The sequence below is a fragment of the Lepidochelys kempii genome, chromosome 8 (assembly GCF_965140265.1).
Source record: "Lepidochelys kempii isolate rLepKem1 chromosome 8, rLepKem1.hap2, whole genome shotgun sequence".
NCBI lineage: Eukaryota > Metazoa > Chordata > Testudines > Cheloniidae > Lepidochelys > Lepidochelys kempii.
This window is the reverse complement of record NC_133263.1, coordinates 25,669,272-25,740,057: the sequence shown is the minus strand read 5'-3', so window position 1 is coordinate 25,740,057 and position 70,786 is coordinate 25,669,272. Positions and strand designations below refer to the sequence as shown.

At 42.4% G+C, this 70,786-nt stretch overlaps 4 protein-coding genes across 6 annotated transcripts in view; 1 reads left to right on the top strand and 3 right to left on the bottom strand.

The window, feature by feature from the left end:
* MAT2B (methionine adenosyltransferase 2 non-catalytic beta subunit) overlaps positions 1–177 on the bottom strand; it is a 14,043-nt gene extending 13,866 nt beyond the window's left edge. Inside the window, exon 1 of the mRNA XM_073355921.1 lies at positions 12–177. Coding sequence (XP_073212022.1) covers positions 12–74 — 63 coding nt within the window. The 5' untranslated portion in view covers positions 75–177. The remainder of the gene's footprint in view (positions 1–11) is intronic.
* A 23,795-nt stretch (positions 178–23,972) lies between these two features.
* HMMR (hyaluronan mediated motility receptor) lies at positions 23,973–49,240 on the bottom strand. Of its 2 annotated transcripts, XM_073355915.1 has the most exons (19): positions 48,634–49,240; positions 45,167–45,289; positions 44,221–44,309; positions 43,243–43,293; positions 42,398–42,454; positions 42,129–42,317; positions 40,236–40,322; positions 38,095–38,195; positions 36,309–36,383; positions 34,846–35,024; positions 32,672–32,820; positions 32,193–32,407; positions 30,396–30,512; positions 28,433–28,591; positions 26,820–26,972; positions 26,580–26,679; positions 26,241–26,417; positions 25,514–25,676; positions 23,973–25,011 (listed from the first exon to the last, which is right to left on the bottom strand). In XM_073355915.1, the coding sequence occupies exons 1-19, from the start codon at positions 48,677–48,679 to the stop codon at positions 24,992–24,994; spliced, it is 2,250 nt and encodes a 749-aa protein (XP_073212016.1). In that variant the 5' UTR covers positions 48,680–49,240; the 3' UTR covers positions 23,973–24,991. The 2 variants fall into 2 exon arrangements, with proteins under 2 accessions (XP_073212016.1, XP_073212018.1); XM_073355917.1 differs by lacking the exon at positions 42,398–42,454.
* NUDCD2 (NudC domain containing 2) lies at positions 48,910–63,649 on the top strand. Its single transcript, XM_073355920.1, has 4 exons — positions 48,910–49,188; positions 51,246–51,294; positions 55,118–55,269; positions 56,385–63,649. Exons 1-4 carry the CDS (start codon positions 49,000–49,002, stop codon positions 56,466–56,468), a joined length of 474 nt encoding a protein of 157 aa, XP_073212021.1. The 5' UTR covers positions 48,910–48,999; the 3' UTR covers positions 56,469–63,649.
* Positions 61,004–69,313, bottom strand: CCNG1 (cyclin G1). 2 transcript variants are annotated; one of them, XM_073355918.1, is made up of 7 exons: positions 69,143–69,313; positions 68,014–68,277; positions 66,735–66,991; positions 65,614–65,692; positions 65,422–65,520; positions 64,349–64,543; positions 61,004–62,720 (listed from the first exon to the last, which is right to left on the bottom strand). In XM_073355918.1, exons 2-6 carry the CDS (start codon positions 68,275–68,277, stop codon positions 64,352–64,354), a joined length of 891 nt encoding a protein of 296 aa, XP_073212019.1. In that variant the 5' UTR covers positions 69,143–69,313; the 3' UTR covers positions 61,004–62,720; positions 64,349–64,351. The 2 variants fall into 2 exon arrangements, with proteins under 2 accessions (XP_073212019.1, XP_073212020.1); XM_073355919.1 differs by lacking the exon at positions 68,014–68,277.
* Between the last annotated feature and the right edge of the window lie 1,473 nt (positions 69,314–70,786).

Here is a 70,786-nt window from a genome sequence, read left to right as displayed (position 1 = left end):
GCCCCGCTCACCTCCACCAGCTCGCACTGCCCCGGCACGAAGCGGATCTTGAGCTCCTTCTCCCGGCCAACCATCCCCGCCGGCCTCGGCCTCCCGCTGCGCCACCGACCCCCTCGCGACCGACGACCGCTTCCGCGCTCACTGCGCAGCTCAGCAGCTGATTGGCTCCTCAGCCGGGAGAGACGGGGTGTACGTGAGGCACGCGAAGGCCCCTCCCGCCAGCTCATTGGCCCCGCTCTCAGCTAGCTCACGCGCAGGGCTCAGGAACACGCCCATTGGCCGGAGGGGTCCCTTACACGAGCTTCTTAAAGGCGCAGCAGCCCTGTTACGCTTTGTTTTGATTAACAGGAGGGCAGCAGTAAATCGGCGGCCCAGCCTAGCCCGGCTGAGGAGCCCATCAGCTGCTCCCCAGTGCGGGTGCAGCTGTTGCCGCCTAGGCCGGACTTAGCTAAGGCTGAGTTGGCTGGTGCGAGCTACACCCTGGTCTAGGCAAGGCCCAGCGGCAGGGAGAGTGCTGGTGGGGCCCGGGTCAAGCCCTCCCGCTGCGGGCATCGGGGCCAACAGGGCTGGTCCCTGGCAGGCCCAGCGCTGTGCCAGAGCTCAGCTCCCTCTGCGAACTGAGGGCCCCATCCTCACTCGTTTACAGTGGGCTGGGGTAGGGGAGGGGGAGGGGGAGGGGGCTCCCTCTGGGGTGGGGCTGGGGATGCGGGATTTGGAGTGCAGGAGGGGGCTCTGGCAGAAGGGTTCAGGATGTGGAAGGCGGCTCTGGGCAGGGGTGCCTGGGGGGAAGGGTCCATCTGGGGATGAAGGATTGGGGGTGCTGGAAGGGGCTCCAGGCTGAGGGGTGGGGCAGAGGGGTGCAGGATATGGGAGGGGGCTCTGGGCTGGGGCAGGTGGTTAGGGTGCAAGGGGGTGAGGGTTCTGTATGGGGGTGCAGGCTCTGGAGTGGGGATGAGGGATTTGGGGTGCAGGGGGCTTCAGATGGGGGTGGGACAGAGCGGTTCAGGGTGTGGCAGTGGGTTGGGGTGTAGGGGGAGGGCTTCATCTGGGGGTGCAAGCTCTGGGATGGAGCCAGGGATGAGGGGTTTGGGGTGCAGGAGGCAACTCTGGGTTTGGGGAGGAGGTGCAGGGTTACCTCCAGTGACTCCCAGTCAGTGGGGCAGCTAAGGCAGACTCCATGCTGTGCCCAGGAAGTAGCCAGCAGCAGTAATGCTCCTAGGCGGAGGTACAGCAAAAAGCTCTGCCTACTGCTCTTGCCTGCAGGCACCGCCCCCGCAGCTCCCATTGGCCGTGGTTTCAGGCCAATGGGAGTGCAGAGCTGGTGCTTAGGAGCCAGATCTGCTCGCTGCTTCCAGGGCGCAGTGCGGAGCCAGGACAGGTAGAGACGAACCTGCCTTAGCTCCACAGCACCACTGCTCTGACTTTTAATGGCCCGGTTGGCGGTACTGACCGGAGCTGCCAGGGTCCCTTTTCGACCTGGTGTTCCGGTCAAAAACCGGACACATGGTCACCCTACTCCCCCTCCCTAGCCCTGGGGGGAGAGAATGGAGCCAGTTTGAGGTGCACAGTGGCAGAGACCATCTGTCCCCCCACAGCCACAAGGGATTGTTTGGCTGCTGCAGCTCCATTAACCATCTACAGCAGCAGTTTCAAACTGGATCAGGACCCCAAAATAGGTCACCACCCCTTTTAATGGGGTTAACAGGACTGCTGTTAGACTTCCTGGAGCCCGGGGGCAAAGCCTGAGCCTCACCGCCCAAGCCCAAGCCTGAGCTGCACTGCCCAGGGCCCAAGGGCATCAGCCCTAGCTGGCAGGGCTCAGATTACTGGCGCTCCCCGCCTGGGGCTGAAGTCCTTCAGCTTTGGCTCCCCAACCAAGGCAGTGGAGCTCAGGCTTTGGCACCACAGTCCAGGGTGGTGGGGCTCGGACAGGCTAGTGCTTCAGTCCCCCCTCCTGGGGTCATGTAGTAATTTTTGTTGTCAGAAAGGGGTTGCAGTGCAATGAAGTTTGAGAACTGCTGCTCTACAGTACTTCAAGTGTCCTGTGGGTTTCTCACGCCCTGGTCCATCGCAGCTTGCACTGTGATAGTACATCTGCTGCTTTGCATGTGGAGTTGTTACCCTAATGCTACTTTCTCAAACCACTCTCAAGCTGCATACAGATTGGCGGTGCCACCCCGATACCTTTAATCCCAGGAACAAAATTCTCCTATCAAAATAGTGGCTGAACAATTAGAGTCTTTGGCACAGGTTTTCTAAAATCATAGTGCCCAATTATGAGGATTTCAGGGACGGCCAATGTGGCTGGGTGTCCTTACATTATAAATGTACACGTGCTTCAATGAAGAAGAATCTCTGAATGTAGCTAGAATCATTCAACTCACTTATGCACAGAACTTGGCCTTTTATATGAAATTCAATTAAAATATATTAAATATTTTAAAATATTAAGTATGTTAAGATTGGAAAGCGAGGCTATAAAGAATCAGGAAGTGTCAAAATTAAGGTTGCCTGTGTAACCTTCACTCTACCTCCTTATGTGAATAAATATATGACTTAAGCAATATAATATTCTTTTTCCCCCACAGGATCTTGAATCCGTGTGAGGCAAGGTTATTTAGTGTATTAGGCTGGCATGCCTCTTTTGCTATTTCTAGACTAGAAAAGTTACCCATTCTTGTCAGTAAAAAGCCGGTCCGGACACGGAAAGGATTGACAGAGTGATAGCTCTTTCTCGATTCTGTGGTTGGTGGTGCATGGCCGTTCTTAGTTGGTGGAGCTATTTGTCTGGTTAATTCCGATAACAAACAAGACTCTGGCATGCTAACTAGTTATGCGACCCCCGAGCATGCTCAAATAAATTTGTTAGTCTCTAAGGTGCCACAAGTACTCCTTTTCTTTTTTTAGTAAAAAGATATTGAATCAGTGTGGAACCTGGTTGTTCCTTGTCTACATTTTAGCTCAACTATGTGATGCTCACCTGCCAAAAAGGAAAAACAGTAACAATTTTTCTTTACAAAAAAGATAGTGATGACTCTCCAGCATATCACTATTGTTGCAGCCATGGTAGATCTGGTTAATGTTAATAGCAGTATTGCCAACTTCAAGCATTCAAAAATTATCAGGCCTCCAACAGTCATAAAACTGGCTTAAAAATCATGAGGGTGTTTTTTTTTTTCCATTATAGAACGGGGTGGTCAAATTTCTTGGCCCGAGGGCCACATCAGGTTTGAGAAACTGTATGGAGGCCCGCTAGGGAAGGCTGTGCCTCCCCAAACAGCCTGGCCCCCATCCCCTATCTGCCCCCTCCCACTTCCCATCCCTTGACTTCCCCCGTCAAAACCGCTGACACATCCAACCTGCCCTGCTCTTTGTCTTTTGACCACCCCCTCCCAGGACCCCCCCGCCCCTAACCGCCCCCCAGGAACCCACCCCCTATCCAACGCCCCTGATCCCTGTCCCCTGACTGCCCCACTCCCTATCCACAGCCCCACCCCCTGACAGGCCCCCCCGGGACTCCCACACCTATCCAATCCCCCCTGTATCCTGACTGCCCCCCTCAGAACCCCTGACCCATCCAACCCCCCCTCATCCCTGTCCCCTGACTGCCCCACTGCCTATCCACACCCTGACAGGCCCCCCGGGACTCCCACGCCTATCCAACCCCCCCGACCTCCCCCGTCAGAACTCCCAACCCATCCAATCCCCCCTGTTCCTTGTCCCCTGACTGCCCCCTCCCAGGACCGCCCGTCCCTAACTGCTCCCCCGGGACCCTACCCCCTATCCAACCCCCCCTGCTCCCTGTCCCCGACTGCCCTGACCTCTATCCAAACCCCAGACCCCTGACAGGCCCCCTAGGACCCCACACCTATCCAACCGCTCCCTGTCCCCTGACTGCCCCCCAGGACCTCCTGCCCCTTCTCCAACCCCCCACTCCCTTACCATGCCACTGAGAGCGGCAGGACTGCCAGCCGCACCGCCTGGCCGGAGCCAGGGGAGGCAGCAGGAGCGGGCCTGGGGGCTAGCTTCCCCAGCCGGGAGTTCAAATGTAAAAGATTCACAGAAAAAACTCCAGGAGCAGTGTTTTAAGAAAAGCACAAAGTATAATAAAAAAAGAACGAGGAGTACTTAGAGACTAACAAATTTATTTGGGCATAAGCTTTCATGGGCTAAAGTCCACTTCATCAGATACATGCAGTGGAAAATACAGTAGGAAGATAGATATATATACAGAGAACATGAAAAAATGGGCAAGTAATCCTCATTCTTTTTGCTGATACAGACTAACATGGCTACCACTCTGAAACAAAATATGATGAGACTCATATTAAAATTAAGAGAGTTGGCACCATTTTAGAGGCCCCATCTCTGTTGCTTTTACAAGTAATAAATAAAAGTGACATTCCTAGTGAGCGAGAGTGAGACGAAAATATCGGTTGAGGTTTAGCCACCAAAGGAATAGATGGGAAGTGTAATGTTTGGAGCTTGTTATCCTTGGATTACACTGAATAATCTTTCACTGCAAACTAGACTCGTAAGGTAGTTTTTCTAGCAAAGACAGAGCTTGAGTCTCTCCCCAGCCAATGAATTTCAGTGAATTTTAAATGCGTGTTCCTGTTTGTCTTCCCAAATGTACCTGTCCATAACTTTCTAATGCTGGTGAATATGAATTCTGTAGGCAGAATTCTTTCTAGAATTCACTGGAAGTAGAATTGTTGCCTTCCATTCACTTCTACTTGTTTATATCAGAAGCTGTTTGTATCCACAGTGGCTCCAACTGCAAAAATTAGTTCTCCACAGGAAACAGCTGGCCGTTCTCCTCTTAGTACAAATGGGGGAGGGACAAGGATTGGTGCCACTCTATCCAGATAGTACAAATTAATCAGCCTCCAGACTCCGAGCTAGATAAGGAACAGATTAGTTCTTTCCTGCTCATAAACAAAAGTAGATTTAATGGTAAGGCAGCAATGATCACTCTTCTCAAGCAAATACAGCCTTATCAAACAAGACTGCTGGTCTCTACTGAAACATAAGGACCAGGAGTACAAGGTCAGATTCTACAGATGCTGAGCTCCTTCAATTCTCAGTGTTTCCAGTGGGAGTTGAGGGTATCTGTGACCAACACCTTGAAAGATAGGCTCAACATAAAGTGTTTCACAAATCCAGTTAAATAAATGTGATCTGTGCACATATGCTACAATTCTGAAAATCATCATCAGGATTAGTGTAACATTCCTACCAAATGCTGGGTGGGGGTGGAGGTGAAATTACCCTTTAGGATTTATTTTACAACAAAACAAAACAAAAACCCCACAATTGGGTTCCTTTACCATTCACTCGAGCTGGATAGGAAACTCTTTTCCCATCCCATGAGAAATTTCAGTATTGAAATTTTACCCAATACAAATCAGGATGAAAATTTGCAATTTCAAATATCGGGGTAGCCGTGTTTTTTCAAAGATATTCACAAAGCCATTTTTTTTTTTTTTGCTTATTGATTATGTCAACAAACATTTTGTTTGGATTATTTTGAAAAGCTTCATTTTGATTTTGACCTTTAAAAATTAAATCTTTTTAGTGTAAAACATTTTCAAACAAAAAAAGTAGTTTTGAACCAGAAAATTAAACACTTCATTTTGAAAATGTCAAAATGGAACGTTTTGGCAATTTCTAAACTTTTTTTCCAAATATTTTTCTACTGGGGAGGTTGATTGAAGCAGATACTTTCCCACAAAAATTTCAGTTTTGATGAAGTGACATTTTCTGACAAAAAATGTTTTTTTAGAAAATTCTTGACCAATTCTACTATTTACAGGCATTTATTCAGTTTTATGAATTTCTAGGTTTGGTTGTATCATTTGCTTTTGCATAGTTAAGCAAACAAAACTGATATTCACAAGGCCTTATTATTTCTGAAAGCAAGAATTGAGTTGTATTGTTTTGACATTACCCAGCAAATCCCAGGAATAATTGTTAATTGTAATAAACAGACATTACAGATTTTTTTTGGCGTAGGGAAGTTTAAAACCTTATAGAATGGATGAAGGTCAGTTGCTCTCTACCCCAAAATTTACAAGTGAGAAAAACTCTTTTACTGAATTCCATGATAAATAGTAAATAATGTTCTGTCTTTTATGACTCTGAGGAAAAATTCTGTCCAGGTGTGTGAATAATTTGGTTCTGTGCTTTATAGAAGTTGTGAAACTTGGATCCTGGTAATTTGGAAAAAAATCTATTGGTTATTTTTAATATTTATTTTTCTCATGTTATAATTTACGTTAATGAGTAACTTTGATAATGTTTAACCCAGTTTAAATCATAATTATATTCTTTTGTAGAGTTCTAAATTTCAGTGAAGGCAATGAGACTACTTATTTGCATAAAATTAAACATGTATGTACATGTTTTTAGGATCAAGGCCTACAATTATATAATAAAAAGAGGTCTTGGAATTCAAGACCAACATACAACTATTAATAACTCATTTCACACCTAAGAAAAACCATACATGCAATTACTTTATATTTTTTTAAATAAAAAAAGTAATTTAATGGATGATTTACAACTTTTAAGCCCCTTTGTAAACTCCATCCTCCAAGCTCCATCCTGCAAGCATTTATACACATGCTTAGCTTTACTACCATGTGTATACTAAACTTAAGCACATGCATAAGAATGTGCAGGATCAGGGACTTAAGCTTTTGTGAGGGAGAAGGTGACTGTAGAAAATCTTGAGCTTGTTTTTGTACACACCTTTTTTTTTCATTTAAAATGTAAATGTCAAGTTGTCAATAGTTTGCAATAAACAAATATCCCTGGATCAATTCAGATGATAGAATAAACAACTTTCCCCCCAATTATTCTTACCTATATATTTCTATTTAATTTTATATAGCTTTTTTTCTTTTGTTTTTCAGCTTCTCTTTTGCTTTGCAGTTTTGTTTTAGTTCCTAAAACATCAGCTATTTTTCCTCCCTAGATTTGATCAGATAAGCAGATTTGTTATTTGTTGAAGTTCATAGTAGGTGAAGATATGATTTGTGTGAGTGTAGCCAAAAGATTGTCTTTGACCTTCATCCTGCAAGCATTTGTAAACTCTTCTGTATAACACAAGACAATAAATACCACAAAACAACAGGGGTTTAATACGTTTTTCATTAGAGGAAGCCTTTTGGGGATTTAAGTTTTCTAAACATTGAAAACTTAAAGAACAAAAGTTGAAATCACATTATTAATGATTAATCATTATTATTTTTACAAACTTAAAGTGATCCAGGAAGCAGTAACACTGAATAGGTGTTAAATTGAGTGTGAAGCTGATATATTAGTCTGATATTTTTATGTGCATTTTCATTACCAATATACTACAATGACATTACAATGTAACTAATTTTATCTGTAAGTAATAATTGATCTTTAAAAAGCATAGAAGGATAAAGAATCTTGAAATCATACTTATTTTGTAATGTGCACTTAATTTTAGTAGCTTTTATATAAATCTAACCTGTATTTCCTATGCATTTTACATCATTGTATGTGTGCTTCTATACTATGATCAGATGGAACATCAGAATCAGTGCAACTGACATTCAGTTACAATGTAATTTACAAAAATAGTCACCCAGATATACAGCAAACAAGATATATAGCTGGTCGACTTTCTCTTTCAATTTATCTTTGGATCACTTGATGATGACCTGTTCTGTTCATTCCCTCTGGGGCACCTGGCATTGGCCACTGTCAAAAGACAGGATACTGGGCTAGATGGACCTTTGGTCTGACACAGTATGGCCGTTCTTATGGTATTCTGACAGACAGGGCAGTTAAAAAAGTCTCTCTCTGCCTCTCATTGCTCATCCCCTACCTCCAGGTTTCAGCAATACATGAAAGTATTTTGCTCATCCTCTTAATAAATATATAGAGCCTTACCTGTTCCATTTCTACCAGTATTTCAGGCATTGTCCCAAATACAAAGAACAAATTATCAGGCTTGCAAACTGTCAGAGTACTGCCTCTCTCCTTTGTCTGCCTTTCCCTGCAGAGAGCACAGGGATTGGAATAAGTGATAGCCCATTTGACCTTTGAAATAAAAATGCTATTTCCAGCCCCAGATCAGTGTGATTCTCAACCCTCTACTAAAGGTATCCTTGAATCCCTGTGGCAAAAAATTCAGATGCACGGTGAAAACTTAAATTTTGATTTCACCAAAGCCGGTATGAGATAGCAGAACCATTTTATGTACACAAATTATTCCAGGAAATAGCTTGCTGTTGAGATCTTGTGCAATTTCCCTTTTGTAGGAAACAGTAGGTGGGCCTAACTAAGTTGGTTAGGTAGTTAATTCTTGTCGCTAATCTCTTACATGTAACCATAAATATCACATATACATCACTACAGTACAATTAAGTTGCTGCACTTGTCAAAAAATCTCGTTTGTTTTTAAGCAGTGTATTTATATCAATAAGTTGTGCAGATACTATACTATGGAAATAAGCAATTCCTATGCTAATAGCCAAAATATTTAAAATATAAATCAGATTTATACTATTGACATCTGGGTTTTTTCCTGCTAATTTATGATTTTAAAGATTTGTTGAATGAAGTTACCTTTAACTAAGACCCTCTCTCACATGCAACACTACACTAGCAGCAGGAATCCATAGATTGTACACTGTTCCAGCCCTGAGCCCACTCCTCTTCATTCCCACGCCACTTCAATACCTTATTTTAATGTTCAGTTCACTTTGGGCTATTTTTCCAAATGCTGCAGCATTATTTTTTTAAAAATAAAAATTGAAGCAGAAGCACCAGGTGGGGTCTGTGATGGAGTTCTAGGGTTTATATGAGGAAGTGGGTCGGGCACAGTGTTATTCAGCTGATTATGTGGCCATTTTGATGTGGTCAACCAGTCAGATCGCACACCAAAAGATTTTACAGGTGCAAGAAGGCACCTTTGCTCTTCCTCCGGCACCAGTCTCATATTGAGGGCAGCTTAGCTGGAGCAGAGGATTTGGCCTATTATTCATCTGAGCTTTCAGAAAGCTTTTGTCAAAGGGCCAGATTTTTAAAGGTATTTAAGCACCTAAAGATGCAGATTGGTTCCCAGTGGGATTTTCAAAAGTGCTTAAGTGCCTTTGAAATCAATGGTGCTTTTGAAACTCCCATTTGGTGTCTAGCTGCATTTCAGGTGCCTAAATACCTTTAAAAATGTGCCCCAAAGTCTTTCACAAGAGACTAGTAAGGGAAAAGTCTGAATAGAACTCGCTCATTCAGGTTTCATTTGCATGACTTCTCCATGGTCATAAACCTGTTAGTTCTCTGGCTACCCATAATAAACAGAAAAATAAAATTTAAACCCAGCTTTCTTCTTTGAGGAGCGTCGCTCCAATGTAGGTGTCGGTTCGTCCTTGTGCCACAGATCGGAGCTTCTCAGTAGCAGTGCTCAGTCGGGATGTACGTGCACAGTAGTCGTCTCGCAGTGCCGTTGGTGCCTCATGTAGCGCACACACAACCCAACCCTTCTGTTCCTTCTTAACTTTCTTTGCCTGCAGACAGAGCTCAGCGGCTACCTCTTTGTTTTTTCTCTCCATAGAAAGAGTCAGATTAGTTCCAATTTAGTAAATTTTGTTTAATTAGCGATACCACCTACCAGCAAACGAGCTGACAGAAAGTACTTTGTCCCAGCTAAGGGGATGGACTTTCTCTTCTCTCATCCACGACCCAAGTCCCTAGTTCTGGAAGCCGCCAATCACCGCCGCAAACAACCTTAATTCCAGTCCACTCCACAAGACAAAGAACACAAACGTTTCGACCTTCTCGGTAGAAAGGTATACTCGTTGGCTACACTCCAATTCAGGGTAGCCAATTACTCCGCTCTTGTCATAAATATAAAGGGAAGGGTAACAACCTTCCTATATACAGTACTATAAAATCCCTCCTGGCCAGAGGCACAAAATCCTTTTACCTGTAAAAGGTTAAGAAGCTCAGGTAACCTGGCTGGCACCTGACCAAAAGGACCAATAAGGGGACAAGATACTTTCAAATCTGGGGGGTGGGTGGGGGGGGGGCAAGGCTTTTTTTTTTTTTTCCTGTTCTGGGTCTGTCTGTTCTGTGTGCTTGCTGGAGACAGATCAAAAGAAGCAGGCAATCCAACTCCATTCGAATTAGCAAGTGCAAGCAAGGGAATGCGTTAGCTTATCTTTGTTTTGGCTTGTGTTTTTCTTTGTGCTGAGAGGGAAGGTGTATTCCTGGTTTGGTTTTTTTGTAACTTTAAAATTTTGCCCAGAGGGAAACCCTCTGTGTTCTTGAATCTGAGTACCCTGTAAAGTATTGTACATCCTGATTTTACAGAGATGATTTTACCTTTCTTTTTTTAATAAAATCCGTCTTTTAAAAACCTGACTGATTTTTCCATTGTTCCAAGACCCAGGGGTTTGGGTCTTTGATCATTTTGTAACCAATTGGTGAGGATATTATTCTCAAGCCTCCCCAGGAAAGGGGGTGGAAGGACTTGGGGGGATTTTGGGGGGAAGAGGAACTCCAAGTTGTCCTTTTTCCTGATTCTTTGTCTAAATCACTTGGTGGTGGCAGCATACTGTTCAAGGACAAGGTGGAATTTGTGCCTTGGGAAAGTTTTTAACCTAAGCTGGTAAAAATAAGCTTAGGGGGTCTTGCATGCAGGTCCTCACATCTGTACCCCAGACTTCAGAGTGGGGAGGGAACCCTGAAAGCCTTTCTAGCCAAGTACAATTTTGATAACTACAGTAAGCTGCAAGAATTCATTGAGGTCTTACTGGAGGAAAAACACCCTAAACTCAATGCTATCATGATGGAGGGGCAACTAATTGCCCATACATCCCTACAGGTTTCAGTGGACATACAGGACAGTGCTGTGAGAATGATGGCCACAGCTGTCATAATGCACAAGGCCTTGTGGTTGCAGTTGTCTGGGATCCCAAAAGAGCTCCAATTCAAGGTGGAGGATCTACCTTTCGATAGGGAGAAACCTTTCTCCACAAAAACTGGTGACGATCTTCACTCGGTGAAGGACTCTCGGGCCACTCAATGCACTTTAGGCAGATAGATGCCACTAAAACAAACAATGTTGGTATCAACCATACCAAAAGGGGTAGAGACACCTCTTTCCATCACCCACAACAATGGCACTTCTACCAGAACAGAAATAAGCAACACTCACAAAGACGTAGGGCTCTCCACTCAGTCCTTGTCTTCGCAACCATCTACCACTAAGCCACAGTTTTAATTCTTGGTCATGGCATGAATGACCTTCTCCACAATACAATGCTGTGAGATACTCCTACCAAACCTTATGGTCACTGCCTGCACCCATTCTATCATGCCTGGGCAGCAATAACGGACCAAAGGGTACTGGAGATTATAAGATTGGGTTATGCCATCCTTTTCCTCTCTCTTCCCTGTCCCCCATCAGAGACCCCTCTCATGAGCACCTTTTACAACCAGATGTAAACCAGTTCAATCCTTGAGGGGGCCATTTAGGGATTGGAGCAAAAATTTGGGGATTGGTTCTGCTTTGAGCAGGGGGTTGGACTAGATGACCTCCTGAGGTCCCTTCCAACCCTGATATTCTATGATTCTATATTCTATGATTCTACAGTTGGGTGCTGTGGAACAAGTTCCAACTCAATACAAAGGGAAGGGCTTTTACTCCCTTATTTTCTCACCACAAAGAAAAATGGTGGATGGAGACCCATCTTAGACCTTCAGAAGCTCAACAAATTTGTGAGGAATCACATATTCACAATGGTCACACTGACCACTATCATCCTAGTGCTTGACAAGGGGGACTGATTTTCAGTCCTCAACCTCCAAGATGCTTATTTTCATATTACCATACATCTGGCTCACACATGATGATTTCTAAGATTCATGGTGGGCCTCAATCGCTGTCAAGACAGACTACTATCTTTTGGCCATTCCACAAATGGGAAATACATGACAGTGTTCTCCAAGCAATATTCCAGGAATGGGACTTTCCATCGGTAGACCTGTGTATGTCAGCAACGAACCACAAATGCCCACTTTTCTGCTTCAGAGAGGGAATACCACCCCAGTCCCTAGGGAATGTCTTCCTCAACACGTGGGACACAGCACTCATGTATGCATTCCCACCAATGTCTCTAATCCCACGAGTCATTCACAAGTTACGGACCAACAGGACCCATATTATACTGATTGTTCCAACATGGCCCAGACAGACTTGGTTCCCTTACTTGATGCGCTTGGCAGTTTGTGCTTCACGAGTTCTCCCCTTGAGGGCAGACCTCCTCTCACAGAACAAAGGCCAGACTCTCCACCCAATTCCGGAGAAATGTCACCTCAAAGAATGTCTTGTATGGTTCCAATGTGACAAATTAGCCTGTTCAGAAAGAGTGAAACAGGTATTATTAAATAGCAGGAGATCCACCACTCACCATACCTACCTCCAAAAATGAAAGAGATTCTCACTATGGTGCCAACCAAAAAATTTAACTGCAGTCACGGCACCTCTACCGATCATACCGGATAAATATACTGGAACTCAAAGAAGCTGGCTTATTCATAAGATCAATCAAAGCACACCTAGCAGCTATTTCAGCCTTTCACCACAAGGTGGAGGGAATATCAGTCTTTGCTCACGCAACCACTAGACCAGAGGTTCTCAAACTGGGGGTCGGGACCCCTCAGGAGATCATGAGGTTATTACATGTGGGGTCGCTAGCTGTCAGTCTCCACCCCAAACCCCGCTTTACCTCCAGCATTTATATTGGTGTTAAATATATTTAAAAATGTTTATTTGATAATGGGGGGGGTCGCACTCAGAGGCTTGCTATGTGAAAGGGGTCACAAGTACAAAAGTTTGAGAACCACTGCACTAGACCAGGGGTGGGCAAACTTTTTGGCCTGAGGGCCATATCAGGGAATAGAAATTGTTTGGTGGGCTATGAATGCTCACAAAATTAGAGTGCGGGCTCTAGGGTGAGGAGTTTGGAGTGTAGGAGGGTGCTCTGGGCTGGGACCAAGGGGTTTGGAGGGTGGGAGGGGGATCAGGGCTGGGGCAGGGGTGCGGGAAGGGGTGCAGTTCCAGCTGGGGGTGCAGGCTCTGGGGTGGGGCTGGGGATGAGAGGTTTGGGGTGCAGGAGGGTGCTCCGGGCTGGAGCAGGTAGTTGGGGCATGGGGAGAGGCTCGGGATGAAGGTTCAGAGTGGTGCTTATCTCAAGTGGCTCCCAGAAGCAGTGGCATGTCCCTTCTCCGACTCCTACCCAGAGGTGCAACCAGGCAGCTCTGCACGCTGGCCCATCAGCAGGCACCACCCCTGCAGCTCCCATTGGAGCGCTTAGGAGCCAGAGCGGGGCCACACCATGGTTTCCGGGAGCTGTGTAGTGCGGCCCTGACCCTGCGCCCCAGCTAGAGTGCCGGAGCTGGGTCGAACCACGTGGTGCAGCCCCCGACCCAGTGCCCCAGCTGGAGCACAGGAGTGGGGCTGAGCTGCATGGTGCAGCCCGCAACCCAATATTCCAACTGGACCGCTGGAGCGGCCCCCAACCCAGCACCCCGACTGGAGCGGGGCTGAGCTGTGTGGTGCGGCCTGTGACCCAGAACCCCGTCTGGAGCACTGGAGGGGCCCTCGACCCAGCCAGAGTGGGACCGAGCCACGTGGTGCGGCCACTGACCCGTGAGCTACGCTCACGAAAGCTTATGCTCAAATAAATTGGTTAGTCTCTAAGGTGCCACATGTACTCCTTTTCTTTTTGCGAATACAGACTAACACGGCTGTTACCCTGAAACCTGTCGTTTACTTTTCTAACAGTTTTTGTGCAGCATTTCAAAGAAAATTAAAACTAATCCTTTTTCCACTTGCTCATAGTTTCACTTTCAGGCTCTGATGGAGGGAGGAGAGAGAGGAAAAAAGGTGCTTTTTATAAAAAGATTTTTAAAAGAGCATTACAGTTTTAAATGGATTCTGACTCTAGGAAACAAGATATACCTTTAAATTGTTCTAGGCCTCTAAGGCTGTTCTTGGATGCCAATATATTGCAGTGGGGTAGGATTTGGAAGATCATGTGGTTTATATAAATGCGTTACACACTTCTCCATGTTATGTGTGTCAGTATAACAAAACCCTTGATTATAAATTCCTCATGAAATAAGTTGTGCACAACTGCTTGGTAGTCTGTGGTAGTTTAATCTTTCAGGAGGTTTCTGTCTGTATTTGGAGGTAGTGTGGGGGAAAAAGAGAAAGTTACTCACCTTGAATGATGCTCATGGCTGGGTCTTTGCTGCTTGGCACCAAACAGGCAAAACTCCCCCCAGCTTAAGGTTTTGACCCATGAGTGGTCTAGGTCTTCTATTGCATAGTGCATACCACTCATGGTCCATATAGTATTTTCTCCCTCCTCATATTTCAATGATTATTCCTCTGAACAAATGGGGGGAACAAAACTCTAGGAAAAAGCCAGTTCTGGATGCTGCGCATTAGATAGACATGTGCTGCCTCTAAACTTCTAAGCCAAGCACAAGAGAAAAAGATACATCAAAATCTATTTGAGGGGTGGTAGGCTGGATAAAGAATTTCACAAGAGGATCTCTTCAGCTCAGCCGAAAAAGGCAAATGGTTGAGTAAGAGAGAGCCATTATCTAAAGATACTATTTGCATAGTTTCTTTCTCTCCAGAAGTCAGACTCCTAAATAGATTTCTCAAGATAACATTTGCTGCTCGTTGCAGTTTTTGTATAAGGTCACTGCCTAGAGTACTAATAAGAGGGTTTTTTTATATAGTCTGTTTATTCACCTCACATTAAGGGGCTGAGGGCAAGGGCAGTATTTATATGTGGTAGGAGGAGGCATGTGGTAGGCAGTATGAGCAGGCTCTCTACTCTGCCCAACTACTGTTGTCTTCCAGGGTAAAACACGCCCCTTTGGGAGTTCTGTGAATCTTGTGGAAAGGAGCAAAGAACCTGGTGTATGAATCCCTGGAGAGGGTAGTGTGATGCAGAGGTCTGTAGTCTAAGCTGTCCAAACTACCCAATGCCCAACTCAGCCTGTTACCTACAATTGTTGATAAAAGTCAGGAGCATTCAAAAAAACAAAAAGACTGTTACTGGATTGTCTAGGTTAAAAGAACTGGGATAAGGGTTCTTCCAGGCTCCTCCTAACAGAGTCACAGCTTAATATGATGAGCTGAAAGATCCTAAAAATGGGAGCAAAGGCTTAGTCTTGACATCACTGCAATGTGTGTTGATTAATTTTAACAGAATGAGGCAGCCCCTTCCTGGGCATGGTTTGTCTGAGCATCGCTCCATGGAAACAGGAGGATGGGTGGACCAGAAGGAGTGAGATTTAGCATCATGGCTGTCACTCCCCTGGTGTCCTGGAACCCCAGGATCCCCAGTGACACCACTGGGCCTTCGCTGGTCTGATCCTGAAAGGTGTCCTTATCCAACTAGGGCTGAAGGAACAGATGACATTGGCACTCCAGGTACTTCTGCTAAATCTTGAACAATACTTGGAATGTGAGGTTTGGGTTCCTTCTCTTACACAAAGGAGGGTTTCTCTTTTTCCTTTCCCCTATGTCCCAATTGCCTCTGTCTCAGAGCCTGGCTTAGCCAGCTGTGTCAACTGAGACTTTTGTAACAGAAAAGTGAGTCTGTAACCAGTGAGACAGCTAAAGGCAATGCCTCACCCAGCCCACCTCTGGTACAAGTTTGTCAGGTCTCAGAATGGCTAAAAAGTATTTTCCCCATTAAAAAAAAAAAAAAACTCCATATAGCTAAATGGAATAAGGACTATTGTTAAAATAAAAGCCTTACTTAATACTTGTTTGCAATGTTGTTGTAGCTGTGTTGGTCCAAGGATATGAGACATAGAATCATAGAATATCAGGGTTGGAAGGGACCCCAGAAGGTCATCTAGTCCAACCCCCTGCTCAAAGCAGGACCAATTCCCAGTTAAATCATCCCAGCCAGGGCTTTGTCAAGCCTGACCTTAAAAACCTCTAAGGAAGGAGATTCTACCACCTCCCTAGGTAACGCATTCCAGTGTTTCACCACCCTCTTAGTGAAAAAGTTTTTCCTAATATCCAATCTAAACCTTCCCCACTGCAACTTGAGACCATTACTCCTCGTTCTGTCATCTGCTACCATTGAGAACAGTCTAGAGCCATCCTCTTTGGAACCCCCTTTCAGGTAGTTGAAAGCAGCTATCAAATCCCCCCTCACTCTTCTCTTCTGCAGGCTAAACAATCCCAGCTCCCTCAGCCTCTCATCATAACTCATGTGTTCCAGTCCCCTAATCATTTTTGTTGCCCTTCGCTGGACTCTCTCCAATTTATCCACATCCTTCTTGAAGTGTGGGGCCCAAAACTGGACACAGTACTCCAGATGAGGCCTCACCAATGTCGAAGTATGAAGGTTGAGGTAATAGCTTTTATTTCACCAACAAAAACTGGTCAGAGACCAGCTTTTGAGCTCAATAAAGCTGTTCTTCAGGGCTGGAGATTAGTGGGGAAAGTAATCAGAACATCACAGCTAAATACAAGGTGGATCAGATTGTTAATCATAAAGGCATTAACTGCATGTCACAAGAAACCATTCAAAATGAAAAGGAGTACTTGTGGCACCTTAGAAACTAACAAATTTATTAGAACATAAGCTTTCGTGAGCTACAGCTCACGTCATCGGTATGCATCCAATGAAGTGAGCTGTAGCTCACGAAAGCTTGTCCTCTAATAAATTTGTTCGTCTCTAAGGTGCCACAAGTACTCCTTTTCTATTTATGGATAGAGACTAACAGGGCTGCTACTCTGAAACTATTCAAAATTAAGTGGGCAATTAACACCTTAGCAGTCAGGACAGTTAGTGGGTTGCAGATTTCTGTAATGAGATATAAAACTAGTATTTCTACTGAGTCCATGATTTTTGGTGTCTAGCAGAATTATAAATTTAAACTTTGAAGCCTATCCTTTGAAGGTGTCATGCAGGTTTCCTTGGGAAGCTTTCAGGATTCATGGTTCCTACACATGGCTGTGTTGTGAGGGTTATTGATCATTGGCCACAGATTTTTGCATCTTTGTTATGGCAAAGTCTGGTGCTGCTTAACATCTTCATATCCTGAGAGGACCTGTTCAGTACAGAAAATATCCACTGACCACATACCCAGAGATAGCACAGAATGCGGTATACCATACGGGTATAAAAATGCCCCAACAACTACTATGTGGGTGAAGCCATACAATCCCTATGGTTTTGAATGAACTCACATGCAAAAAATGATGAGAAAAAACAAACACCCTTTCACTTCTGCATGAACTCTTCACTTTGCAAAACAAACACTTCATAGCTGACCTCAGTCCTTGGATACAGTGCCACACTGGAACCCATACAGAGTATCAACAGTTACAACCCATGCTTGATGGGGATCCCATCTGGAAATAAATCTTTCCTGAATCCTGTCTTCTGGCCTTCAAACAATTTCCCAGACTCACTAAGTTCATCATCAGAAGCAAGCACCCCACAGATTGGGATACATTGACTCATAGTAGTACTACCAGAACAACAGATGCAAAACCTGCAGCATATTGTCTCTGCTACAGTGACCAACAGAAGTTGGTCCAATAAAATATATTACCTCACTGTCCTTGTCTTAATTAAATGTTATTGCATTCCAGGGTGCAATCAAACTAGTGAGGAGTTGTGTCACCATCTGCCCTGTAACCTTAGATACCTCACAATGCTTTGCTGCTCTAGCTCCCAACCTGGGCCACTCACAAAACAGTCACACACTGGCTTCCAGCAGCCTTGGTTATTACTTGCAGAGTAACCCCCAGCACAATCCCAGTCTAGAATTTCCCCCAAAATGTGTTCTGCACTGTCTAGCCCGCTCCTGGACAGTCGATATTAGAGGTCTGTTGCTCCTGTAAGGGGTCAGTGTACAACAGTTTGCTACTTTAACTGGAGTTAAACAAATCAGTTTAAACAGAATGCTGGATGAGTTTTGATTAAAGAATAAAACAAAAGTTATTTAAATAAGAGATTTTGAGTACAAGTATAAGCCATTGAAGTCAGAAATAGTTACTAGAAAACGTTTATCTTGTAACCAAGACATATACTAGACTTGGTTCAAGGTAAAAATCCTTACAACATGCTCCTAACAATATAGCTGGCCAAATGCTCAAATCAGCATCTGTCCCCAAAGGGCTGCTTCCTTTGCCTTCTTAGGTGAAAGTTTGAGAGCTAGAAGGGAGATACCAGAGCTGTTTTTGGCTCTCACTTTTTAGTCCAGTCCCCATTTAAAGTGGATTCCTCAGAGGATTACCCCTCAAGGCAAAGTTCATTCAAACAGTATTTATTCAATGTGGAGTCTGGGGATGAAAGTGGCCCCAGGCTCTCTTCTTCCCTGTGTCTGGTGAAATGCAGATTTGCCCTGTCTCCATTTTGCTGTCTCAAGGACCTCATTTACTACTTGTACGTAAACTGAGGTAAACACATTCCTTTGTTTAAGATAGACCTGCTTAACCACTCCTGCCTAATCAGGGCGACATGGGTTTGAACATGTGCTCCCAACATCATATAGGGTGAATTTGTAACTTTACATATAATGTTGACACAAACATTTCACCATGGTATCATAGGCTAGTGAGTTAGTTTTCAAGTGAGACCTTACAAGCATATTTTGTACAAAGATTATTACAGTGGCATGTTGGCTGTGAATACAGGGGTGCATTTGTCACAAATATTTTACATTTCAGCTGCTTTAGCTATTTTTCCTGTCTTTAAATAAATAAACTTTAATAAAAAGTTAACAAAATTATAATAGTGTTTGTTATAATGGGAGTTGACAGTCAAATTGACATGCAAAACTGAAATGTTAAGTGTGGTCTTGGGTTTTATTAGCCTCCTATTGGGTCCAAGACACCCCTTTTTGAAATACTGAGCCCTTCCCACATGGCATCCATGGGGAGGGCTCAGTATTTGCTCCCTAAGCCAAAAATTGTGGGCTTTACATCCACCCTTGTCAACCAAAAATTGTAGATCCAAAAATCTTTCTAGGTGTACACAGCATAATTCACATGCAGCATTAAAAGGATCAGCAGTATAAAAACTGGAAACCTTTATTGTAAACCTTTATCCACTTCACACAAAAGCTGGTTTTAAAATTCTTGAACACATTGAGCATGTTTGGACTAAGCATGCAAAACAAAAGGGTTTTTTTTTTTTTAAATCATGAAATAAGGGTTTATAATTTTACTCTTAGTAAATGTTTTGTATTTTTCTTTCATATATTTTCAGGTTTGTAAGTTTTCTGATTGCAACATTCATGTAAAGGATAGACTTTTCTTTCTGCCTCCCCCCCCCCCTTTTTTTAAAGCAGTAAAACCTACATTGCTAAAAAAACCACCCATACGAAATTAACACCAGAAGTAACTCCTGTTAACAGAATGCCATCTTGATTCAGATCTGCTGGTACCACAGAGATTCTGTTTGCAGTCAAGGCACCTGAACTAAAGGCTAGTGCAGCACCAAACTTTTTGTTGTGGTTGATTAAGCATTTATTTTATGCATGTAAGTCAGCCTAGTATTGCAGGTTAAGATTCCTTAGATGGGCTAAATTGCCATGATGTCCTCACACAGATGCTGGGGGTAAAAAGGTGAACATCCCACCATGAAATAAAAATGCCTGCCTATTTTTACTGCCCCTGGTTTTGCAAGTGGCTGATGAATACAAAAAATGGCTTCAAAGATCATGAATTTGTTGCTTCTTTTGAAACACTATACTTGGGTAAAAGAAAATGGAGAAATGTTTAGCGTTTAACAAAGTTTAACCATTTCTGCATAGAATTTTCAGTTTCTGTAAGTGTGCAGCTTTAACTGTACAAGCTTAAAAAAAGGGAAGGGGTGTTATTTCCCACTCTCTTCCCCCATCTCTACCCATTCTGGACACACAGACCAAAAAAAAAGTGACTAGCCCTGCCATGTTTTTAATGCATCTATGAACAGACTGCCACTACTAGGTTAGTGTTTGTGTTTACTGCAAATACAATACATTTTTAAGCTTTAATATTGAAAAGAGCTAACAAGTTTTATGACATCTAATCAAATAAGGTAAATTCCAATTTTGGGACACAATCTGCAGACCTTAAAATACAAAGTACTTTGTTGTTTTATGTTAAAAGGAAATATTTTATATTTGTAATTTATGAACCAACAGAGCTATTACACAAATTTAGTTCATAACTAGACGGAATGTCATGCAGGGGCCTCGCTTATGAACTGTCCAAATTAACCTTTTACCTAAAATTGTTTGTAAGAATCAAGAACAAGTAGACTGGTACATATCGGATTGCTTACGAGAACAGGGATAAGGGGTCTTCCAGGCTTGGTAGAGCCACTAGTTGATCTAGCAAGCTGAAATTCTAAAAGTGGGAGGAAACATTTTTAGTTGAGGGCACCAGTGCGTTGATTGGTTAGTGGGATGAGGCTGCTGCCCCTTCCTAGACACTTAGTGGGTGCAAGGTGATGGGTAATAGGAAAAGAGTGAGCTTTATCATGGCTGCCACACCCATTGGCTCCTGGGACCCTGCTATCCCCCAGGATACCTGCGGGGCATCATCCTGATCCTGAAAAGCATCCTAAAGCCCTCAGGCTAGAGCATGGACAACAGCAGCACTGGCACCACTTTCAGCTAAATCCTGAACCCCTACTGAGAATCTGAGACCCGGGTTCCTGCTCCCAACCCAAAAAAGCCATGCCCTGCACAGCCCAATACAGTAAGTCTTCACTTACCCTTGTTACATTGATCAATTAGAGAACATGCTCTTTTAAAGTTGCGCAGTGTTCCCTTATATTGTTTGGCAGCTGCTTGCTTTGTCCACCGCTTGCAGAAAGAGCAGCCCGCAGGAGCTTGCTGGTGGGAGCTTGAAACCAGGGTGGACCAGCAAACCCCCCCCCCCCCCATCAGCTCCCCTAAGTTCCCTGTGCAGCAGCTGCCCAGCAGGCTATCAATTGCTGGGTAGTCCAGCTGTCCCTCCCCTAGTGCCATGTGCTGCTCCTGCCCTCTGCTTTAGAGCTGCCCCCAGGAGGCTCCTGCTTGCTTTTGGGGGGGGGGGGACGGAAGGAGAGAAAGAGAGGTGCTAATGTCAGGATGTCTGTCCTCCGTCCCCTACTTTAAAAGGCAGTGTGCTTTGAGTGGGGTCAGTGTACTTAAAGGGGCAATGTGTCTGTCACACACATACAGTTTGTCTCTCTCACACAAAGTGTATATTTATCTCGCCTCCCTCCATTCCTGCTGCCTTGTAGAGTGAGGCTACATTAGCCATGTGTTAACCACTGAGGGCTCAGCTGAGTGCTACTTCATCATGTAGCTGTAAGGTATTGAGTGGGAAATAGTCCACCCTCTTCCTTCACCTCAACCAAGCTTCACAATCATTGTGTACAGTATTAAATTGTTTAAAACTTATACTGTGTAGACATATAGGTCTTGTCTGGTGAAAAAGGTTTCCCAGGCCTTGAAGTAGCAGAGAAGATACTGTACCTATTTCTCCAGCCTTGAGGATACTTGTGGGAGAAAGAAAAACAAACAAAAAAAGTCAGTACCAGACAAGCTGTATTTTCCATCTTTACTGTTCCTTTGCTCCCTTTAGAGTGTGAATATACACACCCCGTCTTCTCAGAAAGTAGAGTTAATGTCAAACAGCTCTTCTAAAAACCTCTAGTTACAGGGAATAAGGAATACTGTTAAATCATTCATAATTTGCAAACTAGACACCATTAACTTAGGCTTGAATAAAGACTAGGAGTGGATGTGTCACTACACAAAGTAAAACTATTTCCCCATGTTCATTTCCGTGCCCCCAACATGTTCTTGTCAACTGCTGGAAATGGCCCATCTTGATTATCACTACAAAAAGGTTCCCCCTGCTGGTAATTGATCAGGTAGGGTGAGTTCTCTCATTATAGTGAGAATGAGAGCACCCATTGTTTCATGTTCTGTGTATATAAAATCTTCCTACTGTATTTTCCACTGCATGCATCAAATGAAGTGAGCTGTAGCCCATGAAAGCTTATGCTCAAATAAATTGGTTAGTCTCTGAGGTGCCACAAGTACTCCTTTTCTTTTTGCAAATATAGACTAACACAGCTGTTACTCTGAAACCTGTCATCTTCTACATGAAGACTCTGGTAGGTCTGTTCAAAGTTTGTCAGATCTTTGTTCTGAAAGAGCTTAGGCTCTGAATCTGTATTAGTCAGCCTTTCTTCCTCAGGCCTCCTGAAAATAGTAAACAAATCACTGACCCCCTTTTTTGGGGGCGGGGGGGGAAGGAGAGGAAGGATAGCTACAAAGCTTCAGGGGGCTGAGTATCTACAGCAAGCCAGAAACACAAAAGATATATTCATCTCTTAATTCAAGGGTCTATGAATACTCCCACATATCCACAACATGACATGCTTCAAAAGATCTCACTTCTTCACAAGTCACCCTTTTCAACATATAATCTCATTGTGAAGGGAATTCCCACCCCTTCATCTACCATTAAGCTCAGAGTCAACATAAATGGGTACACAAAAAAAACAAATAAATCCTTGGTTTCATCTATTTGTGCAGTACATTCAGTTATTTGAAATCCTATCCGCTGTTATAACTGACAGGTTCTGTCTCGGGGTACGTAAGAGCCAAGTTTCAGTTTTACTTTCTCAACTGGGACAGCAAGTATTAGGTGTCTTTATGGTGCTACCTGGACAAATAGTATCGCTAGATAGAATGAACCATACACACATTTGATAACAAGGTAGGTGGTTTCAGACTTCCCCCTCCACCCCTCAAATCATGTACATGACTATCCATAAACTTCGTAGTAATAACCTCAAGGACAGTGTACATAGAAGATAATACATGTGATAACATGTCACGTGTTCTACAGCTCATGGGCACCTCTGTAATTTGCAGCCTGAAAGCTAAGATATCCTAGCCATTTCCAGCTGAAATTGTACCTGCTGATGTCTGAGACTGCAATGACTTGTAAGAAGGCAAGAGTTTGGTTCAGGAAGGGTGCATTTGCTCCCACACTACATTTGTGCATTTGGGGGGGAAGACTCTGCATTAGACCCCCCCGCCCCAAAAAAAACCAAACCCCAAACAGACATTCCTCACACCAAACAGTGCTTCTTTGCTTTAGGGTGGACTGTACAAAAAAAGTTATAATCTTTCCCTGAGCTTCTCCCAGATCATAGAATTTTGATATGAGATTGTGCTGTCAGGCAAGTTTTTGACGAGGTGAAATTTGTCTAGAAAAAGATAAGTTTACCCCTGCTGGCCCCCACAAGTCCCTTGTGGAACATTTCACCTCATATTGAATTGAGTATGTAACTTAGCATTATACTCTCTAATAACCCTTACAGTCATACAGGTACAGGCAGTAATAGAGGGCATAGCTAGCTTAAGAAGGGGTGGGGGGCGTCGGCAAAGGGAAGAGAGAGACTGCCCCACCCAGCCCAGAAGTCTTGTCAGAAAAACAAAAACAAACAACAAGTTAGATTTCTTTGTGTGACAAAATAAATGTTAATGGCACCAGTCTTAGAGAATAAGTGGACAACTTAACAAGACTAAGGGTATGTCTACACTACTGGCTGGAATGGTGGGCAGTGATTGATCCAACGGGGTCAACTTATCGCATCTAGTCTAGTCCCCCACCCCCGAGCACTCCCCCATCGACTCCTGTACTCCACTATTGCAAGAGGCACAGGCGGAGTTGACTGGGGAGTGGCAGCAGTCAACTCACCATAATAAAGACACTGTGGTGAGTAGGTCTAAGTACATCGACTTCAGCCATGTTATTCACATAGCTGAAGTTGCTTAACTTAGTTTGTTCCCCCACCCCGCAAGTGTTGACCAGGGCTAAGATTTAGGACTTCAGACCAATTCATTAAAACCATTTTTATTCAAACCAAAAAAACCTTATACATATTTACCAGTATAACATTTTAACAAAGCACGTGTATTGTCTTTCTATACTGCCAGTGTCTAAACCTTATATAATGAAACCCCTACTTATGCAGTGAACATCTTCCATCCAATGAAGACCAGCTGCCTTGTTTTCCCCATGTGTTGAGTTTGTGCAAACAGCTAGATAAAAGTGAAGTGTTAACTGCATAAGAGCCCAGTGAGTTTAGCATTCGTTAAAGGTCACTGACATACCTGGATATGGAAGCCCATCAGGATGTAGGGGCACAGGCAGGCAAACAAAATTCTCAGTCTGTCTGTGCCAATCTTGACCAGAGACTTCTACAGCAATATGTTTTGGTCACTAACCTCTAAGACTGTCAGTTAGAATGTCAACTGTGGTTTAAGGGGGCATGGACCCGGCTAGGAAATCAACTTTGCAACCTGAATTTCACATCTATTCTGTGGTGTAGGGAGTCACATGTGAAACCAGACAAATGACTGATCTCACAAAACATTCCTTCCATCAGTAAGCACACGTGAACAAACAGTGAAAAAGTTTAGCTTAATGTACAAGAATCATGTGCAGTTAACCTAAATAAAAAGCTTTATTTCTTGAATTAAAATTAAATACTTGTTACTTTGTTTAACTTGTTACCGGTTGTACTAAATGGCCATAGACATGGACAGATTTTTAAGTCTGCTTTTGGTATTTTGTTCTCTTCAGTTGAGACACAGTTTAAATATACTAGGAAGTGACATGCCAAATATTTCCCTGGGTCCCAGTGTGAAGCAGGCTTTGACCAGGGAACCTTTACAGTGCACAGTCATCCATTGCCTGCTGGGTAATAGGTTATAAACCTAGCATTGTTATTTAAAAATATGAAAGAAAGCCTTTCCCTTAAGGGCTCTTACTAGACCCATCATTGTGCAACCTTGATCCTTGATTTTATAATGTACATATGGTCCCTTGAATCTTCTAAGCAGCACTTCGCTTTTCCCAGCAAGTTAACAGGCTCCTCTTGAAACCAAGAGCAGGTCAGCACTTGTCCCTGTTGCCTGCAATAGAAAAGCTGCTGTAAACTTCTTGTAAATGCTTCTACGACTGTAGATAAACAAAAAGTAACTCAAAAAGGTCACATTACCTAAGACATTATTAATTCCTGCAACTAAGTTCCGGTTCTGCATTTCCCCAATATGGAATGGGTAGTTTATATAATGTGAAGTCTTGTTTTGACTATATTGGAGGGATAATTGCAGGCAAGTGTGGACACTTACCCATGATCTGAACCATTGATACTCAGAGCTCAGTGATTCAGGAGCCAAATTAGCGATCAATGTTACCCAAAGAAGCCACAATAGTGTGAATTCATGGTTTCAGTTACTACTTTTTATATATACATTTTTCCCCTCACAGCAAAATGAGTGACTCGGTATTATTTTTTCCAACCACAATTGGTTAACAATTAAATCAGTGTTTTAATATGTGCTGGAAAGCCACAGGAGACCCATGCGAGCCTCAATTTGAGGATCACTGACCTGAACACACACCCCAACTTACCTTCTTTTAAAGGAGTCTTGGGAGCAACATTTTCCTTGCTATCATGTTGGAAAGCTTTAGAAGAATCAAAGCGCCTGATGCCCTGAATTTCATGCAGTTGCTCCTGAAGCTCTCTCTGTGCTTGTTTTTCCTTAGCTACCTGAGCACGGAGTTTTGAAACCTCCTGAAGTAGGAAACCATCACTTTAGTATAAGTCTGAGGTCACCACATTGTGAAGGAAGCAGGTATGAGACAGTTATGTTAAAATATGTTAAAGAACACTAGCCAAGAGAAGTCTGTAAAAACTGAAAGTTAAAGTTCCCAGACATCCAAAATCTATTACTTACATCTGACTCAAGAGCATGGCATTCTTGAAGCCCTCAAGTCTATTAGCGTCTCATAGCACCAATCAACCTCCCCTGCTTTCTTTGCAAGGCTCTAGCCAATGTGGCAATATGGATCTTGGGATCCATTTCTATTAGGTCTAGCAAGAGGAAAAGCTGAGAGATTTGTCCTCTCACAATTACCTGGTTTGTAAACATTAAACACTAGCCCAGATGTTGATGCCTAGAGCTGAAGCAGCTCAGTCCAACTCCAGGCTAGAGAGAAAGCTGTCCCAGATGATTTCAGTGTTAAACTCCAAATACATTTCAGATGTTTATTTAGCATATAGATAGTTTCTTAAACTAAGGTGATGTTGCTTACTGGTTGGACATAATACATGCATTAGACACGTCAGTTGACAAACCTGTTTGAGCTGGGCATTCTCATCTTTCAGCTTCATAACATGTTTGATTTTCTGCCTCTGATTCTGATGACCCAGTAGCTTAGCATATGCATCACTTAATTTGTTCAGCTCTTCTTGGGCTACACCATGTTCATTCATGAGAGCATTCTTCTCTGCCTCAAATGCATCCAGTTGTTGCTGAAAGAGAGTTTGAGTAGATCTTTCAGTGGCATTGTAATATCTTCCAAGTTAACGCCAACTCTTAATAATTGAGTGTTGACCCACAGTGATGAATCTTAAATTTCGAGGTGCTGCTTTAAAAAAAAAAAGAAAAAAGAAGTGTTTAGCACAGAGACTAACCTGAAAAGGCTTAGTTTTGTTGTGCAAGTCTTCATAGAGAGTGCGCCAGGTTTGTATCTCTTCTTTGAAGCCAGCAGCCACCTTTTCATCTACAGTTTTCCTGAACAGAAATACAAGCACAGTTTCTTAAAATATAAAGATTTTTAAACATCATGCGTTTGCAAAGGAAGCTTTTAAAAACCACTCAGTCTAGTCTTAGATGTATTCCCATTATTATGCTAGTCAGAGATCTGAAGTCACCTTGATCTTTCAACTTCAAGCTGTTTCTTGAAGTCTTCAGTTTGCTCTTCCAGTTTTGCCTGAAGTTTAGTTATCTGTGCTATGCAGGATTCCTTGGTTCTCCTTATTTCTGCTTCTTTTAGTGCTAGCTTTGTTTGGGCATCTAGAAGCATCCTAGGGAAGGGAAAAAAAAACAACAAAACAAAACAGATGTTATTTCTTCATGAAATATTTGGAGAATTTCAAATTTAATCAGTAGTAAGCAAAGCTTGCAGCATTCCAGCTACTATACTTACAGAAAGAATGGTTAGACTGAAACAGCAAGGTTTTCACTGGCAATGTTGCATAAGGCAGCCAACAGAGCGATTGTAAGGGGCTATCATCAGATTAAGCCTACAATATTTGTAATGTTTCAGTAGTTCAGACAGTATCCCTTTCTGTGCAAGGAAAGCTTCTGTAAAACCTATTGTTGATCTGTCCAATGGAGGACTGTTTTGGCACATTAAATTAACTCAAGGTATTTATGTCTTATTCCAGTAGTTGTCCGACACAAAAACAGTTGGACACAATTTTGGGTGTCTCTAGTAATGGATTACCCACTCAAGCTACGTCTCATACCAACAGATCTGCAAAGCTAAACTAAACAGGTGCGATTGAACAGTTAATATAAGCAGAAGCTTAGACTCCGAAGAAGAGCCCTTAAGTAAATCCAGCAGGAATTGTTCACTTTTGTCTCCTTCAGCATTTCAAGGTGGTGTGAACTTCAAAGTGTTTTAATGAAGCTATTTGTGAGATTCTAAACTGAACAGTTAGTGACTTCTGTAAGTCGCTATTTATCCAAGCTACAAACTTCACTGTACACAGAAGGAAAAAAAAAAAAAAAAAATCCGTTGGATGTCAAGAGGCCAACTGCTCTTTTATAATCTTACCAAAGACTTTTAAAATGCTACTTCATTCACTGGTAATCTTGTGGTTTACTAGACATATCTTGTTGTAGTCTTAAATACTGGAGATAAAAGGTTAAATAAAAGTGAACTTGTGACAGCTTTCAAGACAGTTAAATACCAGTGTAGTGTATCTTGACGTCCTAGATTAAAGAGCAAGAGAAAGTTGGGTAGCACAGATTAGTCACAAAATGTTTTACCTGGATGGACTTTAAGGCAGGCATCTTGAGGGACGAACCCCAGAATTGCAGAATTAGAGCTGTGAGATTTAGGTCGTAGAAGGCATTTGGAGAAGTAGTAAGTAGGGGTAGAAAGAGAGAAGTCTGGAAGTTCCCTTTTCAGTGTAGCCAACAGCAAGAAGATTTTGGGTGACAAGCATTTACATACAATGGAATAGATTGATAGTCCATTAACCAAGTTATGATGAGGGATTTTAAGTGTGTCACTGGGGGACCAGGGATTGTCCTTAGCTATCCAACTAAATTGAGTCACCTCCCACCCTGCAGTGCATATACTGGTGGATTTTGCACAGCAACCTCTCAATGCCCTGCAGCTGAAGGTCTATTCATCCAACAACGAGTAACAGTTCATAACACTAGTTGTACTGGAAAAATATTCCATATGGTCTGGCCATAGGCATGTCAGAGATGCCCCCCAACCACTTTAAGGAATAATCAGATGGTCCATTACCTTGCATATTCCTCTTTTGCCTTGTCTTTAGCATGTTCCAGCTCCTGGAGTTGCTGTTGTGTATCCTGACCTGCTTTTCTCAGCTCAACTAGTTTCTCCTGTAGAGAAGAATTGTCCAGTTGGAGACATGCCATTTCTTCAGTCATAGATCCCTTGTAACTAGAAGGAAAAAGGTTTAGAATCTGTTACTTAAATGATAATCTTCATTTTGCAGTGTTCAGTCCTTTTGAAGACAGTAACAATCCACCATAAGTTTGATGCAAGTTGTATTTGAGATCCCCATTACAGAAGCGTAGAAGTGTAGAGCCAGGTGCTTCAAGTGGTCATCTAATCAATTCTGCCTCAGCATGCAGATGAAGTATTTCAAGACCATCTGTGAAAAGGTGTGTCTAATCTGTTAGAGACCTCCAATGACAGGGACTTGACAACCTCCTGTTTCAGTGCTTAACTATCCTTATACAGTTAGAACTTTCCTATTATCTAACCTAAGTCTCCCTTCCTACAGATTAGGACAAGAAGCAATCGGCTTAATGTCAGTTGATTGGAGAACAAATCACTTACTTCTTTATGACAGCCCTTAACATATGAGATGATTTATCAGGTTCTCCCTCAACCTTCTCTTCTAGACTAAAGAGTATTTAAAGGAAAAAAAAAACACAAAAAAAAACCAAACACACAACACGCTATACCTTTCCTAATAGGTCAGGTGTTTTAAATTTTATCATTTGTCCACATATTTCCTAATGTGGGGTGCACAGAATTGGAAAGACTCCAGCTAAGGTCTCATCAGTTCCGAGTAGAGTGGAACAGTTCTCCCATGTCTTACATATAAGACTGTGAATACATCCCAGAAGGACATGACCCATTTTTGCAACAGCATCACATTGTTGACTCTTATTTCATTTGTGATCCATTATAGCCCCAAACCTTTTTCTACAGTATTACTGCCTAGCTAGTTCCACCCCCCCATCTCTTCGTTGTGCATTGATTTTTCCTTTCCAAGTGTAGTACTTTGCACCAATCTTTATTGAATTGCATCTTGTTGAATTCTGACCAATTCTCAATTTGTCAAGGTTGTTTTGAATTCTAATCCTGCCCTCCAAAGTGTTTGCAACCCTCCCAGTGTGGTGCAATCCGCAAGTTTTAGAACCATACTCCAAGTCATTAATGGCACATCAAATATAGGTTTACAGATACCTACTGGAGTGCCCAAATTATAAGCAGAGTCTGCAATCCTGTTGAGATTGTACCAAAACTTCAAGATTCAATTCAATTAGTACAGATGACCAAATACAAAAAACCCTCTCCATTTCTGTCAGAAGTCACCAATGGGTCAGACATAACTCTCTGAATGCCCTTTTGTATGGCAAACAGTTACTCATTGTTTTAAAAGTTAGGAAAGTACTGGCAGACAAGCAAAGTGTTTTTAAAACTGGTAGTGGATACAGAAATAGCAAAGAGTTTAAAAGTACAAGATTACCAGTTCAATTTTAAAATACTTTGCAACATCATGTGTAGTTTCCAGGGATTAAAACAACAGTATCCCTTATTGGAGAACAGCTTGTGATCAGAAATTTAGCTATCATAATATTCAGCTGGATCTTAACAGAAAGTTAAGCTGCACTTGTCAATCCAAATAGTCCTACTGTAGTTTTGGTTTCAGGAATGGGAATATCATTTGGAAAGTGTCCCACTAACATTAATAGTGTTGGGTTACAAGTGTATGGCACGTGTCATGTACACAAGAAGTTGAGTGAAAGATTTAAAGCCCACATAGGTGCTGACTCCATGGGTGCTCCAGGGCTAGAACATCCATGGGGGGGCAGATGCTCAGCACTCTCTGGTCACCTGTTTGGCACCAGGCAGAGCGGGTGGGGCACCTACCTGGAAAAAGTGAAAGTCTGAGCCTGTGAAAGCACACTTACCGATATCTCCCTCCAGCATCTAGAGTAAATTTGCATACCTTTCAAATTCAGCGACATTTTCTCCAAGTTTACGCAGCGTGTTGCTGTGCTCTTCTTGCATCTGAAGAATAGCTTTACTGTGTGTTTCATTGGTTCTCTCCAACTCAGCATTCTTCCTGAAAATAGATTTTAATATTCTATTCTTGAGTCCAAATCTTGGTATTGGTCTAGGACAAACAGCCGTGGTTGTGCTTCCTGTTACCTCTGATCCAAACCAGTATATTTCTTTCCTCAAGACCACTTTCAAGAGTTAAACATTACACTGCCTAGCGGGTTTGATTTTACAAAATTTCCTTTCCCCAGAGCTTTAATTTCAGTTGTCTCTGTAGGTTGGGATTTTTACCATGGAAGTAGAAGGAATTTGAGTTCAGGTGGGAGGAAGAAGAGCTGCATGTAAGGCGCTTAGACCAATTAATCTCAACTCTGAGATTAAAACAAACTGTTTCTTCCCTGGTCCTCCCAGCATGTCTTCTTGGGATAGTTTAATTTCTCCAGAACCCTAAAGTCAATGTTATCCAGTTGGGCTAGAGTATTCTAGATTTTAAATCTTCATATGGAACAGAAATAGCTCTTTAGAGCTAGCAGGTTTAATAAGAGCTTAAATAGAGTACATTTGTGCACAACACCTTGCTTTATGTACTTTTTCATGATTCTGAATCAGTAAACTGTCTAGCAGTTCATAAATTACATCTAATTCTGAGATTAGACACCCTAATGTTGGATAGAAAAATAAAAATAGTAATTGATTTAACACCTTTGCTACAGGGTTAGCTGCTGTTCAACCAGTGTTTTTAACCTAACACTTCAGTCCTTAAGTTGCTGAGCAACTTGGTGTCCTTATAACTTAGGCCCTATCAAATTCATGGCCATTTTGGTCAATTTCACAATCATAGGATTTTACAAATAGATTTAAATAGCTGAATCATGACATTTTACTGAAAATTTCAGTGTTGTAATTGTAGGGGTCCTGACCCAAAAAGGGAGTTATGGGGGAGGGGATGGGGGTCACAATGTTATTGCAGGTGGGATGCGATACTGCTATAGGCAGTTGTGCTGCCACCTTCAGAGATGGGCAAATGGAAAGTAGTGGCTGCTGGTTGGGAGCCCAGATCTCAAGGCTCAGTCGCTGCCAGCAGCACAACTGCCATGGGGAGGAGGGATAGTGCAGTGTTTTGAGCATTGGCCTGCTAAACCCAGGGTTGTGAGTTCAATCCTTGAGGGGGCCACTTAGGGATCTGGGGCAAAAATTGGGGATTGGTCCTGCTTTGAGCAGGGGGTTGGACTAGATGACCTCCTGAGGTCCCTTCCAACCCTGATTGTCTATGAACTGCCACTCTCTGGCTGTCCAGCTCTGAAGGCAGCACAGAAGTAAGGGTGGCAATACCACAATTCCCCCCTAAAATGACCTTGCGCCTGCCCTCCTGCAACTCCCTTTTTGGGACAGTACCCCCCCCCCCCATTTGAGAAACATTGGTATCCCCTGAATCTGTACAGTATAGGGTAAAAGCACACAAAAAAAGGACCAGATTTCACAGTCCCACATTTTTCATGGCTGTAGATTTGGTAGGGCCTTATAACAGATACAATTGAGTTGTTAAAATTTAAGAGCTGCTTTTTGAAAATACTGCATTAGATCCAATTGCTATAGAAAAATGAGCTGGTGGCCACTGGTCAATTTAGTCCTGTGTATTCTAGTGAGAATTTTTTTTTTTTTTTTTTTTAAACTAAACCTGGGTTTGGCATTTGTATTTCCAAATTCATTACAAGCAACAGTTAGAGTTACTCTTTTCACAAACCCTTTCAGCTTTGCTTCCATCTGTGCTAGCTCTTCAGCTCGGGACTTGTTCTCTTGTTCCAAGCGCTTTACCAGCTTATCAGCCTTTTCTTCCTTAATATGCAGTTTATCCAACTCATCCATAGCTTCTTCCAGTTCTTCCTCCAAAAGGAGCCTCTCATTTTTCATCTCTTCTTGAAACTCTAGCAGCTTTTGATACATGGAAGTGGAAAGTTCCTGCAGGCACAAACACATAGCTATTAGTACAAAGGAGTTTTGTTTAAGTTTACACAGTGATCTTAGTTTTCATGAACAAGATTAAGGGCTTGTGTACATGAGGTTGACTAGCTAACAGCTATTCTACTATAGCTACGCCAGTCCGTTTCCTCTGTGTAAACAAGCCCTTACTCATCAATACATTCACAATGGGTTTAATCTAAACCAGAGCAAGAATTCAATAGCATTTGCTATGGGAGTAGATCAAGTCTGTATTTCGTTTACCTTCTCTTGTTGCAGCTGAGAACAGATCTCCTCCTGTTTCTGCTGAAGTTTTTGGTGTTCTTGCTCCTCTAGGAGGAGTCTCTTTTTCAAGCTTTCTATTTCAGCATTCATACTTTGCTCTTTTTCTCTGTTCTCCATTAAGAGTTTCTCTATGGAAGAGAAAGTTGCCAATATAAAAAAAGCTTTGAGGACAGAATAATTAAGATCTGTGCCCTACAGTACATTATGGTGCTAATAAGCGATGGTCACGTAAACACCACCCTATACTGGAAACCTACTGACCGCTATTCCTACCTACATGCCTCCAGCTTTCACCCAGGCCACACCACACAATCCATTGTCTACAGCCAAGCTCTACGATACAACCGCATTTGCTCCAACTCCTCAGACAGAGACAAAACACATACAAGATCTCTATCAAGTGTTCTTACAACTACAATACCCACCTGCTGAAGTGAAGAAACAGATTGACAGAGCCAGAAGAGTACCCAGAAGTCACCTACTACAGGATAGGCCCAGCAAAGAAAATAACAGAACGCCAGTAGCCATCACCTTCAGCCCCCAACTAAAACCTCTCCAACGCATCATCAAGGATCTACAATCTATCCTGAAGGATGATCCATCACTCACAGATCTTGGGAGACAGGCCAGTCCTTGCTTACAGACGGCCCCCCAACCTGAAGCAAATACTCACCAGCAACCATACAACAGAACCACTAACCCAGAAACCTATCCTTGCAACAAAGCCTGTTGCCAACTGTGTCCACATATCTATTCAGGGGACACCATCATAGGGCCTAATCACATCAGCCACACTATCAGAGGCTCATTCACCTGCACATCTACAATGTGATATATGCCATCATGTGCCAGCAATGCCCCTCTGCCATGTACATTGGTCACACTGGACAGTCTCTACATAAAAAAATAAATGGACACAAATCAGAAGTCAAGAATTATAACATTCAAAAACCAGTCAGAGAACACTTCAGTCTCTTTGGTCACTTGATTACAGACCTAAAAGTTTCAATTCTTCAAACAAACAAAAAAAAAAAATTCAAAAACAGACTCCAACAAGAGACTGCTGAATTGGAATTAATTTGCAAACTGGATACAATTAACTTAGGCTTGAATAGAGACTAGGAGCGGATGGGTCATTACACAAAGTAAAACTATTTCCCCTTGTTTATTCCTCCCCACACTGTGCCTCAGACACTCTTGTCAACTGCTGGAAATGGCCCACCTTGATTATCACTACAAAGGTGTCCCCACCCCCCCCAGGCTCTCCTGCTAGTAATAGCTCATCTTAAGTGATCACTTTAGTTACAGTGTGTATGGTAACACCCATTGTTTCATGTCCTCTATGTATATAAATCTCCCCACTGTATTTTCCACTGAATGCATCCGATGAAGTGAGCTGTAGCTCATGAAAGCTTATGCTCAAATAAAATGGTTAGTTTAAGGTGCCACAAGTACTCCTTTTCTTTCTACAGTACACTGTGGTGCTCCATCTTCACTTTAAAAAAAAAAAAAAAAGAGACACACACACACCCCTTTCCCACAACTTGGTGAGCTGCTGAGTTTATCATATGAACATTCTTCCATCCTAGGTGACAAGAGCAAACATTAAGACTTTACCTCCCTTAGCATCAAAGGAAGTGGGGCAGGACGAAGCATAACCCTCTCCCAGAACAGCTACTGGGGATTAGAGAGGGGTGTGCAGAGATGAGAGTCACTTAGTGGAGTCAAGAGCCAGAAGATACCACGGTATGCAGCAGTGAATTGTGACAATGCAATGCTGCACTGCTGCCTGGAGAATGGCTTACACCCCATTAGCCACCATATTAGAATATGGAACTAGAACCAAAGTGATTTTTCAAGTGGAATCATACTTACCCTGGAATTTCCAGAGTGTAAACTAACTGGTTCAGACAACTCCCCATTCCCACCCCACCCCCATCTGCTGCTGGGTGAAGTTTTTAGTATTTGTTAGTAACAATACTTCTGACTAGAATCTGGGATAATAGGTAAAGAAGCAGATCAGTGTAACTACATACCAGTTTTGACTTGGGACACACTAGCTGACATTTCAACAGAATCATGTTACATAAGGTCTAAATGAAATCAGTTTGGACATGGGCCCAGAGACTCAGCCCATAGGCTATAACAATTACCTTTTTCTTGTTCAAGCAACTGACACCTTTCATTAAGCTCTTTGATTAGTTTAGATAGCTCTTCTTCTTTTGTTGTAAAACAATCTTTCAAGGCCACAATGTCCTGGTCCTTTTGTGCCAGTATCTGCTCCATATGGAGAAGATCTAGTTTGTACTTCTCTATCTGTTCTGCAACTCCACTAAGAAAAAAAATCCAGAATTACATTTTGCTTAATTTTATATTTGTTTTGTCACAATTTTCACCAACATAATCCCCATGTAACATTGAGGTCCCAAGTATCTAAACAGGACTTGGGAAAGATTCCTTTCTAGGTGGAAGAGCTCAGGACAGGATCTATATTAATGGGCAATGATGGAGATCAGATCTTTATAGTTCACCTTTCAAAGTGGAAGCTGCATTAGAGAGTTAACTTGTACTGAAGATTGGTTGTGTTAACTAAAAGACTCAGATCATTCCTCCTATGGAAAAATATTCATGAAGACTCCTATGAAATTCTCTGAGTGCCCCCCAACCCCAGCCACTTGGACTGGTTGGGGGTTTGCCCTTCTCCAGAGAGAAGTGGAAACCAGTCTCAGATTTATGCAGGAACTGCACAGATCCAAGCAAGTCACAATGTCCGACTTACTGCATGAAGATACAAGGCTCTGCTTAAGCACCCCCCCACCCCCACCGTGCATCTTTGTATCTCTCTGCACCCCTTTAAGGGGCAGGGTGGATTTCCAACAAAGAAAGTGCTACAGAAATTTACTGCAGCCCAATTCCACACTAATTGTACATATGCCTTCTCTATATTGCAATCTGCAATACACTTAGCTGTCCCATTGATCTTGGAAGACATATGTATTGAAGGTATGTCTACACAACTGATGTTAAAGAGCTGCTGTGGCTGTGTAGTGCTGAAACTTTCCCTCGCGGAAGTAGTTTTATTACAGCACTGACTACCAGGGCTGCAAAAAACCAAAACATACCTTCCACGAGAGGAATAGCTCCCACGCTGTAGCACTGTCTACACTGCCACTTTACAGCACTGACATTTGCATCGCTCCGGGGGTTGTTTTTTCACACCCCTGAGCGAAGAAAGTTTTGGCACTGTAAGTGGCAGTGTAGACCAGGCCTAAGATGGAAAATCCAGCATATTAAAAAAATGAAAAACAAAAACAAAAAAACCCACCACACTCTGCATAGACAGTGTTGACCAGACAGTTTGTACATAGTAGTGTAGAAAGCTACTTCCATAGAGAGGTGAAACCTTGCTCAAAACTTCCAAGAGTCAAGCTAATGTGAAGGTTTTAAATTTAAGAAATGGACTAGAGATTTCCCCCCACCTATAGAAAGGGAAGAGTCATAATACTGATGTTGGTACAATTCAAATTAGAAATACCACTAAAGGCTTGATCAAGCCCCTACAACTAAAAGACTAAGTGACACTTGATTTGTCAAATCTAAAATAGAGACTTGTTACCTGAGTTCTGTAATATATTCCAAGAGTTTCTCAGTGTCAGACTTTTCTTCAACCTTGTCTCTCTCAGTAGCAGTTCTAAAAATAAGACATTTAGATGCTGCACTTAACATGACAGTTCTAAAACCAGATACTCAAGAAGAGCAGCACAGAGCTAGAGGTTAATAAGTAGCTGCCTGCAGACAACTAACAGACATTCTGCATTCATCTGTGGATTGCTAGTATTAAGGCATCTAATCATGCACCAGAAGACACCTAGACGACAAGTAATTCAGTACTACACAATAGGAAATGAGAGTTGCATTTCAGTAGATTTTGCATTGTCAATTTCAAATACGAATGTTCAGCCATTCACATATATGTGGGAAGGAACAAACAAACTTTAAGGAGAGCTAATGCTAACTCACAGAATAAGTTAATTCAATCTCTTCCATACCCAGCCTAGGGGCTCTCTGTCCTACAGTCTGGGAAGGAGGTGGCAGGAGATGCCGAGGTCCTGCCTAGTCAGTGACTGCTGCTTCTGGTAGAAGTGAGAAAATGGTATTAGGGATCTGAAAAATCAAGAAGATTTTTCTGCCCATCTGTGATGTTCATGATTAGGGACACCAGTTGTACGACAACCAGGTAGCCTTCTTCAAAAGGCTGAAGCCTCTCTCATGTCCTGGCCACATTAACAAGTCAACATACTGAGGTCTCTCATGACTAGTTGCATTCCTCAGGAACTGTTAGCTCTAAGTTTACCAGTAGAATCATCACCACCAGTTTCATGAATTTTACTTTTATTATCAAACTCAAAGTGCAATGTTAGTAGTCAAATGACTGAGCTGAGACATTGAAAAGTGTACAAACCATATTTAGTATAATGCTTGAGCTCAGGGTGGTATGGGTCACACTTGAGATTCATTTTGAAGTGTGCACTGATATAGAGAAGCAGTAGCCTGCACAGTGAGGTGAAGAACACTGGTTGCTGACTGGCTTCAGGGTAGAATTTGAGGTGATGGCTGGGGCCTGCCTCTCTGCCCTTGTGATACACCACCTCAACTTGAGGCACTTGATTTGCAGTCTTTAGAAGCCAACTTTTTCTTACATAGAAAGGCATTCTCCACAATGGGTATTACAGCAAGTTGGAGGGGGAATAGCTGGACCTTCAGGTCAGAAATTCTCACAACACCCTCGTGAGGGAGAGAAGTGTTGTTCCCCATTTTGTAGTTGGAGAATGGAGGCATAAGTTTCACTGAAGAGTCTACAGCTGGGTCAGGAACTGAATCCAGATCGCTTGAGTCCTAGTCCAGTACCTTATCCTCTAAACTATCCTTCTTACCATATTATACATGCTAGTTCACCTGAGTGTTGGGCAACTGGTTACCTACAGTACACCAATAGCTCAAGCTGATACAAAAGAAATTAAAGTCTTGCAGGATGCAATCCCTTCTTTTTGCTATGGAATGGAAGTCACCCAAGGTTGACTGATTTTAATTGCAGTCACAACTGGAGTACTAGAGGAGCTATTTTGTCTGCTACAAATAGATGCTAAGGGGTAGTGTCATATACTAGGCACCTCTTACAACCCCTATACCGGATTTGCAGGGTGACTTTATTAGTTTCCTCCTACACCAGATTCCAATCCACTGGCAAGCTCCTGTCAACTCCCTGTTTTCAGTACTTCTCTTCTCCTTAGCATCTGAGGGCACTCATTTAAATTTGCCATATGTTACACACTTACAGTTAAGTATAAGCAACAATGAAAGAGTTGGTAATTTACACCAGAGGTAATTCCTCTGTTACTTACAGTTTTTCTTCCAGCTGTGCTACTTTTCCTTTGGAATGCACTAGATTCCTCTGGACTGCCTGCAGCTTCATTTCCATGTCTTCCTGTTTAGCAAGGACATTCTTTGAAGAGAAAAAACAAAGTCATTAGTTAATAGCTATAGCAGTTTCACAAGCATAAAAATACAGCCAGCAAGTTATATTCCTACAATGCATCGTGGCAGGCTTATTTATCCAGGGTAGTTTGCTACCATAAATCAGCATTTACTATTGGTACAGCCCAGTGCAGTTGGAGTCAGATTATGACTTTGGAATTCAAGATGAATATGAAGTGAAAACATATATCAGGAAGGTATATTAAAGGCAGCGATTTTTACAGAATTAAATGACACTATTTTGTTTTCTTTCTGGAGGCAGTGGAGTCTAAACACATAATTGGATTGTGATCCTGTATGATTGAAGATAACCATTTGTATTGCTGTTATACAGTTGCAACAAATCTTATACAAAGTGTATCATGTAAGCGGTCAATGGAAAAGTTACAATTTGTCAAGAACGATTATTCTGGTTAAATCCATGCATCACTGTATCTGAAGTTACAGATCTATATTTGTATCTCAAACATGTATTGTATGCCTTGGTGACACCTCCAAGCTAGATTTATATCAGGGCTAGCCAACTATGTGTTGGTGGCCCATTAAGGCCTGCCTCTTCAGTGGCTCACAATGGGCCATTGAATGGGCCTTTCCTGTGGTTGCAGGGGTGGGCAAACTTTGTGAATAGAAATTGTATGGGAGACCATGAATACTCACAAAATCGGGGTTTGGTCTGCAGGAGGGTGCTTTGCGACAGAGGGATTCAGAGGGTGGGAGGGGAATCAGGGCTGGGGCAGGGCCAGGAATGAGAGGTTTGGAGAGTGCTCTGGATGGAGTTTGAGGGGTTTGGAGGGGGTGGGGAAGATAGAAGATCAGGGCTGGGGTAGGGGATTGGGGCATGTGGGGAGGCTCAGGGGTGCAGGCTCCAGGCAGTGGTTACGTCCAGCGGCTCCCGGAAGCAGTGACATGTCCCTTCTCCGGCTACTATACAGATGCACGGCCAGGCAGCTCTGCACCCTGCCGCTTTTGCGGGCACCGCCCCTGCAGCTCCCATTGGCCGGGAACCATCCAAAGTGACAACTATCACCAGCAGGAGAGTGAATGTGTGTGTGGGGGGGTGGAGGGTGAGAAAACCTGGATTTGTGCTGGAAATGGCCCACCTGATGATCACTTTAGATAAGCTATTACCAGCAGGACAGTGGGGTGGGAGGAGGTATTGGTTCATATTCTCTCTGTATATATAAAGTCTGCTGCAGTTTCCACGATATGCATCTGATGAAGTGAGCTGTAGCTCACGAAAGCTTATGCTCTAATAAATTGGTTAGTCTCTAAGGTGCCACAAGTACTCCTTTTCTTTTAGCCATTCAATAACTTCTTTTTTTAATAAATTTTTTTATAGTTAGCCAATCCTTAGTAAGCTGACAGTGTGATAGCTGGGTAAGATCTGAGATACTTACATATTGACCAGGGGTGTCTGATCTTTCAGGATTAGTAGAACCTCACATATAATGAATTGGGTTTTTCCAGTAACCTCTCACTGTACTAGACTGGTTTGTCTGGATGGGAAACCAATGGCTGGAATAATTAAGAGGGACTGTGTTTGGCTTTTTGGTAGTCAGTGTGGTGCTACAGAAGCTCTTTTGATAGGGATTTGGTGAATCTAATTAAAAAGGATAAACCACTACACTTTTGGTTAATGTCTACCCTGTCTCTTGCAGTCTGCCCCAAGTGTGGCATTCTCAGTGTGGTCCATCCCAGGCACATTGATGTTGTGACATCAAAGGATTTCTAGGAGCTTCATTATCTGGTTTCTGCTCTTGTCTTTGCTGTAGATTTGCAGTGCAAACTTGAAGTCATTTGAGTCCTTTGGCTCACTCCACCATTCTGTTAAATGGGAAGAATAGCTACTTCTGACAGTGGAGTTGGAAAAACCCATTATTTGCAAGTTGATTTGTAATTAAAGGCATTTAAATTGCAAGCTACAATGTAGAAATGCTAGTACCCTGCTTCTAATTCTGGAAGAGATTCAAGTTCCTGTCTTATGAGCAATTTCATTATAGTAATTTACCTTATTCTTTGCCTCCATCTTGTTCCTGAGCTTCATTAACTCCATGCATAGACTGCTCATTTTTTTCTGTGTGCCATCTTCAGAAAACTTAAAGAACCAGAAAGTTTAACACAGAATTAGCCCTACACAGAAGAGCAATTCACATATTCATTTAATAAGGGCCTTCCCTGACACTTAATCTCCCCCCCACTTAATCCTGCCTCCAAAAGAAGATATCTGCATTTCTTACCAGACTTAAGGGAAGCACTTGTAAATTGACTTTGCTTAAATTGCAAAGTGCACAAGCCAAGGCAAATGTACATTGAAAAAGCATATTTGTGGCTTTAGACTCTTAAATTATAAAGTTTTACAGCAGGGGTTGGTAATCTTTGAGAAGTAGCATTCATTAATTTAAGTTTTTACAGGGGCCTCCTGACAGAACCCCAGACTGGCAGCGGGCTGAGTGGGGTCCCAGACTGGCAGCGTGGGTGCCAGACAGAACCCCAGACCGGCAGCAGGCTGAGCAGCTCAGACTGCTGCCAGTCTGGTGTTCCATCTGGCACCTGTGCTGTCGGTCTGGGGTCCTGGCTGCTGGCCCCGCTCAGCCTGCTGCAGGCCTGGATGGCCAGGACCCCAGATTAGCAATGCATTGAGCCGCTCAGCCCGCTGCCAGTCTGGGGTTCCATCTGCCAGCTGGGGTCTGGCCGCTGGCCCCACTCAGCCCGTTGCCGGCCCAGGGTTCCGTCCATCCAGGCCGGCAGCGGCCAGGACCCAGGCTGGCAGCAGAGTGCCACTAAAAATCAGCTTGCGTGCTGCCTTTGGCGCACATGCTGCAGGTTGCTGACTCTGTTCTACAGTATCCACTACTGAAGTGTTGCAATGTAGCATAAGAGAAGTGTTGTAAAAGTTTCACTCTATTTAACTGAATCAGAGTTATGAATTTAACACAGTATAATAGGTCCCATTGCTGGTGAGGGCAGGAACCTGAAGGGTTGAAGTTAGAGCCCTAGAAACTTACTATACCCAAAATGTTTCTACACAAGCCACTAATAATTTCCACTGAAAGTTTACCATTTGCTTATGCATAAATTCTAGTTGCACCTTAGAATCAACAGCAGAATTGAACTTGTTACCTGTCAAGTCTAACCAGTTTGATCAAAAGAACTCAGCCACACAAGTACACACTTAATATGGGACTTTAGTCGGAGGGTAGGATATGCCTCAGTTGCTTATGTCAAGGTAATTAAAGCTAGTAGGTAAAATCCTGGCCCTACTGAAGTCAGTGGCAAAGTTTCCATAGACTTCAATGGGGACAGAATTTCACCCATTTATCTTTAACCTATCTTTCACCCATTTATCTTTAACCTTCTTCCACCTATGAACTCTTTGTCAGTGTCCTCCAAAGCAACAAACAATCACAAAAAAACATTCTCCTTGCACAGCATCTTGGTTGCTAGTTTAGCAGGAAATTTACCTTTCCTCTCTTATGCACTACATTGGTACAACTCACACAGGCACAAGAGGAGAGGACATTTTGCAGACAGTAACACCAAGCGTCCCTGTCTACCCAGCAGTATTACTTCAACTTTGTTATAACATAATTTGTTCCACATTACAGTGAGAAAGTGTGAAAGACAACAGTGCAACTAAAGTTTAAATTGCCATATAAATTTACAAATACAGCCTAGTACTCCATTCACACAAGCCTGAGCATTAGCCCTACTGGTCAACCTACCAACCCCAATCTAACGGATTAGGTCCAGTCTTTTTTCTTAATTGTATCCAAAAAAACCCCCAAAACATTAACTTTATTGCTTGTGAACAAGCTTGCAGATGTTACCTGCACAGAAAATGACAAAAACCATAGCAAGTCTCTGCTAACTTGATTAAGGGGATCCAATTCCAGACAAATACCTTTGATTTTAGAAATTCATTAGTTCTTGTTAATTCAAGAAGCTGTTTTTCCAAGGAAGCAACATTTGCTGAGAGAGAGGTTTTCTCCCTGACTGCTGCAGTTAGTTTTGCTTCAGACTTCATGAAATCCTCCTCTAGAGCCTGGAGTCTTTTATCTTGCTCTCCACGTTCTCTCACTAATGCACGAATCTAGAGGAAACATGTTGTTTGAATATTTATTACACTTCTCCAATTTAAAAAAAAAAAAAAAAAAAAAAAAAAAAACCCACCCAAAAACATACAGCCATCCCCTGCCAAGTTCGGTTTGAGTGATGCTCATTGTTCTCCTGTGAAGACAGATTATCCTTAGTTATAAATAACTTTCAACTGTTGGAAAGGACATGTGAGTTACTACAGAAAATCTTTACCTGCCATTAAGTTTAGTAGATTTTGTATCCTTAGCATATCATCTGGCTACTTTACCCTACTCAGTTTATTTCAACTGGGGTGCAAGTCAGTAATGTCATGTCTTCTCTAATTTGCCGTGTGGGCAAAGCTGGCCCTCTGGACTGAGGGGTGGAAAGACACTTATGACAACATCACACCCTTAACATCCGAGCGAAGTTTTACATGAAGCCAAAATATAGTTTTGGTGGTGAAAGGGAGAAGTTTAACATCCCCAAACTTGAAGTTTGTATCTTAATTCCAAAGCTAAAACTTCAGCAGGTGATTATTACGTAGAACAATACCCCACCATTTGACTAGGAAAAAAATAAATCAGTATCTAAAAGCAGGATTCAGTTTTCTCATATTCATTCTGAGATATTTTCCCCAGAGTTTATTGCCAGCCTAGAAGATTCAGGTGACTGCATTAATGGAATAAGCATGTTATAAGAACCTATACAGAATAGGCAACACTTAAATCAAAATGTCCTAGTTTTATATACTGACAAACCCAGTAGTTAGGACATGGTTATTTTGATAAAATTTTGCTTTGGTCATTATACAGAGCTATTCATAAGATTCTTTGACTGTCAGGTTACATATTTTGTAAGGAATTAAAATTACTAGCTAACATGTGAAGCCAATAGTGGTCACATTATTTAAAAAAATCCAAAAAGACATCTGTTCATACCTCTTTCTCAAGCATCTTTTGTTTTTTCAGTTCTTTCATGATGGTTGTATCCTTTAGATAGGAAAAAAAAATCATGTAAGGGTTACACATTTTCATACCTAAGAGCACAAAAACTAAGTACTAACAGGTATTCAGTTAAAGCTGGTTATTCCATTGCAGGGTTTCTTGAAAATTACAGATTAAAAAACTGCCACTATGAGATGCATGATATTGGGCTATTTGAACTTATGTAAATCAATATAAAATTCCTTATGATTATCATACAATACTGAAAACATGACATTGAAGTTGTGTTAGCAAGACTTCCTAATACTTCACAAGCACTTCATTTACTAGCCCATGGTTTTGTTTTAAACAAACCCCCCTTGCAATCCTGCATTGAATCCCCTCCTCCCTCAAAATTACAATATATTTAAATTGACTTTCACACACACTAAGTGGTTCTACCCCTACTGTTCACAGGACATCACTGAGGGAGTCTCTCCCTACCCAAACATCCTTGGCATTTGGGACCCTCAACCTCTTACGTCCCCATATCTGAGCTTTCTGCTTTTCACTTTATTCTATGGGGAAGGCAGAAGAGGCTCAATAGCTACTGAGTTCCTCACTCCTCTCTCTCCACACTCTAAACAGAAAGAGTAGCACTTGAACGGTCTATTCCCTACCTCTCTCTTCTCAGGAAAAAGCTGTCACCTCTCCAGTCACAGACAGAGTTTCTATTGATCCTGAGCAAGTGGATTATTCCAGGTCTGCCTAAGTTACATTCCATTTAAAAGGGAAAAATGGGACTTCCTTCTTAGTCCCTATAGGACCTGAGCACAAGAATGGGCCTTGAAATAAACCCAATTGTCCTACTGAATGGTTCAAAATTTAGAGAATGCATTGTTTTAAATACCTGAGTTCAGAGTAGATTAAATTATAGGTTTGCTCAAAATTAACAGCATGGATATAGCTATACCAGAGACAGAAGAGTCTTACTGTTGATCCCAGAGATTTAAGTCTTCTTGCAGTTCGGGGCAAGCAGTCATTCGTTTCACTATTCAAATTTGGTTGACTTTCCATTTCCCCTGTGGAGACAAAATTTCACCATACTAATGGGTAAAGATTGACTAACTGTTTTTGTGGAAAGACTACATTTAATAGAGTCTTTGATCTTTGTTAGAATGCCAACCTCAAATCCCAAGGTTTGATAAAAAACCCAACAAACATTATCTTCTATGCCTGGCACCGTACAAGAGTTAGATGGACACCAATGGAAACTGAATAGACTATGAATTGATGAACTTACCACCGGTCCTGAGACATACACTCAGGAAGTGAAATATTGCCACTTTATAGGTTATGGTATCTCCTAAATTGCAGTGTGAAGGAGAAACCGACTACGTAGGGAGGTGGATGGAATGCATGAAGTAAATGGGGAAGAAAAAAAAAAGTCCCTAATGTTTCAATGAAAATAATGCAGTATTACTGGGAGGAGGGAAATTCAGATAAGCATACTTTTCAAATTGCTGGCAGCCTTTTAAAATAGAAGCAGGTAGTCAATGAACCAATGTGAAGCAGAAGCAAAAGCAAAGCACAGACCATAATCTCAAGCACTGAGAAAGCAAACTGAAGCAGCAGCATATCAGCACCAAAGCCATGTTTACACTACAGTGGCAAAAGGGCTACAGCTGTGCTGATGGAAGAAGTTTTTCCCATGTATGTAGTTAATCTACCTCTTGAAGAGGTAGAAGCTAGGTCAACAGAAGACTTCTTTTGGGTCTACACAGGGTTAGGCTGACCTTACTATGATGCTTAGGATGCAACATTTTTCCAGCAGCCCTGAACAATGTAACTAGGTTGATCTATTTTTTAAGTATAGACTAGGTGATAGTTTCAGCACTGCAAGTTCTTTTAAACTTTTTAAATTTGTAGGACTACTTACCTTTCTGCTTTCTCAACTGTTGAGATTTCTGCTTTCTAAAGCGTTGGGATTTGTCAAAGGACACAGGTCCCTTCAATGCCTCTGAAGATTTGAGCTCATAGAACCCTGGTGATGGGGCATAAGCTAGAAATGAGGGAATGAGATGTTCAGCACAGGAGATTACACTAGTTATGAAAATCTGGAAGAAGACAGTTATATTTATGGATTGATTGCCATCAAGCAGTTCAGACCTATATTTCATCTCCCAGTTTTTAATCTGCACAAGAGATATCCAAATAAGAGAGCAGAAGATGGACGTCATTTGTCCAAGTAAACTCTACTGCTGATATGATCTGCAGTAGAGTTATGTCCATAGCAAAGCATTCTTACCTGTTTGTGCATGGACCACCACCATAAACTAGATTTGTGGTGTGTTCTAAATACCGCAGAAAGATTTAAAAATTAGTTCATTAAAGTCTATTCAAGTAGTTATTGGAAACACATGAGCAATTAGAAGGCAATCTTGTTCCTTTAAGACTGGATCAACATTTCAGCACTTTTATTGGCACAAACTTTTAAAAGGTAGTCTTCCACTTTAAAAGGGAGGCTCATTTTGAACTCCACCATTTTTCACTTCCTAACACTAGACGATGCTGCCAAGTGTGTAATTTAAAAAAAAACTGCTTCCAAAAAAAGTGTCTTTGAAGAGAAACAGGAAAGATAGGAGAACACACTGGCATGGATTCATCATTGCTCTTACACTTACCTGACCTCAGTGATCTTCGGGTATGACAAGCTAATTTAAGCATCTCTGTCAACTTGTTTCAGTTTCCAAGACTGATTTACTGGCACAGAGGTCAGGGATTGAATGGATATGAATTACCACCCTCTGATCTCTCCAAATATATGTTGGTGGGACTGCATACAGCTGCAGTCACTGATAAATATCTATTGTGAAAGGAAGTTCTTAGTGAATGTCTTAAAGCTCTGTATTAAACTCACAGGTTAGGATTTTGTGGGGATAATCTTTGCTTTTTTATATCTTGTATTAAGGCTTTAAAAAAAAAACCCCAAAACAACAACAACAACAAAAAAACAAAACCACATCTAACTTGGTGCCCTTTTATTAGTGAGTGGCCTGTATCTGTAGTCCCATTTCAAGAAGAAATTAGATTCCACTCTAAAAGGAGGATTGGACAGTTACAGTGACCTTTGGTTGACTGGAAAAAGTTAGTCAGTAATATTCAGTGCTAATGACACATTACTGCAAGTGCCTCTGCTTCATGACAAGCACTAAGAAGCCAAAAAGTAGAGATGGAAGAACTGCTGTCCTTGGACGGCCATGATCTACAAAACAAGTTCTTAAATTATTTCCATAGTTTAGACCACCTCCTCTCCCACATGTTATAACATTTGTGGCAAATGTAACAGCTGCCTACAGGAGATGGAAGGGCATTTTAGCAATTTTTTTTTTTTTTTTAAAAAGCCACCACCATGTGACTTGCCAGCGGATTCAAGGAACATAGTCTGGGAACCACACATATACATTAAGTACACATGGAGTATCTTGATATTGAAAAAAGAATGCAATGGAATTGGTGGAAAAATCAGAATAGTTTTCACAAGACACTCGTGCCACTGTAGAACTCTAGGAATCCTACCCACAAGGCTAGTTGTACCAGCCCATTAGAGGAATACTCAGGTTATTTATGTCCTAAAGTTTAGGATTTATTAGTCTGTTTCATAGAGATTAAGGCCAGAAAGGACCACAGATCATCTGCCTAACCTCTTGTTTATCTCAAGACATAACATTTCATATACCCCTGTATTGAGACTAATGACTTTAGACCAAAGCAATTTAGTCCTCAGGAGATGAAACAGTTGTGTGCCAGAGGAAGAGAACGAGAGAGAGATACCACCAATGCCTGGAAATTGATTAGGTGAGACATGCCCAGATGACCCTAGCTACCAAACCATGCCCCAAAGTGCAGAGGAAAACCTCCAGACCAAAATATTCCTGTCTTTTTTAAAAGATCTCCTGATCAGTTAGACCCTGAGCATATGACCAAAACATACCAGCCAGGCATCTAAGAAATAATTCTTTGCACTGTCTCGGAGTACCAGTTCACTCTGGCCACAGATAGTGACAGGACACCAGACAAATTGATGGCTTCGGGGGGGGGGGGGGGGGGAGAAGAGAATGGGAAGAAGAGCAGCTGTGCCAGTTATACAGTAGGGAAAATTTCTCTCCAGATCCCCGCAGGCAACTAGCCGAAGTATGAGAGTTGATTAGTAGAGCCGCAAGGGAGGAAATCCTGTTCTCTCCTTGAAGTGGATGAAAAGTGGGATTTGTAGATTCAGATTTCAAGGCCAAGAAGGGACCACTAAGACCTCCCCAGCATACAGACAATAGAATTTATCCAAGCAACTGGATTAAAGCATATATTTTTAGAAAGATCTCAAACAAAGCTCAATAGAAGAAGCATAATCTTCTCAGGTTTCAGAGTAGCAGCTGTGTTAGTCTGTATCTGCAAAAAGAACAGGAGTACTTGTGGCACCTTAGAGACTAACAAATTTATTTGAGCATAAAGCTTTCGTGAGCAACAGCTCACTTTGTCCGATGAAGTGAAATGTAGCTCACAAAAGCTTATGCTCAAATACATTTGTTAGTCTCTAAGGTGCCACAAGTACTCCTTTTCTTTTTGCGGATATTTACAGTGTAACTACAGGAGTCCTTGTCAAGTACGCTTGTGACATACCCACATGCTACACTGAGTTCCCTATACAAGGCATAAATAGGGCCATTTACATTCCAGCGAAGAGAACAGAGCAGCCCTAGGAAGAAGTTGCACAGTTAGGCCAAGTCCTAATGCATGCAATTTCATGGCTCACAGTCCAGAAGATGTGGATAAGGAGGTGCACCTTAATTCATAAGCACAACCTTACTGAAATAAATCTGCTGTATTAGTGGTCACAAAAATCCAAGAATAGCATTGTTGACCTGAGACCCCTTCAAGCAGACGTTTTAGCGTCGCAGGCAGCCAGAACAAGGGCTGTAGGCCCGGGACAGCTGCCCCCCTGGATGCTAGCACTCAGGGGGCTTAGCACCCCATTTCCTCCTGCGCTACACCAACGCCGGCCTTCAGGGGTTGATCGGGTAGTTAATCAAGGCACAAAGGCCCGCAAGCCTGGGAGCCTACCAGCGCCTCAGGGATGAGAGAAACCTTAACTCAGCATCACTCAGCCCGCCGGAGCAGGGGGAGGCCTCAGGGACACCATCAAGCCCAGCCGCCCCACCCCCCAATCGCCTCCCCTGCGAGGCCACAGAGCACCCTTAACCCTCCTACTCGGGCTGGTGCACCCTCCCCAGAAGGGCCACTGGACGCCCCGGCTACCCGGGCTAGCGACTGCACACCGCACTGCCAGGTCCGCCCTCAAGCTGCCCAGGGCGCCACCAGGCCCGGAGCGCGGGCCCCACGCACGCTCACCAGCGGCCTCGTTAAAGCGCTTGAGAGGAGCCTTAAGGAAGGCCATGGCTGCACACGCCGCTACAGCCACTCACGCTCCCAGAGACCACTCTCCGCTTCAGATTCAAACTGCCAACCGCCTTCTTAACTCGCCCCCGACAGCCAATCACAGAACACCGCCTGCAAGCCTGTAGAGACAGCCAGCCAGTCACAGCCTCTGCCTGGAGCATGCGCACCAGATCCCACGGGAAACCAGTGATGTCGGCTCGCGAGCGGAAACGTGCGCAAAACCTGCTTAGCCCGCGACGGCGCATGCGTGTCGCGCTGTTTTCGGAGAGGAGGGGAAAAGCGCGCAGTTAGTTGAGCGCGGTGGGGCTCGTGAGTCCAATGTCGGGCCCCTTTGAGGAGCGGAGCGGGGTGGTGTCCTGCGCGACTCCATGGGGCTGCTGGTACCAGACCCTGGAGGAGGTGTTCATCGAGGTGCAGGTCCCGCCGGGCACCCGGGCTAAGGACATCCAGTGCAGCCTGCAGAGCCGGCACCTGGCGCTGGCCGTGCGCGGGCAGGAGGTGCTCAAGGTAGCGCTGCGAAGGGGGAGGCTGGCCGACTAGGCTGCCAGTGGGGCAGGGCCTGGCCTGGCCTGGGCCGCAGAGCTGCGGGGCGGCCCCAGCAGTTGTTGCAGGCAGTCAAGCGCGGCGGGGTGCGCTCGCTCCGGCGCTGGTTCGCTGACACCCGGTCCTTGCTGCACTGGGGAGCCTTGCGGGAGACGCTGCTTCCAGCACCGTGGTATGAGACTGGGGGGCTATGTGTCGTTGACATGGCCCTCTGAGTAGTATCTCTTTTGGCTATAGGGAGTCTAGTGGCTGGGATGCAGCTCGCGCAGGGAGCTCTGAACATTTTCGACCCGTGTCAGCAAAGAGTTTGGAATTCAGATTTAAAAAATTATGTTTGTTGTAAAATCCAATGGAAACGTGCGAAAGGCCATACACAAGGTAAATGGGAGTAGGCTGTTTAACACTGAGAATACTAGACTGATAAGGTGGGTCAGGCAATATATAGAAAGCTTTCGAGTTTACACAGCTCTTCTGGTCTAGGCTGGTCTAAACTCCCAAGTTTGTCTTTTCATCAGCAGAAGTTGGTCCCTTAAAATATATTACCTCACCCTCCTTGTTTCTCTAATATTGTGGGACTGACAGGGCCACAGCAACACTGTAAACAATTCAGAATATTGTCTCATTTCTCAGTCCTTGAGGTTGATTATTTTCCATTTAGGAGAGAGACAGTTAAGTAACTTTATGCCCAGGGTCTTAATTTTTTTCTTTTTTATGAAACCTGCTAGTACACCTTTCTTGTTTGGTTTTGCAGTTTCTAAAAAAAACCCAAAACAGTTAAAACAGTTTTGAGGGAATTAAAATGCTTCCTTGCAATGCTTGAAATGCAAACTGTAGTATTCTACTAGTACATGAGAACCTAAGTGAAACTGAGTAGAAATACAAGCATAGGGGTCCACTCATTCACTCCTCAAATTAGCATAATTGATTTCATTTGATTTAAGCATTTGAAGATGGAGATCTTGCATTTCCCCTTCAGTACAAAGTGCTGTACGAATAAATAATAAAAATAGTGTATTGGTAACATAGGTAATGACTTCTACAAAATTTATAAGGAGTCCGATGGCACCTTAAAGACTAACAGATTTATTTGGGCATAAGGTTTTGTGGATAAAAAAACACTTCTTAAAGTTTATGCCCAAATAAATCTGTTAGTCTTTAAGGTGCCACCGGACTCCTTGTTGTTTTTGTGGATACAGACTAACATGGCTACCCCCTGATACTTTATAAAATTTGTATTTGTCTTGGCATTGTCCCTTAAATATTTTTAAGTTACTGTATCTACTTACAAACAGTACATTACAAAGTTTGTCTTCAAGGTATTTCATTAGCAAACAGTAAAACACATTTAATGATGATGCATTGTAGAATATCCATGGGAATGAAAGAATCAACTTTCTAATTTAAAAAAAATTAGAAATGAGAAATTTTTCAAAGTTGTTGCAGTGTAAATTCTGTGGTATATGTCTAAAAGTTTTTGTTTCAGTAGTTGTTAAGAGAGACTGTACACTGTAGGATTTATCTTAGTACTTCAAAACATTCTGACTTTCTTTCCTTTCTCATTGGAAAGCCCATTTGCTTTCTCATTGGCGCTGGTAATTAGCAATTCTTTGCATCATTATAATTTATTTATATTGTGCCATAGGTGTGCATGGCACTTTACAGACATACTGGAACCTTGATGGGAAGTCACATTAAAATGGGAAATCCCCCCCCACCCCCCCAAGACAGTCCCTTTCATTGAGATACTGAAACAGTGACAGGTATTTTTATTGTATTAAGCAATTATTTTTCATAATTAATTTTAATAACTTTTCAGTGCCAGGTTGTTCCTTTTTAAACTGTAGGAAGTTTTCAAACTTCTGTATAAACTGGGAGTAATCCGATGAGGTGAGCTGTAGCTCACGAAAGCTTATGCTCAAATAAATTGGTTAGTCTCTAAGGTGCCACAAGTACTCCTTTTCTTTTTGCTAATATCAATCAGATACTGATAAACTACTTAACCTTGTAAATGTCTTTTTCAGGGTAGACTCTTTGACTGCACAATAGCTGATGAAGGGACATGGACGTTAGGTAACTATCTGCTTCTTTTAAATGAAATTTTGAAAGACAGTTAAATTTCTGTGTGTTCAAATCTTTCTCGAAATTAGAGTTTATTTCTTTTTAAGAACCAGAGTGTACTATAATTGAAGAAAGCAGATCATGACACAAACATACAGTTCTTGGATCACAATACAAAAACAGCCTAATGACGTCTTTGTTTTTTTAGTGAGAATCATAGAAATTAGAGATGAAAGGAAAATATTAAGTCATCTAGTCCATTTCCTACCAATGCAGGATTGTTCCCATTAGTATACTTTGGAGTGCTGGTTCCATTCATCTAGTTATAAATGTCATGAGCAATCAAACCTCATTGAGAGACTGCTGTCCAGGTTTTTTTCCCCCTTGACGTTCAGCCTAAATTTTCCTTTTCTTAATTTCATCCCATTACTTTGTTATATCTCAGTATGCTGTCCAAAGTAATTCCTTGCCCTCTTTAGTGTTGACCATTTTGAAAGTTGTTACCATGATCTCAGCTTCATTGTTTTCCCTTAGCCAAGATACACATACAGTAACTCCTCACTTAACATTGTAGTTATGTTCCTGAAAAATGCGATATTTAAGGAAATCCAATTTCCCTGTAAGAATTAACGTAAATAGTGGGGGGGAGAGGGGTAGGTTCCAGGGACATTCTTTTTATCAGATACAAGACATTCTATATACATACAGTATACATTTTAAACCATTTTAAACAAGCAATTTAATACTATACTCAGAATTGATGACTGTGAAGCTCGGTTGAGGTGGTCGAGTAAGAGGGTGGATCGTCCGGCTGCTCCTCTTGCTGAACAACTAAAAAAAAAAACATGTTTAGAGATTGTTTTGCTTTCCTTTCCCCCCCACTGCTTTTGGTAAATTTCTTTATAGCAAGTCATTACAAGACCAACTCCCCTAAGCACTTTGGAGCTGCGTTCCTGTTAGGATCGTCATCACTAAGGATTTGCAAGCCAGCTTCAATAATTTGGAAAGCTTCAGAAGGATGTTTGGCAGTCAAATTTTGATGGATTGGTGTTTCTTTTACTTGGCCCTCTTCCATTGCTCTCATCACTTCTAGTTGCATCAGATCTTCATTGGTTAGCTCTTCTCCGTGTGATTGCAGAAGTTGTGTAACATTGGCTTCTTCCACCTCATCAAAACCTGCTTTTCTTTGCCAAGCCGAGGATATCTTTCTTCACAGCGAGGACAACATCTTTAAATTATTTTAAGTCATTGACACTTTCAGGCCACAACTTTCCCCACATACCATTCATGCATGCCTGAGTAACTTCAGCCCAGGACTCACCAATGTTATTGATGCACTTCAGGATGTTGTAGTCATGCCAAAATTGCTGAATCGTAGGTTTGCCTCTGATGAGCTGGTCGAAAGTACAGCGTAAGTAAAACGCTTTAAATGCACCGATGGCTCCTTGGTCCATGAGTTGGATGTGTGAGGTGGCAGAAAGTCAACTTTGACGTTTTCGCACAGGTCGTCCAGGTTGATTGGATGAGCCGGTGCATTATCAATAAGCAATAAAATCTTGAAATCAAGATTTTCCTTGGCACAGTATTTCTTCCATGCAGGGACAGCATAGAGAGTCAGTCATTCTGGAAAAAATAGCTCCAGATCTTCAAATGACTGGAAGGTGTTTTTTTGAAAATCCCTTGAGAGCTTGTGGTGTTTCCAATTGGTATAGTGTCAGAGGTTTCATCTTCATGTCTCTGGCAGCATTACCACCTAGAAGCAAGGTTAGGCGGTCTTTAGCTACTTCAAATCTGGGCGCTCTCTTTTTCTCTCGGGAAATGTAAGTCCGCTTAGACATCATCTTCCAGTAGAGGCCCGTTTCATTGACACTGAAGACATGCTTAGGGGAATAGTCACCTTACTCAATTATTTTCTTGAGATAGTGAGGGAATTTTTTAGCTGCTGCCGTATTGGCACTAGCCACCTCACCGGACATCTTGATGTTATGCAGGTGGAAGTGCCTCTTGAACTGATCAAACCATCCCCACCTTGCGGTGAACATCTCTGTCTGTGATCCTTCACCTTGGTCTCTCTTCAGATTGTCATATAAGCTAAGGCAAAAAGTTTGTATCACTCGCAAATTTAGTTTTGGTCCTCTATCTCCACTGAAAGAAGATGCGCCATGTTTTCCAGCAAACTACTTCTTGATTGACTTATTGTAGGAGCACTAAGCAGTGTTACACACCGAGCACTAGCCCTGCTCTTGTTGGCTTTACTCTGAATTGTTCTCACAGTCGTCGGGGTAAGACCTAGAGTGATGCCAGCGTCTACCACACGTTCACCTGCATCAAAATACCTTAAAATGTCTAATTTAGTACCCAAACTAATGGTTTCCTGGTTTTCTTACTGCTCGTGGTACTGCTAGGCGCTTGACTATCGCTTGCTGGACATTTTTGACTCATGATGCTGGGTGATACTCCTCTGGACGGCACATGCATGTACTACTCTTCACTCCCTTCAGCCTTGAGTGGTTGGGGTCATGCAGCATCAATCAACTATTGAAAGGGAAAGAACTTGGAAAACCCATGCCATTCTCTATGGTAATCTGCTCCCCTATTGGAAGCCCTGTGGGTTTAGGCTAGGACTAGTTATGGAGTTAGTTTCGCTTGCAGGTTCTTACTTTCACAGGAGCCCTGCTGGAGGACCAAAGGCCTGTCTTCCAGGGTGCCCTGGAAAAACTGGCCCTGCTGTACCTCCCATAGTAACCACACACTCAGCGCTGAGGCAGCACTGCAGCCAATGTAGCTGTGACTGTTGTCAGAGGAGGAAAATAAGATTTGCTGCAGGGCTGCACTCCTCCCTGCTGTGTGCATGCAGGGGCAGAGAGATAAAGCTGGCATTGAAATGAATGGCAAAGCGATGATGAATCGGGGTAGCCTGCACCTGGAGTGTGTTTACAAATATACAGTAGTTGGGAGGTGCCCCTGCCTTACCCCACACAGGCACAGCCCGCTGCAGACAATAAGGCGGGCAAGGAGGCTGAAGGTGGCTGAGTAGACTCCTGAGTAGGCTGAAGGAGGCTGAGTAGCAGCAGCGGCAGATTCCCCCATTGAGACTCAGGTACAAGCACAGCTGCCAACTTTGCTGGGGGGTGCTCCGCCCGAGGCCTGCCCCCACTCCACCCCTTCCCCCAAGGCCCCACCCCACCTCTTCCTGCTCCATGCCCTCCCCTGAGCATGCTGCATCCTCACTCCTCCCCGCCCTCCAGCCTCCTGAACACTGCAAAACAGCTGATTGCAGTGGGCAAGAGGCACAGGGAGGGAGGAAGGAGGGTGAGGTGGGGGGGTGCAGGGGAGCTGATAGGGGGGTTGCTGACCCACCCTGGTTCCAAGCCCCCACGAGGACGGGCTGCTCTTCCAGAGAATCCTGCAAGGTGTGGACAAAGCAGGCGGCCAAATTGCACAACATTAAATGAGCATGTTCTCTAATAGAACAGCGCTGTAACAACAAAACCGATAGGACCTTAAGTGAGGAGTTACTGTATTAATATTATTAATCTTTCCTCATCAGTCAATCCCTCTAGAAAGGTTCCACTTAGTTTGGAGGGAGGAAATATGTATGTACCATGTTTTAAATATATGAATAAAGGGATCTTTTTTCCCTTAAAGTTTTCTTGTTACACATTGGTCTGGACTTCTGAGTTTGTCTTCATTTTCAGTGAATGAAATATCTTTTTGCATAGGCTTTAAGAAGAAGTTTCACCAGAAAATTCACTGAGTTATTAATGTTGAATTTGGCTGAAAAAGAGTATAGCACTTAAGAAGTCCAATGGTTATTTCTGTTTTTCTTATGAAGAGGACAGAAAATTGATACGTATTGTTCTAATGAAAACCAATCGAGATGCTGGAAATTGTTGGACCTCTCTGTTAGAAAATGACTATGCTGCTGATCCTTGGGTACAGGACCAGATGCAGAGGAAACTTACACTGGAGAGATTCCAAAGAGAGGCAAGTCAGAGGACACTAATTACTGTTTGTGTCTTATTTATACATATTCTGCTCAGGTTATGGCCATGACACGGAAAAATTCTTTTACATTCATCAGAAATACACAAAGTTAACCCATTTTTACTATTTTATTTTAACGCATTCTGGTTGATTTGTCACTCAGTGGGTTGAATCTTCATTAGGATACTGAACTTTGCCTACAGGATGCCATTCGGTACTTTGAGAGAACCTAAAACTCTTCTTTTAGAATTTAAAAAAGGCATTAGTTTTGGAAAGTAATGCATAGTTCATTCAGAATCTTGACATTTGACTTCAGTAAAAGTTGCAGGTACCCAACAGCAGGAGAATTGAGCCTTGAAAGAGGACCTGAATATGGCAGTCTCTCTCTGAATGATTACATATCTGTATTTAAAGTTTATTTTTCAAAATCAAGTCTCCTTCAGTACGTTTATACAGAATGTTCAGTCAAAACTTTGTTTGTTTGGAAGACAAAGGAGAGTAAACTCACTGGGCAAATAATTCCTCCTTTATTTTGAATAGATTTCATGCTAAACTTGTTTCCCAGTGCTGTGACTACTACTTCTAGCACTTCACCATCTTTGTGTACTAGCATTAGTAATTCAGCAGAGCTCTGGGAATAATGCTTATTAGCTAGCAAGTGCTGAATCAGCACAATTTTTTGTTTAACAAAAACCAGCAGCATTTTTATAAAAACTAGCTGTCCAGTACTGCAGGAACTTCCCCTTTCAGATAACCATTTAAAGGGACACTGTAAAAGTCAACAGCTGTACTATTTAACCCCACTCCCTGAAACCATTTTAAAGATTTTCTTGATATGGAAAGCTTGCTGCCTCCCAAACTTGGGATGGCAACAGCCTGCAAACTCACTTCTGCAGCTGGGCAAGCCACCAGTTTCCCTTTGTGTGTAATTGCTGATGCGTGTGTGCAAAAATTTTTCACTCTCCCTAGAGAATTTCAACTGTGCCAATTCCCAGGAACACAAGAAGCAGAAGGCTGTGTGCTTTTCAGTTTGGGAGAGTGTTAACAAACTTTGATTTATACAGTGATATTTTGAGTATTAACCTTTATATGAATTTTTTTTTATCTCTGTACAGAATCCTGGCTTTGACTTCAGTGGGGCAGAAATTTCTGGGAACTACAGCAAAGGGGGACCAGACTTTTCCAAACTTGAGAAATAAACTTCTTTCAGCGGTGTTCCAAAGAACCAGAGAGAAATAATATGTTAAACTGAAGGAGTGAAATATGTCTTTGCTAAAGACTTCACCTGTCTACAGAATGAATGTCATCAAATACTGTCTCTGTGGATAATTACAGGGGAATTCCTTTCAGTAGGATCAAGACAAACAGCAAAGTTATAGAGGGTCATTTTTAAATGTGTGCTAACTTTGATATTAATGGAAAATATGCATACATGATAAATGTACTTTAAAGGTGTCATGACTGTTTTTAAACAGTATTTTCTTTGTGGAAATATTCCACAGTGAAGTGACATAGAGGCACAGTTATAGAATGCTACATAAATGTCAGCACTCATCCTCTTGTGGAGAATTAATCCTACAGGCAAGCCACCTACCATTATCCTTAACTTTGAAAGAACTGTATTTTCTAAATTTTAAAAATGTACTTTTGTAGCTCTCACTTGGTTAGCAGCCCTCTGATGTGTGTTAGTAAATTCAGTTTTAAAACCGCAGTGGCAGAAACAAGAATATTACTCTTAAGTGCAGAAAATAAGGTTTGACATTTTAGTGTTGTGCCAAATGTTGCTGAAGGACAAACTGTGGCAGCAGAAAGTCAAAAGGTTTAGGTTGAAGCCTGGGCTCCAGTACTTGTAGGTCTACTTACAGTATAGTAACTTAATATTCTTAGTGGAAGGAGAAGAGGTTTTCATTTCTGAAAGGGTGGAATACTTTGCCTGTGGGATGCAATTTTGTGTACTTAGAACCCAAAACTCTTCTTTTAGCACAGGGGTGGGCAAACTTTTTGGCCTGAGGGCCACATCAGGGTTCCAAAATTATATGGAGGGTAGGGTAGGGAAGGCTGTGCCTCCCCAAACAGCCTGGCCCCCATCCCTTATCACCCCCTCCCACTTCCTGCCCCCCTCAGAACCCCTGACCCTTCCAACCTCCTGCCACCACTCCTTGTCCCCTGACTGCCCCCTCCTGGGACCCCTTGCCACCTGACAGGCCCCCCAGGACTCCCATGCCTATCCAACCACCCCCTGTCCTCTGACTGCCCCTTATCTAACCTCCCTACTCCCTTACCATGCTGTTCAGAGCACCAGGACTGGCAGCTGTGCTGCCCGGCTGGAGCCAGCCATGCCACTGCGCAGTCTAGTGCCCCTGGGCAGGCCGGCGGCTTTCGCAGCCACACTACCTGGCAGGAGCTTGCAGCCTTGCCTCCCAGAGCACTGGCAGGACGGTGAGCTGAGGCTGTGGGGGTGGGGATGGACAGCAGGGGAGGGCCCGGGGGCTAGCCTTCCCAGCCAGGAGCTCAAGGGCCTCCCCAAACAGGCTGTAGTTTGCCCACCTCTTTTAGAATTTAAAGAACTGTTTCAACGTGAGAGCTACAATTTGATTTCAGTAAAAGTTGTAAGTACCCAACAGCAGGAGAATTGAGCCTTGAAAGAGGACCTGAATATGGCAGTCTCTCTCTGAATGATTACATATCTGTATTTAAAGTTTATTTTCCAAAATCAAGTCTCCTCAGTATGTTTATTCAGAACATACAATCAAAACTTTGTTTGGAGGACAAAGAAGAGTAAATTCACTGGGCAAATAATTCCTCCTTTATTTTGAATAGATTTCATGCTAAACTTGTTTCCCAGTACCATCTTTGTGTACTAGCATTAGTAATTCAGCAGAGCTGTGGGAATAGAGTTTATTAGCTAGCAAGTGCTGAATCAGCACAATTTTTTGTTTAACTCTTTGTTTTTAACTTTTGTTTTATTCTCTATCCCTTTTTCAATGATTCCTAACATCCTGTTTGCTTTTTTGACTGCTACTCCACGCTGTGTGGATGTCTTCAGAGACCTATCCACAATGACTCCAAGATCTCTTTCCTGATTAGCTGTAGCTAAATTAGCCCCCATTATATTGTATGTATAGTTGAGGTTATTTTTTCCAATGTGCATTACTTTACATTTATCCACATTAAATTTAATTTGCCATTTTGTTGCCCAATCACTTACTTTTGTGAAATCTTTTTGAAGTTCTTCACAGTCTGCTTTGGTCTTAACTATGTTGAGCAGCTTAGTATCACCTGCAAACTTTGCCACTTCATTGTTTAACCCTTTCTCCAGATCATTTATGAGTAAACTGAATAGGATTGGTCCTAGGACTCACCCTTTGTCCCTGTCCTTTAAATAGTTCTCAATCCAGGAAAGGATCTTCCCTCTTATTCCATGACTCCTTAATTTACTTAAGAGCCTTTGGTGAATGACCTTGTCAAAGGTCTTCTGGAAATCTGAGTACACTATGCCTACGTTTGTTGACCCCTTCAAAGAACTCTAATAGATTAGTAAGACATGATCTCCCTTTACAGAAACCATGTTGACTTTTGTGTAACAATTTATGTTCTGCTATGTGTCTGACAATTTTATTCTTTACTGTTGTTTCAATTAATTTGCCCGGTACTGACTTTAGACTTACCAGTCTAATTACCAGGATCACCACTAGAACCCTTTTTAAATATTGGTGTTACATTAGCTGTCTTCCAGCCATTGGATACAGAAGCTGATTTAAAAGGACAGGTTACAAACCATAGTTTACAGTTTTGCAATTTCACATTTGAGTTCTTTCAGAACTCTTGGGTGAATGCCAGCTGGTCCCAGTGACTTGTTACTGTTAAGTTTATCAATTAGTTCCAAAACCTCTAGTGACACTTCAGTCTGTGACAATTCCTCAGATTTGTCACCTACAAAAGATGGCTCAGGTTTGGGAATCTCCCTAATATCCTCAGCCATAAAGACCGAAGCAAAGAATTCATTTAGTTTCTCTGCAATGACTTTGTCTTTAAGTGCTCCTTTTGTATCTTGATCATCCAGGGACCCATTGGTTGTTTAGCAGACTTTCTGCTTCTGATGTACTTAAACATTTTATTACCTTTTGAGTTTTTTGGCTAGCTGTTCTTCAAACTTTTTTGGCTTTTTTTACTGTATTTAATTTGGTAGTGTTTATGCTCCTTTCTATTTACCTCACTAGGATCTAGTCCAGTTGGCATCCAGTATCAAGTGGAGTGCCCCAAGGGTCAGTCCTCGGTCCGGTTTTGTTCAATATCTTCATTAATGGTCTGGAGGATGATGTGAACTGCCCCCTCAGCAAGTTTGCAGATGACACTAAACTGGGAGGAGAGGTAGATATGCTGGAGGGTAGGGATAGGATATAGAGGGACCTAGACAAATTAGAGGATTGGGCCAAAAGAAATCTGATGAGGTTCAACAAGGACAAGTGCAGAGTCCACTTAAGACAGAAGAACCCCATGCACTGCTACAGACCAGGGACCGAATGAGTTGGCAGCAGTTCTGCAGAAAAGGACCTAGGGGGTCACAGTGGACAAGAAGCTGTTGTTGCCAAGAAAGTCAATGGTATTTTGGGTTGTATAAGTAGGGGCATTGCCAGCAGATCGAGGGATGTGATCGTTCCCCTCTACTTGACATTGGTGTGGCCTCATCTGGAGTACTGTGTCCAGTTTTGGGCCCTGCCCTACAAGAAGGATGTGGAAAAATTGGAAAATGTCCAGCAGAGGGCAACAAAAATGATTAGGGGACTGGAACACATGAGTTATGAGGAGAGGCTGAGGGAACTGGGAATGTTTAGTCTACGGAAGAGAAGAATGAGGGGGGATTTGATAGCTGCTTTCAACTACCTGAAAGGGGGTCCCAAAGAGGATGGATATAGACTGTTCTCAGTGGTAGCAGATGACAGAATGAAGAGTAATGGTCTCAAGTTGCAGTGGGGGAGGTTTAGGTTGGATATTAGGGAAAACTTTTTCACTCAGAGGGTGGTGAAACACTGGAATGGGTTACCTAGGGAGGTGGCAGAATCTCCTTCCTTAGAAGTTTTTAAGGTGAGGCTTAACAAAGCCCTGGCTGGGATGATTTAGTTGGGAATTGGTCCTGCTTTGAGGTCCTCCCGTGGTCCCTTCCAATCCTGATTTTCTATGATCTGACTTCCACTTTTTAAAAAATGCCTTTTTATTTCTCACTGCTTCTTTTAGGTGGTTGTTGTCATATTCAAAATTGGAGTCTCTCAGTAGATGGTACCTAAGGTTTGTTTTTGTAATGAAAACAATAAAGCACATAGGAACATGTAGCCTACTAGTAAATAGTGCAGTGTCAGTGCTGCAGCCACTATGGACTTAGCCTGACTTTTTCTAAAGTGTATGGTAATCCTATTTCAGCTAGGTCTCCTGCTTTGACATTTAAAGTCTAACTAGAAAGGGGAAATGAAAACCAACCCTATCATCTGTACATACAGTAAATCTTGCTAGGTTTGTGAGTCTTAAGTGTCACATGTAAAAAATTTTCCTTAGTAGACAGCTGCTTTAAGATAAATGACAATGTGATCTCTACAATAACTCTTAAACTGTTGGTGCTAAGTTTACTTTAAGAACATTTGGAAGTTTAATTACTGTTCTGTGAACAGTAGTGAAGAAACTCTGATAGAGTTTTGTAACAGGTATTGGGAAGAGGGTCAAAAGGACAATTACGCATACCTGCATTTCAATACATTTTATTGAAAGGTACATTCTTTAATGAATACTGAGACATTGTTACTTCTAAGAATGGCACAGTGCATCTTCAGCAGTTGCATTCAACGTGCATAGCATGTCCGATCCTTTGCTTACTTTTCACCAGTTAGCAGTGGTAATTACATACAGCATACCTATCTGCATGGTCAAGGCTAGTAACATTCATCTATAAGTTCATAGTAGAATTTTTTCCCCCTTAAGTTGTTCACTACTTAGCAGTAGTTTAAAGTGCTCTGTAGGAAGTTTGACTATGCTTTACTACATTAGAAGGAGGGTGTGGAATATCCCCCCCAAAATCAATGTTGGCCTTTGGAAAATAGATGTTTGTGTACCAGCCCCACATTTTATTTAATTATTCACAGTTCTTTTCTCCCACTGCCCAAATTAGTTAAGAGTGCATGCAGGAGTTCTTAATGATTGACCAATAAGAGGTTCCATTGCAATGTGATGTAAAGCATTCAGAGCTCACTACCTACATCCCAACTTGAGCCATTCATTTCATGAACTACAACACTGCAGCTTTACTTGCTCTTAGGCATTCCCTTTCTGAACATCTTTAGAGGGTACTACCTCATGTTTGACCTTCCTCTACTGATGAAGAGCTAGCATTGACACATAAGGTTTAGGTCTTTCAGGGACAAACGAAGAATGAAGTAGCAGAGCCAATTCAGAACTCAAAATTAGAGGTATAGATACAGTTTCCTATTGGGCAACAAAAGCTGATGATCATCTTACATTATGGTGGTACTTGCACAATTTCTATTGAGGGCATGCAAACTGCACCTGTGTAATAATCAGAATTTGTCCCCTTGTCTGTAAGTGACCCTAGGGAAAGCGCTATTGTCAGGCTCTGACTTTAGACAGAAATAGCAAAGTAGCAGTTTTACGGACATTGCAAACTGATATAGGGTGCAGTTTGCTTGTTAAGCCATGCTTTCAATCTCCACCATTCAAAGTTCACAAAATTATACTTTTCACAAAATGAGGGTAGAAGGATGGCCAAGTTCAATAATGATGCAGAGTAACAACTGCAGGCTTTCCCAGCATTTCTCTGATTTGTATTTTATCATCTTAGCCAGAGTTCTTAACTCTGCACTGCATCAAAGGACCAATGCCTTGTGCAGGAGAACATGGCTACTCAAAACATGACAATACAAAACATTTGACTTAGGTAACTGCATCCCAGAGACTATTCAGTGCAGTATCAGGGAGATTTGTCTGAGACAATTTGGTAGCCTCAGCAGTCCTGAAGCACATTATGCCTCCTATGTTTCACGTACAAGTTTTAGGAGGTGGAGAATCAAATTGCATGAAGTAATCCAACTAAACAGCCACAGTTGCAGTAAGCCAAAGTTAAACTACACTAGCTGTTCTATCAGTTAACTACCAAGTTGTCTGAGGCTATTCACTACTATAAACAGCATGATACTTTACTGTTATACATATGTATATTTCATTCATCCTTCAGGAATTATTTACTACTTATTACTCCTGTAGTCAGCACCAATTCAACTGCATTTGCTGGAAAGGTCTATTAAAGAAACCTTCTGGATGTTTCAGTTTTCCAAGAGTTGAACTTCAGATGCTAGAACAGCTGCTATGGTTTAGGCTTCAGTTTTCAATTCCACAGCCAAATACTGTAAACCAGCCTTCAGGACAGTCATTTTTCCATTTTAAGATTCCTGTGCAGACAGTATAAGAGACATTAAGTTAACTAAACAGCTGTTTCTACAAATGGCTATGTGCTGTACAAATATAGTACAGTAAGACAATTTCTGCCCCTGAAAGTAGAAAGAGGATGGGGTAGGGGGGAAAAAAAGGATATTTTGGGGAAGAGACAGTTAATGGCTGTCCCTGTCCCCCCCCCCAAACAAAAAAACACACAACACACCACAGCAACTCGGCAATGAAAGTTAGTTGGGTAATAGGCTAAAACAATAACTAACTTTTTTCCCGCTTAGACTCCCCACCCCAGAAATTTCAGGCCTTTAAAGTTTGTTTCAGCAAGACGAGTTTACCATACATTGGTTAGATACTGGCAGTGTTCCAATAAAATGTTTTAAAACAACTTGTTTAATCAATGCACAGGACAAAGTTAGAGGCTAGTTTTGCCAGACAGTTTAAACATGGTTAAGCTTAATGTAGATACAATAGAACCTCAGAGTTATGACCTCAGGAATGGAGGTTGTTCGTAACTCTGAAGCGTTTAACTCTGAACAAAACGTTATGGTTGTCCTTTCAAAAGTTCACAACTGAACATTAACTTACAGCTTTGAAACTTTATGCAGAAGAAAAATGCTGCTTTTAACTATCTTAAATTAAGTGAAACAAGCACAGAAACAGTTTCCTTACCTAGTCAAATCTGGTTGTTTTTTTTTAATACACTGCCTTGACTTTTTAGCAGTTTACATTTAACACAATTCTGTACTGTACAATATTTGATTTTTTCCCCAATCTCTGCTGCCTGACTGCATATTTTCAGGTCCAAATGAAGTGTGGGTTGACCGGTCAGTTTGTAACTCTGGTGTTTGTAACTGAATTTCTAATGTAGAGCCTTTGGAAGTGTGAGGGGAACCAATGTCTTTACACATTAAATACCCGATCAACTGAAGTAGTATGTATTTTTGTTGGAAAATCATTGTTTGATATCAGCTTTGTAGACTTCTATGACGAGTATCTCAGAATCTGTATTGCATGGCCTGTATGCATGTTAGGAACATTGTCCTAGGACTTCAGGACAACCAGAAACTTGTTACAGGCAAGCCAATTTCAGTAACTTGGTGTCTGGAGGACGAGCTAACGAACCTTCACTTTAATTTTTGGTGCACTGATTGACACATTGGACCTGCTGCTCAAGTATAGACACTCTTCCTCCTTTCCTTTTAAGCATCAGAATGTGAAGCAGGTTAACAACCTGGCATCTGTGTCGCATCCCACCACTTGCTCTACTCACCTAGCTGTGCTCCAGACTTCAGTGAGAGAGATTCAAGTGGCGGACACCAGAGTATGGGAAAGAACTGGTACTCTGCTTACAGGAGACATTAGGAGGGTTGCCAGTTTGTATTTTCAGACTCAGGCATTAGTGTTGATGCACCTAAAGGTCAGCAGAATGTGTCCAATTTAATCAAAACATTTCAAGTGGCCTGTCAATTCTTGAAGAGTTGCTTTGTTTGAGAACTAAGTTGAATATCTAGGCTGTGCCTAGGGGGCTGAAGAAGCCTCCAGTCTAGTAAGCATGAAGAAAGTTTTAGTGGTTTAAGGATTCCTGTTTGTGCACAAATCTAAGTTGAAAGCAGTGAAAGAAACTTACCTGTTACGAGCCAGTCTCTGGGATTGTGGGGAGGTGTGAGATTCTGTAGTAGCTATGCTTCAGCTGCCGTGCTGTACGTCCTGACACAATCCACTTCAGCTTCTGAACGTTTGGTTTTGAACACTTGCTTGATGAGTATTCTGCAAGGCACTTTAATACCAGCTCCTTCCAGAAAGTTAGGTCTCTGCTATTTGTCTGAATGAAGAAAGGTTGAAGCTAGAATTAGACACCCATTTCCCAGTTGTAATCCACCCCCACCACCTACAAGTGTGCTAAATTAAGAAAGGCCTTGTACCATATGCTAATTGGGGGAGGTATGAAGGGGACAAGCGTGGGCACCAATGGACTCCCAAAGGCCCTTAGTTCTTAAAAGGTTCCCCCAGCTTCCACTGAAGGAGCCTTGCTGTTCCCCCCACACTACCCCTGACCTGGAGACTAGTATCACTGTACCCCAGCACATGAGTTTTTTTTATCCTCAGTCAAGGATCAACCAGAACTAGCCTCCATTTCTTATGCTATTGCAGCCTCTGCAACTGTTTAAGTTGAAACATTGCTCTTTAAAAAAAAAAGAAAAAAAAAAACTACACGAGCTTGGACAAAATACTCCACGTTACTTTTGTGATTTACTGTGCACCTCCAACAGAAAGGACTAGTTTTTCCCTTGTGACAAGTTTCACAATAGTTCCACAGAATGACACCATATAAGTTGTGGATTACAGTAATAGTCAAGTTGAGCAGAAACCTGATTTGTCAGTCTTCCTTCACTGTTTATTTACATCATGGATACTGTGAGGCACTGTTGTGCCCTTTCATGTGACTGGCTCATAGGGGGATGAATGCTGAATAAAAGTTACAAGCAAGTTTTTCAAAACTCCATCAGGGAGAAAAAAAAGTCAACTCCAATTTATCAGTTCAAGTAAAGAATTACTCCATTTTTAACAGTAGCAAACCAGAATCCTTTCTTTGGAGGAGCCTTCAAGACAAGGAGAATTATGTTCAACAACCTAATGTTAAACTTGTTCAGAGGCTCTACACTTAGTTGTTGTTAGGGTCATTTCCTCCCCATGACCTACCTTGGAATGTATTTGAAGGCATTCTATTGCCTCCTTCAATTCTAGCAGTTTCTTTTCTTCAATCTCTAGTGCCAATATAGATAATGCCAAAACAGAAGGCTAAGGGGAACAGAAAGTAAACGTCAATACTGACAGCCAAGCCTGTTAAGCTTCAGTAAACTCAGTGCACTTATGTTATTAAAAACCACTTACTTTGGCTTTAGAGAACATGATTCTGCAGTGACATGCCTTAAGCTGGGCTTCAAGTCTCTCAAAATTAAGATGCTTTCTCCTGTAAAAGAATGGTATTAAGAGTTTAGTATATAAAAATCAGATCAAGACTGCAACAGCCTTAGAAATTTGCTGAGTGTTTAAATACAAAATTACTCAGACATTCTCTTGGATACAGTTTAAAGGGCTCCATCAGTTTCAGAAGTGTTTGTGAAAGAAGAATGACAGGCTTCTTTTAAATTCAGAGGTGTTAGGTATGTCTACACTTAAACCACTACAGCAGTGCTGCTGCTGCAATTCAGTGTATACAGTAACCTATGCCAGTTGCAGGGGTTCTCCTGTCAGCGTAGGTGATCCACCTCCCCCCTTCTGCTGTCAACCTAGTACTGTCTACACCAGGGGTTAGGTTGGCATAGCTACATTCAGGGTGTAGAGTTTTCACACCTGAGAGACGTAGGTATGCCAATGTAAGTTCCCAGTGTGGACTGCCCTAGGACTCAGTTTTTGTACTATAAAATTAAGTGTTGCAGCTTAATGTGCTATTTCTTTGTTTTATGCATAGATATTTTTCTATATACATTTGCAAGACTGGCAACATGGTAAAGTTAAAGTAGTTTTGCCTTTATATCCCTGGTTGTTCTGACCCAGCTAAGGGGTATTACAGGTTTGATGTGCTTACAATATTTGTTGACCAAGCAAGTTTTGATCTTGAAGTAACCAAGGACATTCATGAACCAGTTCTCTTTACAGAGAAGACGTTTTGAAAGACTATCGGCCAGACGCTACTGCTGCTTGATCAGCAATGCATTAACCTGCACCTGTTCAGCAAGGCTGTTTCCCCGATCTAAAACTATGCTCTGGGTCATTTTTATTCTAGCTGTAAACAATGTTGTCACTGAAGTTGGAAAAAGCTCTGTTCATCAGAGCACAGTATCAATCCACAGGAATTCATATCAGCCACTTTTTACTTGTTCGTAACTGTTTGCATTCTCACTTTTGATTTAAATTGTATACATGAAAATAGATTACTTGAACGATTTTCCCCACCAGCCCTTTCCAGTGGGCAGTGAAGCTTCAAAGTCATGGTGAAATAGTTGTTTTACCTTTCACAAGGTAAATTCTCATGGATGAGCAAGTGATAGAGTTGTAGAAACTGAAAGGCAGTTGTAGCTTTGATTCTCCAGTATAGCTTCTCTAACACAATTTTCTCCATTCTCATCATGTCAGATACAGTGAACCTATACTGGCTTATTCGAATTAAGTCAGTGGCTAAGGGAATGTTTCTTTCTTCTTCTTCTGTTGCTTTCACAGCCAGGTAGAAGCAGCTTAGTCCAACACAGCCTAAGTGTTTAGGCTGCACCTAAAAGAGAGAGATCAAGTTTCTTATTATAATGAAAGCATTTTATAGTAAGTCAGAAAAAACAAACATGTATTCAGCTAAATTAGATGTTAGGCTCTTTTTTAAGACAAGCTCTGCAGGTAGCAATCCGCATCCACGCACTAGGATATCAGATGCCCAAAATTACTTATCACTCTGCCTTGGAGGAGAAATAATAATAATCTAACTTTAGTGCACATTTCTTTCAAAACACTGAAAGAAACTGGCATGTGCTCAGAAGCGAGTGTGCTTAGTCCTTTTTTAATCTGATGGGGTTGGAATATGCATGGTCTCCAACTGTGGTATGCTTAAACTGCCTTAAGACTGAGTTGGAACATTTTAAATCGCTTACTTTTGATTATTATACAAGTATCTTTGATTACTTTTATTGCTGATAGCATATACAATGGCATAATGAGATCCTTTGGTCACTCTGCAATTATAGGAGTACTCTTCAGTCCCCAAAACTATTAAAACTCTCAGTGCGACCTACATCTGAAGTCTGTTGAGCACCTGGCATTTTGGACAAGAACCTTACAGATCTAGAGTAGTAAGATAAAAAATAGCTTACAGGAATGTACATCTTATATTGAAAGGAGTAAGAAAGCCTGTGTACAAAAGAGCAAGAGTAGTTTATTGTTTAAGACTAACCAGAGATGTGAAACTGACGTGTCTGCACAAATTGAGACATAGGCCTCACCTACATCCGAAAATTAAGTAGACTTAACTACATCACTAAGGGGTGTGAAAAATCCCCCCCCACACCAAAAAACACCATAGTTAAACTGACCAAACCCTGGTATAGACAAGCCCACAGGCTGTGTCTTCACTTGGAATAAAGGTGTTCTTAACCAGAGTTAAAATCTTATTGAAGACAAGACTATGTAGTTTTCACATAGGTGGTTACATTAAAGGCTACGAAGCCTAGCTAACATTTTTTTTTCTTAAGTGAAGGCAAGGCCATAGAAAGTTAGTGCATTAGAGCTTATGTTTCCAAAGCATACCTTCATTTTTGACAGAAACCGGTCTAAGAAATTAACGGCTAAGGAAAATGTTTCTGTATTGAAGCCAAAGAATTGAGTTAAGCTGAGGAGATCTTTTACTTCAAAGTCTCGCAACCTTGCAGTCATTCGGAGGCCATTGTCATGAGCAGTTTCAATTAGTCTCAGGCCAGAAGCCTTTGGCTGATATCTTAACTCTTGTTCCAACAGAGCACTGAGCTGGTATAGCAATTCCTGAGCTTCAGTTGTTACAAGCATTTCAATCATCTGTAATGAGAGAAAAATACTTAATGCAAGACGCTACTAAGAAAAGTCCCAAAATGTCTTTATGGTACGCTGGGGAGTTACAGATTTGCCCCAACATCAATCAGTGGCAAAGATGCTCTTTCAATTACACAAAAGCTCTTCAACGTTCATAACGTTAGCTCGAGCTCCTTAGCTTTATAGAGACTCTCTCCATTGTTCTGGACTGACATTTTCTGCTGCTATATTTCTGAACGTAGACTTTTGATTTTAACAGTACACATTTTACAGAAGATTATTATTATTTCTGGATTTGGGTGGCCTTGTGTGATGGCCAGCAAGCAGCCTTCCCCTTTAGGTTACACCCTGAAACGCCCACATTATACAGGAATCTGGGCTGGCATTTTATGTATGCAAGGAACCCAAACTCAAGTTCAGAAGCATTCCGCCGAGAGAGAGAGAGATGTCAGCACTTTGCAGACAGCTGAGCTGGAGCGCTGACTGAAGAGCACAGACACATTGCACACGCGTCAGCTGCCCGAGCCCCTCCAGTCACTCGGCACCTCCCCCTCCACAGGGACATGCCTGGGCTTGTCCGCCCCGCTGGGGAGAAAGGGGACTCGGGCTTATAGACCCCGAGACACGATCTAAGTGCGGGCGGGGGCTTCAAGTCCTCCCCCTCCCAGCAACTGTAGCCCCAAGCGGTACCACCACAGACCGGCTGGGTCATGGGGCAGAGAACCGACCGCCCAGCCTGGAGCCCCTGGTCCCCCAAACCCCCACGCGACCTGCCCAAGACTGGATCCTCCCACCTCCCCCAGCCCACACCCAGAAACGATCGATCCCCGCAGCCAAACCCGCACCCGACATTCCCCCGCCGACCCCTTACCGTGTGACGGGGGCGGGCACCTCACGGCTAACTACTTATAAAACGTTACTTAAAACCCCAGAGTGGTTAAAAAATAAATAACCGCGCGACGCCACACAGAGCCGGCCCGAGACCCCACTGCGGCGGCGCCTGCCCCACCACCCTCCGACCCCAGCCCTTATGTAGCGAGGGGAGGACGAGTCCCGCCCCTGCTCGCCTCCGGTTGGCTGCTTCAGGGGCTGATCCACCAGCCAGTCGGCCAATCAAGACGCTGACTGAGAGGGAGGGCGAGGCTGGAGTTTACCGGCCTCTGAAGAAGCCTCGGCGGTCGGGAAGGGGAGGACTCACTGATCCTTAGCGCCGCCTGGCTTGGTCGGTAGGGGGCAGAGGCAGCTCCTAGCACCATGGAAATGTCAGACTGATGCCTGGAAGCAGCTGATGAAGTCGCCACTGGCACCTTGCTTCCCTCCTGCCTAGAGTCCCTGGCTTCTGGGCGCTTTTCTGCTCGGGCTGTGCCAGGAGTCAAATGGCCCACAAGCCATCATGAGCCCTGGAGGGCTAGAATCTGAATCTTTCCAGCACCACCAAATAAGTCTGCTGGCTCCTCTTTGTGTGTTTTTAAGTCCCATAAGCTTTCCCCAATCTGGATACCATTTGACAGAGGGATTCTTTCGGCTGGCACCTTTTACATATTTCTCCAGCTACCCAACAGCTGATGCTCTGGCTTCATTCATCTTGTAGGGTCCTGATGTTTCCTGCTTCTCTTCTAGAAAACTTCAGAGTTAAATTGTTGAATTTTGTTTTAAATTTATGTTCCTCAGGTATTTGCTTTTGAAGGCATTTAGACATCTGTCTATAACTTTGGTGGATTTCCAGCTTGCACATCTGTATGTCAAGGTAGAAATAACATCTGAGTTGAAGCTTACTTTATCTTTTAATGAAAGCTGAGTTTCTCACCTAATTATATAGCTCTGGGAGCTGGGACTTTAGGGAAAAAAACATCAAATAATGAGAGATTCAGGCTGAAATCACGAATGTGGGCAACACAGCAAGCTCACCTGGCTACGTCTAAGCAATATAGTATTATGAGTAGGCTTGGCAGAATACATTTTAAAAATAATTTAAAAGGATAATACTGATTTATTAAACTTTTTTAGATTTTTATCTATTTAAATTTTCATATTTGTGCAAAATCATGGGTGTTTTAAGCATTGTTTTCTATTTTTATCTATTTAAATTTTCACAGTTATGGAAAATTATGGGAGGGATCAGACAGTTATTTAATGACAGACACTGAGATTCAAAAGTTAAAGCTTTATAGACCATTAAAACACAAATTGTCAATATCAAAATATACAAAGTAAATATCGTTAAATCAACAAATCATACCTATTTTTACTATTTATTTGCGAGTTCATTGGTAACAAGCCTAATCTGAAAGTCTGAATCACTTGATTTTGACTCTTATAAATTCTCAAGCTGTATTTTTCTTACTTTATCTATCTGTACATTTCTGTTATTATCAATGGAAATTTTTTTCATTGGTTTGTGTGCATATGGTACAATCAATGTTTACCAACATTTATCAACAAAGATCTAATTCTTCCAAGCCTAGCTATGAAGCAGCTTGGCCAGGCTATGTCCAAATAGCACTATGTTACAAGG

Excerpts from the sequence above, each read along its gene's own strand:
- HMMR (XM_073355915.1), bottom strand. The coding sequence starts at position 48,679 with ATGGCCTTCCTTAAGGCTCCTCTCAAGCGCTTTAACGAGGCCGCTG. Across the intron at positions 28,592-30,395 it reads AATGTCGCTGAATTTGAAAG|TTACAAGGGATCTATGACTG; the intron begins GTATGCAAATTT and ends TTTTCCTTCTAG. Across the intron at positions 26,680-26,819 it reads CTTGAAGTTGAAAGATCAAG|GAAAACTGTAGATGAAAAGG; the intron begins GTGACTTCAGAT and ends ATTTCTGTTCAG.
- NUDCD2 (XM_073355920.1), top strand. The coding sequence starts at position 49,000 with ATGTCGGGCCCCTTTGAGGAGCGGAGCGGGGTGGTGTCCTGCGCGACT. Across the intron at positions 49,189-51,245 it reads GCGGGCAGGAGGTGCTCAAG|GGTAGACTCTTTGACTGCAC; the intron begins GTAGCGCTGCGA and ends TGTCTTTTTCAG. Across the intron at positions 51,295-55,117 it reads TGAAGGGACATGGACGTTAG|AGGACAGAAAATTGATACGT; the intron begins GTAACTATCTGC and ends TTTCTTATGAAG.
- CCNG1 (XM_073355918.1), bottom strand. The coding sequence starts at position 68,277 with ATGATTGAAATGCTTGTAACAACTGAAGCTCAGGAATTGCTATACCAG. Across the intron at positions 65,521-65,613 it reads TCATGTTCTCTAAAGCCAAA|CCTTCTGTTTTGGCATTATC; the intron begins GTAAGTGGTTTT and ends TGTTCCCCTTAG. Across the intron at positions 64,544-65,421 it reads GCCTTCAAATACATTCCAAG|ACAAATAGCAGAGACCTAAC; the intron begins GTAGGTCATGGG and ends TTCTTCATTCAG.